This window comes from Dipodomys merriami, unplaced genomic scaffold (assembly GCF_024711535.1).
Source record: "Dipodomys merriami isolate MVZ:Mamm:240054 unplaced genomic scaffold, mDipMer1.0.p SCAF_4, whole genome shotgun sequence".
NCBI classification, from domain to species: Eukaryota; Metazoa; Chordata; class Mammalia; order Rodentia; family Heteromyidae; genus Dipodomys; species Dipodomys merriami.
The window spans coordinates 51,273,001-51,345,089 of NW_027205603.1; positions in this window are offsets into that span (position 1 = coordinate 51,273,001).

Consider the following 72,089-nt stretch of genomic DNA (forward strand, 5'->3'; position numbering starts at 1 on the left):
TGGATAGAAGACAAATGAAAAAAATAAAGAGGTAATAAGGGTCAGAAATGCAATTTAGTAAAAATGTGCTTGATAGATTATACTTTATACAAACCCCCAATACAATAAGTCCAATTAGAGATACAATACAATGTCTCAACAAAAAATGATTTTGAGAGAAAAGAAATGAGTATAGAAAGGACATGGAAGATTTGAACATTATTTGTAAATTACAATCTGGTGAATGAATCAAATGTAATAGAGTTAGAAGCAAAGGAATGCTTTTTTGTTCATTTTTCTATTTCAATGATTTTTTAAAATATATTTTTATTGTAAAAATACTGTACAAAAGGGTTATAGTTACATGAGTAAGGTAATGAGTATATTTCCTATTGAGCATTGTTACCTCTTGCTTTGTTTTTCTACTATCATCCCTTTTCTCCCCACCTCCTCAAATCCTCCCTCCCACTGCCCCCCCAGTAGTAAAGTTAGTTTTCTTGTACATCTCATTGTTACAATGGGTTAACCTGTTTCCTTATTTCAGCATTTTGTTATTTCCCTTACCCTCCCCAAAGTAGAAAAATGTATATACAAGATGCAGGGCGCTGGAATCAAATACAGTGAAAACGGGTTGTATTATGGGAGAAGAACATACAAAAGAAACAAAAAAAATCAGAGTATATTATAAATATATTAAAAACATATTATTTGATTGTATGACTAGCAATAGAAACAAATACCTATTGAACTGGAGAGATGTTTGTGTAGACTAAAAAATACAGTTTGCTATAGAATATTTTTATAAGGTTTTTAAAGACAAAACATTTTGTAGGGCATTCTTTTTTCTTTTTTAAAAATTGTTATTTATTTATTTTTTATTGTGAAAATACTGTACAGAGGGGTTACAATTACATGGGCAAGATAATGAGTACATTTCTTATCAAGCATTGTATCCTCCTCCTTTGTTTCCCCTTCCCATCCCTTCCCATCCTCTCCCCGACCCCCACCCAATCCTCCCCGCCCCCCCCCCCCCCCCACTAAAGTTGTAAAGTTCGTTTTCGACATAACAACTTGTACTTCTCATTGTTGCAACGGGTCCACCTGTATCCTTATTTAAACGACTTGTTTTTCCCCTTCCCCTCCACAAATTATACCGACATCAAATACAGTGAAAGCAGGGGTTATACTGTGGGGGAGGGACATACAAAGCAACAAAGAAATAATCTTATAAATGCGTTAGAAACAATTGCATGAAAGAAAAAAAAACATTTGAATACATATCTTAGGGTTCACTTCCCTAACATCACCTTATCTGACCTTTTCTGCTTGACTAAGACATATAATAGATATTGCAAGTAAGGGAAATCATGGGACTAAGTTTCTTTGGGCTTGGCTTACTTCACTTAATATAATTTTTTCCAAATCTTTCCATTTCCTAACAAATGGGGCAATGTCATTCTTTCTGATGGAGGCCTAGAATAACATTGTGTATATATATACCACATGTTCTTGATCCATTCATCTACTATGGGGCATCTGGGTTGGTTCCATATCTTAGCTATAGTAAATAATGCTGCAATAAACATAGACATGCTGGTAGCTTTAGTGTGGTCTTGTTTGTAAGTATTTGGGTAAATGCCCCAAATTGCTGGGTCATAGGGGAGCTCTATGTGGAGTCTTTTGAGGAACCTCCATACTACTTTCCAAAGTGGTTGAACAAGTTTACACTCCCACCAACAATGAAATAAGGTTCCCTTCTGTCCACATCCCCTCCAGCATCTGTTGTTATTAGAGTTCTTGATTTTTGCCACTCTAACTGGGGTGAGGTGGTATCTTAATGTTGTTTTGATTTGTATTTCTTTTATGGCTAGGGAGGTTGAGCATTTCTTCATGTGTCTATTGGCCATCCTTCTTTCTTCTTCAGAGAAGTTTCTCTTTAAGTCTTTAGCCCACTTATTTATTGGGCAGTTGTTTCTTTGAGGATTTGTTGTTGGGTGGTTTAATTTTTTGAATTCCAAGTGTATTTTAGATATGAGACCCTTGTCCGTTGTATGGCTAGTGAAGATCATCTCCCAATCTGTGGGCTTTCTATTGATCTTGCTAGTTATATCCTTTGCCATGCAGAAGCTCTGCAACTTCATGCAATCCCATTTGTCCAACCTTTCTTTGATTTGTTGTATTTCTGAGTCTCTATTAAGAAAATTTTGGCCTATGCCAAGGAGACCTAGGGTTTCTCCTATTCCATCATGTATTGTTTTCAGAATGTCTGCTTTGACTCCGAGGTCTTTGATCCATTTGGATTTGATCCTGGTGCAGGGTGATATATAAGGATCTAGCTTTAGTTTTCTACAAATAGTTAACCAATTTTGCCAGCACCATTTACTGAAGAGGCTGTGTTTCTTCCATTCTATTTTTTTTAGCTCTCGTAGGGCATTCTTAAAGAACATGAACCAATATGCTTACTGCATGAACCTATTATAAAAGATTTGTTACATTTTTTATGTTTTCCTCACAACCAAAGAACATTTTATAGGCAAAAATACTCAGACTTGGAGAGTCAATTTAGTTAACCACTCCTTCATACATGGCTCAAATGTGTAACCAGAGCAGCTACTACTAGGATTGAAATCGTTCTCAAGTCTGCATAGGGTGTTGATGTCTAAGAAATCCCACTTCACTTCTATCTTATTTGTCTTTGCTCAAAACAAAATGGAAAATAAAGCTATGTGTATATGATCATTTAAAATGATATTTACGAACTCCAAGAAAAGGAAACAAGAGATAATATTTTGGTTGTTATTGCTGCTGTTTTTGCTTTCTTTTCCTTGTATCTTATTTGTTAGTTTGTTTATATTTGGGGAGTAAGGGGGCACAAAAAATGAGGAACAAGAGTGAACAAATGCAACAATGGTACTCACCAGTCACTATGTGGAAAATGAACTGTACATCTTATGGTGGGGACAGGAGGGAAAATGGGAGAGTGCAAAAGGAGAGAAATGTCTCAAAAAGTATTGTGCTCATTACCTGCTTTACATAACTGTAACTCTATGTTTACCAACTCTACAATAGCAATAAATAAAAAAGAAATACAAAAATGTTACAATAGGAATAGAATACATATTTAGAAATTAAAATACTATATCTCCCAATTTTACCATAATTATTTTAGTTTTGCGCATGTTTTATCTTAGGATGCCTTCTTGCAGTATCAGAATTTCATCTTGATCTTCATTGTCACAACATCAGAAAGTATTCCTTCTAAAATAGGGTTTTATACATCAAAATAAACATAATATCTCTCATAATATGGATTAGGTTACTTAATATATATTTGTGAGTTGAATTTATATTAAGGGCTAGTGTTAGGGATTAGAAAATCCTAAAATATACTTTATTATTTTAAGTGTTTTTCTGTTTCCATGCCACAGTACATCTCTCACCAAAGCAATATTATTGTCTTTTTAAATGTTTAATTAAATAAAATGATATATGAACCACTAAAACTTCATTTGATAATATTATTGCCTCTCCCAAGACAATTTTAGTTTGAGCCCTCTACTTGCTAAATTGAAGACTACCTGGCAAGGAGTCCAATCAACTGCATCAAATAAATGAACTCTGTCATTCTTGAAAATATATAAAAAGTATTGCATAAGGGTAATCTCATTCTAGATTTTATTTGAATAAGTCTTGTGAGGATTAAAATTGCTGACAATTCTTTCAAACTTGGAGTCTACAGAGATCATACCAAAAGGAAAAGGGAAACAGCTGTAAATATAGGAATGCCTATTTTCTCTTGTCCAAAATAAGTCCAAAGTGTTAAATGGACCTTTAACGAGGAGAGATAACTTTATCATGCATAGAATGCCTAAGAGAATATGTGAGCCACAGAGCATACTATTTAAATTGCAGAGTAACAAACACTTCTTTGTGTCTTCATTTGAAATGGAATGACCAGCTCTACCCCTGTATTACATCACTGAATTACAATCATCACTGATAGACTACTTAATTTTATTGCTGTTGATAAATGTTGATCACTTGCTGAGGATAACATGAAAGTAATGATTAAATGCATTGCCAAAGAGGGTTTTTGTTTGTGAACAGATAAACACACAGGTCCAGTCATGCCCTGAACAGTTGCACTAGATCTGTTGATCTCCTCATACTCACTATGTTCTAAGTTGGACAAACTTTCCTTTGTGCTTAAGGTATTATATACATAACAATAACAACCATTATTATTATTATTCTCTATTTCAGCTTAGTTTCTGTTTAAAAATTTTCTTAGATTCTAGTGGAATAAAATGAGCCTCAGCATGTGTTTGTATGTGTGTGTACATAAAATGATAGGCAAATAACATTGGAATATATTGTGTCTAGGCACACAGATGGAATAAGGAATCTCATTGAAAGCTGTGTACAATAGAGGGGTAGGGAAGTGAAGATGGAATGAGAAAGCAATATATAAGTTAATATAACTGATTTCTATATATGTATATATATATACACACACAAGGATATCTATCTATCTATCTATCTATCTATCTATCTATCTATCTATCTATCTATCTATCTATCTAAATCCTTGTGTGAAACACCAGGATGAAACCTCTTTGTATTATTAATATATATTAAAATAGTGAAAAATTAAATTACAGGAAAGTAACAAAGTTTTAGAGGTGAGTAGGAGGTTATGTGAGCGGTAGGACAAAGACAGATGATGAACTGTGGTGAAAATAGTCAAAGAACTTTATATGCATATATGTAAATAAAGCAATAAAAAACGAAGTTTTTAAAATTTTATTTAATTGTAAACATGCTGTACAGGGACTACAGTTAAATGAGTAAGGTAATGAATACATTTCTTGTCGAGCATTGTTACCCTCTCCTTTGTAGTTCTCCCACTATCACGTCCCTCCCCCCCCCCACCGCCTCCCCTCCCTCTGGGAGGGAAATTGTAAAGGTCATTTCCACTATAGTGTCTTGTGGGTATCATTGTTACAATGGGTCATCCTGTGTCCTTGTTTCATCATTTTGTTATTTCCCTTCCCCTCCTCCAATTAGATAAATGTATATTCAAGACACAGGGGACCAAAATCAGTTACAGTGACAACAGGGATATATCATAAGGGAATGAGCATACAAAGGAAACAAAACAAAACAAAAAACCACATAGTACATTAAAAACAACAACGACAAAGGAAGACCTCTTGTGTCCATCTCTTTGGGTTCATTTTGCTTAGTATCTTATATGGTCATACGTATACTAATTATTGCAAATGAGGGAAACCATGGGACCTATATTTATTTGGGTTACTTTACTTAATATGATTTTTTTAAGTCTTTCCATTTCCTAACAAATGGCATGGTGTCATACTTTCTGATGGAAGCATAGAATTCCATTATGTGTGTGTATGTATAATACATATGTATATATGTATTATGAATACACATATATACACATATATACATACATATACATTATATATGTATATATGTATATGTATAATACATATGTATATGTATACATAAATATATATGTATTTTATGTGTATCTATCTATATGTGTATATATATATACCACATTTTCTTGATCCAACTACTTAGGGGCATCTGGGTTGGTTCCATAACTTAGCTATGATGAATAATGCTGCAATAAACATAGTTGTGCTGGGAGCTTTAGTATGGCCTTGTTTGTGATCATTTGGGTAAATGCCCAAAATTGGGATTGCCTGGCCATAGGGAGTTCTATGTGGAGTCTTTTGAGGAACCTCCATACTGCTTTCCAGAGTGGTTGAACAAGATGACACTTCCATCAACAGTGAAGTAGGGTTCCCATTTGGTCACATCCCCTCCAGCATCTGTTTTTATTTTTCTTAATTATAGCCATTCTAACTGGTGTGAGGTGGAATCTCAATGTGCTTTGTGATGCAGAAACTCTGCAGTTTCATGCAATACCATTTGTCCAAACTTTCTTTGATTTGTTGTGTTTCTGGGTCTTTATTTAAAAATTTTTTGGGCTGTGCCAAGGAGCCTTAGAGTTTCTCGTATTCTTTTCTGTAATATTTTCAGGGTGTCAACTTTGACTTTGAGGTCTTTGATCCATTTGGAGTTGATTCTGGTTCAGGTGATATATAAGCATATAACTTTAGTTTTCTACTGGTGGTTAATCAATTTTGCCAGCGTCATTTGCTGAAGAGGCTGTCTTTCTTCCATTCTATATTTTTGGCTCCCTTTTTGAAGATGAGGTGGCTATTTGTCTGTGGGTTCATTTCTGGGTCTTCAGTTCTATTCCATTGGTCCTTGGGTCTGTTCTTGTGCCAGTACCAAGCTGTTTTGATTACTATGGATTTGTAGTAGAGTTTGAAATTTGGTCTACTAGATTGGGGTTTGGCTTGTTGCTCTTTTTCAAGGAGCTTCAGATGCATCATTAAATTGTTGGTTTGAGATCTCCCAGATTTTTGATATAGGAACTCAGAGCTATAAATTTTCCTCTCAATACTGCCTTTTCTGTGTTCCAGAGGAGCTGGTAATTTGTATGTTCATTTTTGTTAAATATCATGAATATTTGAATTCCCTTTCTAATGTCTTCCATGACCCACTGGTGGTTCAACAGTGTGTTGTTCAGTCTCCATGTTTTAGAGGATTTTCTTTGGTGGCTTTTGGTGTTGAATTCTAATTATATTCCCTTGTAGTCTGAGACAATGAAGGACATAATTTCAATGTTTCTAAATTTGGACAGATTTGCTTTATGACCTAAAATCTAGTTTGGAGAAGGTTGCATGTGCTGCTGAGAAAAATGTGTATTCTGTTACTGCTTGGTTAAATATTCTATAGATATCTGTTAAGATTCTCTGTTGAGATTTTCCCAGATTGATCTATCCAGCAGGTTTGTTAAAGTCCCACAGATCACTGCCTTTGGTTCTATGTGTGATTTTAGGGAAAGTAATGGTTCTTGGATAAATTTGGGTGCTCTGGTATTTGGTGAATAGATATTTAGAATTGTAATATCCTCCTGAAGGAGAGATCCCTTGATTAGTATGTAATGACCTTCTTTATCTCTTCTCACTAATTTTAGTTTGATGTCTATTTTATCTGATACTAAAATTGCAACTTTTGCCTATTTATGGGGTTGTTTGCCTGGTAGATTTTGTTCCAGCCTTTCACTTTCAAAATATGTTTATTTTTGTGGGCAAGGTATGTCTCTTGAAGGCAGCAGATAGAAGTATCTTGCTTTTTGATCCAACTAGACCATCTATATCACTTAATGGAGACTTTAGTCTATTAGTATTGAGAGTTAGGATTGAGAGATGTTTGGTAATTCCTGCTATGTTATCCAGCTTCTTGGGGGCTGTGCCTACTGGGTCTTACTGTGCTCATCTGATTCTTTGTTTGGGAAGTTGTTTCTCTTCCTTCATTGTGTTCTTGTTGGTTTTCTATGTGTAAGACATTTTAAGTATCTAAGTAGGGCTAGTTTAGTGGAAATATATTGTTCCAATTTTTCTTTGCTGTGGAAGGTTTTTATTTGTCCTCTGTTATGAAGGAAAGTTTAGCTGGGTACAGATTTCTGGGTTGATAGTTGTTTGTGTTTAGGGTGTGGCACACATTATTCCAGGCTCTTCTTGCTTCATGGTTTCTGCTTAGAAATTTGTATTTATTCTGATTGGTTTCCCTTTATAGGTGACAGCTTTAAGGATCCTTTCCTTGGTGTCTATTGATCCTGTGCAGATTACAATGTGATGGTGGCATGTCCTCTTCTGGGCTGGTCTATTTGGGGTTCTAAGGACTTCTTGTATATGAGTGGGCCTACTTTTTGTATGTTTGGAAAATTCTCTGCTAAGATTCTGTTAAATAAATTTCCTATACTTTTAGCTTCTGTCTGTAGACCCTTCTCTACACACATTAGCCTTAAATTAGGCCTTCTCATGGTGTCTTCTAAATGTTGAATAGATCTATCATATTTGTTGGATATGCTGAATACTTTACTGTTCTTTCTCTATAAAGTCTAGTCTGTCTTCAATCCCAGAGATTTGATCTTCTACATGGGCTAACCTACTGTCAAGACTTTCTATTTTTTTAGAAATTTAGTTTCCTTCTATTTGGTCAGGTTTGATGGCTTCAAATTCTTTGTTGGAGCTTTGTTTTTAATCTTGATGGACTTCTGTACCTCCTTGCTTTGGTTTTCAGTATTTACTCTCAAATCCCTTAGTTGAGTGGTTATGTTTTTTTTTGAACTCCCTTTCCTTCTATTGGAATTCATACAATTTTCCATTGGTGGCCAACATGATTTCTCCAGCTTTCTTTTTGTGGATTCTATGAATCCTTCTATTAATCTGGTTATTCTCATCACACTCATGCAATTCCTCTATTAATCTTTATTTTCATCATGCTCATGCAATTCCTCTATTAATCTTTGCTTAGCTTCATCATACACATGCATTGCCCTATCACACTCACACAAAGCCCTTTGCAAGCTTTCAGTTTTTTCATTCAGCATCTTTATCAGCAGTGTTTGCAGAGCATTTTGAAGACTTTCCTCTGGATTATTCATTAACTGCTCTGTTGCCTGATTGTCATGAATGGGATATGATGTTGCTTGATTTGTCATTTTTCTTTGTGTCTCTAGTGCTTGTTCTTCCCATTGGGTATGAAAGCAAAACCAATTCTGAGCTAGAAAACTATTTTAAGGCAAGCAGCAACCCACAGCCCTGTATTTGAATGGATTTTTTTGACACAGTCTAAATCAATACAGATACAATCTAGCTCAACCACAGACAACTAAGGATCAATGGACTAAGAAAACCAAAGGAGGAGTCAGGGAACCAGAAATTAATAGGTAAAGATAGAATTGTGAGGAGAAAATAAGATGAGAGGAAAGTAAAGAGAGAAAGGAAGCATGGGAAGATAACTAAGACCTAAATTCAGAAAGCAGAAAAAGAGAGAAAGAAAGGAGAAGAAACAAAAAGATAAAGGAAAGAAGAAAAATAAAATTAAAATGAAAAACATGAAAATTATATAAGTATAATGAAATAATACTACAATTAAGATTGAGAAATTGGAAATTAAGTAATTGATGTCTGAATAGTTTGTGCACAATGAGGGATAAAGTCTAATAATCAAAGTTGAATATGTATTTCAGGATGAAAGAACAGCCATTAAGTAGAGCAAAAAATGAAAAAAGACCAAAAATGAAAAGGGGGAAAAACAAAGAAAAAAATGAAAACAGTAGAAAAAAATAAAAGATTAATTAGTAAAAAGAATTCTTCGATTTATCTGGGAGATCTTGTGTCTCCCATGAGTCCATATCCAGTCTCTTGGTGGAATCTCTCATTTTCTTGTGGTTTTGGTTTTCCTATAGCTGAGTAGGTTTCTTAAATCAGTTGAGCAGGCAGAACAGGTGGCCTTATGGGTGGGAGTAATTTGTGATGCCCCTCCCAGACTAGTTCAGTTGGAGGGATCTGCTTTCATTGTCACACAAGAGGGAGATGTCTGCTTCCTCTAGCTTGGAGTGTCTGCGAAGGTGCTTGAATGTGGGTGGGGTTGTGGCCTGTCAGGATTCTCTAGCTTTTTCCTGAGGGGCTAACTCTTGAGAGACCCTTATAGACCAGCCTGGAGCCACTCTCAGGATTTATGCCATTTCCAGTTTCCAATTGTTTTTCTTTTACCCCCTTGCAGCTGGGAGAGAAGCCCATGCTGCAGAAGGACTGGGCCAGCTCTGGCTCTTTTTATCCACTAAAGAAAGTCACCCTTCCCTGGATGGAGCTCCCTCAGCCTGGGAAAAGCAACATTCCCCTGGGTGGAGCTGAGCCCTGGTCAGGTTCTTTTGACCTGTTCAAAAATGGCTGGTCAGTGTCTGTCCTAAGGCCTGAGGTATCTACTAGCTGCTCTGGCCCAGTCTTTGCCAGTATCAAAGGTGGCATTCTTCTCCAGTAGTCAGGGAGGGGCTACCTTCTAAACACTGTTCGGTGAGGAGTACGGATGTCTTATGGGGTACTCATGCCTTTGCCTTGATTTTTGGGCTGTCTACAGTCTGTGTCTGTCTGTGGTCTGCAGAATGAAGATTTCGGCTCTTTTGTCAGTTCAGGCTGGTGGTGAGTAGAAGCCGCTCTCAATCCATCTCCAATGCCTTTGTCCCAGGCTATATTTGTTGATATGGCAAGAGTGGCAGCCCCTACAGCCAGTGAATCCTCAAATCTGTCTCCTGAAATGAGCTGCCTGTATGTTTCCTCTCTGTACCATGATGACACATGTGGTCTGACTCTCTAGCCTTGGATTATTCACTGGAACGGTAAAACTGGTTTCTATGCAAAAGCTTGGTAAGTTCCCAGCTGTTCCTCCATCATTTTCCTCCATCTCCTGAAATTGTTTTAAGACTGAGTGAGTTTCATATTGTAGGTATACATGGAAATAGCAGAATGCTCCACACATTCCGTTCCATACCCCCCCACCTTGTACAACTAACTGATGCTGATAAAAATCTTTTAGAAAGACAATGAAAAGTGGAAGCTTATAATACGATAATTTCATATGTGAAATTTTTTTTGCCAATTGTAGGTTTTGACATTATAAATCTTCATTGTAATGATTGATTATTTGAGTTATGTTTTGATTTTGAGTTAATATTTTTGGAAGACTTTTTTCATTAAGTTAGGCATGAGAGCATTTTCTGTCTAAGACGTTGGATATTTATAACATCATTCTTAGGTTCTACAAAATTATCAATATATGGCTAGTGAAGACCTTCTCCTAATATGTGGGCTTTCTATTGATCTTGCTAGCTATGTCCTTTGCCATCAGAAACTCTGCAGCTTCATGCAATCCCATTTGTCCAACCTTTCTTTGATTTGCTGTGTTTCCGGGTCTCTGTTAAGAAAATTTCAGCCTGTGCCAAGGAGACCTAGTGTATCTCCATCCTGTAATGTTTTCAGGGTGTCTGCTTTGACTCCAAGGTCTTTGATCCATTTGGAGTTGATTCTGGTGCAGGGTGATAGATAAGGATCTAGCTTTAGTTTTCTTTAGGTGATTAACCAATTTTGCCAGCACCGTTTACTGAATAGGCTGTTTTTCTTCCATTCTATTTTTTTAGCTCCCTTATCGAAGATTAGGTGGCTATAGTTCTGTGGGTTCATTTCTGGGTTTTCAATTCTATTCCATTGGTCCTGGGGTCTGTTCTTGTGCCAGTACCAAGCTATTTTGATTACTATGGCTTTCTAGTAGAGTTTGAAATTTGGTATTGATATTCTTCTAACACTGTTGTTTTTGTTAAGGATTTTTTTTTGCTATTCGGGGTCTTTTTTTGTTCCACATGAATTTTTGGATTGCCTCTTTTATTTCCTTGAAGAATGAAGTTGAGATATTGATAGGTATCACATTGAATTTGTAGGTAGCCTCGGGAAATATTGCTATTTTCACGATGTTGATCCTTCCAATCCAGGAGCATGGGAGGTTTTTCCACTTTCTAAGTTCTGCTTTGATTTCCTTTTTCAGGTTTTTAAAGTTTTCATCATAAAGGTCTTTCACTTCTTTGATTAAGTTAGTTCCTAGGTATTTTATTTTTTGTGGGGCTATTACGAATGGAGTTGCTTTCCTGATTTCAGCCATGCTCTACAATGGACAAGGGTCTCATATCTAACATATACCTGAAATTCAATTAAATCCCCCAACAACAAATCCTCAAAGAAACAACTGCCCAATAAATAAGTGGGCTAAAGACTTAAAGAGAAGCTTCTCTGAAGAGGAAATAAGAATGGCCAATAGAGGAGTACTGAAAGATGGTGGAAGAGAAGCTGGAGGCTAAACAAACTCTCACATAGAAAGCAGTTTTTGTGTTCCAGTGAACAGTCCTAGGCCAGAGAATTACACCAAATGTGCCATCACAGTACAAAGAGTTTGGCTAGAGAGGAAAACCCAGGCAAGGAGACAAATCTGAGTAGTCGCTGGTAGCTCTGGCTGCAGCTGCAGCAGAGGTGGCAGTGGCAGCGGCTGTAGCCGCCATACATACAACACAGAGTGTCCAGTGGGTGAGAGGATTCTACTCAACATCTGCAAGAACTGACAAGGAGCAGCTATCTTCATCCTCAGATCGCAGACCAGAGATAACCCAGGAACCAAGACTCCTGCATAAGTAGAACCCTGACATCCTCACTCCTTCTCAGGGAGCAGAAGAGAGAAGGCCACCCCCCCATAGATCTCCACCTTGATACTGACAAAGTCCTGGCTGAGCAGCTAGCTCTAACTCTGGCCTTGGAAGAAAACAAGAGTTATTTAGCAGGTCAATGGAACCTGACCTGATCTGCCAGGCTCAGCTCCACCCAGGGGAAAGTCACATAGCCCAGGCAGCATAATCTCCGCCCTGGGAGGAGTGACATTCTTCACTGGGTAAACAGAGTCAGAGGCTGCCCCTCCCTACAGCAGCCTAGACAATCAATTGAAATTCAGTAAACATAAACTCTGAGAATGGCTCCAGGCTGGGCTATGTGAGTGTCTCAGAAGCTAGCCCTTCAGGGAAAAGCTACCGTTTGCTAAAAGGCCTCAACTCTACCCAGAACCTAGCGTCATCACAGCATCTCCAAACTAGAGGAAACAGCTGTCTCCCTATTTTGTGATACTCAAAGCAGACCTGCCACCCACTGAACTAGCCTGGGAGGAGGAACACAAAATCCTGGGTAAAGCAGAGCATTTTTCTCCCTGATCAAACAAACTGATTTAAGAAACCAATCAAGCAGCTAAGACATGGAACCAACCCAGATGCCCCTCAGTAGATGAATGGATCAAGAAAATGTGGTATATATACACAATGGAATTCTATGCCTCCATCAGAAAGAATGACATTTCCCCATTTGTTAGGAAATGGAAAGGTTTGGAAAAAATTATATTAAGTGAAGTAAGCCAGGCCCAAAGAAGCATAGGTCCCATGGTTTCCCTTATTTGCAATATCTAGTATAGGTATGAGTCAAGCGGAAAAAGTCAGATAATGTGATGTTAGGAAAATGAACCCTTAAATATGTATTTTAATGTTTTCGTTTCTTTCATGCATGTGTTTCTAACGCATTTATAAGATTATTTCTTTGTTGCTTTGTATGTCCCTCCCCCACAGTGTAACCCCCGCTTTCACTATATTTGATGTCAGTATAACATGTGGAGGAGATGGGGACAAACAAGTCGTTTAAGGATTCAGGTGGACCTGTTGCAACAATGAGAAGTACAAAATGTCATGTCAAAACCAGCTTTACAATGTCGGTGTGGGGGGGGGAGGGGGGTATAATTGGGTGGGGGGAGGGGGGTAAAATTGGGTGGGGGGAGGGGGGAGGCGGGGAAGGGAAGTGAAGGGTAAACAAAGGAGGAGGCTGCAATGCTTGGTAAGAAATGTATGCATTATCCTGCCCATGTAATTGTAGCCCCTCTGTACAGTATGTTCTCAAATAAAATAAAATACAATTAAAAAAAAAAAAAAAGAAACCAATCAAGCCACAGGAAAACCAAACACCACAAGCAGACCAGAGACCCAACCAAGAGACTGGTTACAGACACAAGGGAGATACAAGATCTTCCCATCCACCCCCCCACTCAAAAAAAAAAATCAAAGAACTCTTTTTTTGTACCCTTTTAAAAATTTTTAACTAAAAAATGTTTTCTATTAATCTTTTTTCTCATAATTTTTATTTTAGGTGTATATGTGTGTGTGCTTTCATTTATTTTTTTATTTTTTAATGTCTACTGACCTTCTGGTTCTTTATTTTCTTTTTTCTCTTTTTCCTCTTTTTCACTCTTTTCATTTTTCTTCCCTTTTGATCTTGTTTGCGTGACTTAATTGCTGTACTGCTCATCCTCAGATGTATACCTGTCGTCAGTTATTAGACCTTATCCCCCATTGTGTACACACTTAATCCGGAAAAGATTTACTCAATTCAAAACCTCTTAGGCTTAAAATCTTTAATAGCAGTATTTTCTCTTTATGCCTATATAATTTTTTTTGGAGAGGGTCCGGTCATGGGGCCTGAACTCTGGGCCTGGGTGCTGTCCCTCAGCTCTTCAGCTGAAGGATAGCACTTTACCACTTGAGCCACAGCTCCAATTCCAGCTTTTTTTTTTCTGCTTATGTGGTGCTGAGGAATCGAACCCAGGGCCTCATGCATGCAAGGCAAGCACTCTACCACTGAGCCACCTTCTAAGCCCCGCCTATATAATTTTTTAAGAATTTTTATTGTTTAGTTTTTCATGTCTCCTTTCTATCTCTCCCCTTCTCTCATCCTATCCTTTTCTTCTCTCAATTTCACCTTTAAACTTACATAAATTTTGTTTCACTTTTTAAATTAAAATTTTTGTTTTTGCATTTTTTCTAATCTCTCTTTTTTTTTGCTCTCTCCTATCATTCCGTCCAATCCATTTCCCTCTTTTAAATTAGGACTTGGTTTATTTCACTCTCCTTTTACCTCACCACATCCCTCATTTCTCCCTAAATCTAATAATTCCTGGTTTGCCAAATTCTTCTTTTCTGTTCTTAGCCCATTAATCCATAGTTGTTTGATGTTGAATAGATTGTATCTGTTGAACTAGATTGTATCTGCAGCCTTTTGACTGTGCAACTACAGGACTTTGGTTGATGCTTGCCTTAAAATAGTGTTCCAGCACAAAATTGGTGTTACTTTCGTACCAAATGGGCAGAAAAAGAAGAAAAATGGCAAGTCCAGGTATCTCAACATCCACTCATGATAATCAGGTGAAAGAACAGATAATGAATAATCCAGAGGAGAGTTCCCCAAAAGTTCTACAAACACTACTGATAAACATGGTGGAATGAAAATATTGAAAACCTGCAAAGACTCAGTGTGAGCATGATAGGGAGAGAGAGGAGGTAAGCCAAAGATCAATACAGGAATCTCATGAGTGTTAGGAAGCTACTCAAAGATTGATACAGGACTTGTGTGAGCAGGTTGAGAACAGTCAAAGAGAAAGATAGGAATTGCATGAGCAGGCTGAGAACAAAGAGAAAGTCAGGAATTGCTTGAGCAGGCTGAGAGCAGTCAAGGAGAACTACAGGAATTTCGTGAACATGAGGAAGCTAATCAGAGAGTAATACAGGAATTGTGAGAGTGGGATGAGAATAGACAAAGGTCAATAGAGCATTTATGGAATCCATAAACAGACAGCTGAAAGAATTCAGGGAGACCACAAAGGCAATGCTGAATGGAGCACAACAGAAGGAATGGGAGTCCAAGGAAACCATAACCAATCAACTAAGTGATTTGAGAATAAACACTGAACACCAAATTAAGGAAGTAAAGAAGTTCATACAAGATCTAAAACAAAGCTCCAACAAAGAATTTGAAGCCATCAAAGCTGACCAATTCGAAAGAAAAGAAATAAAAAACCAAGTAGAAAGCCTTGCCAGTAGGTTAGACCATGCAGAAGATTGAATCTCGGGGATTGCAGACAGCCTAGATATTACAGAGAAAGAACATACAACTATCCAAGACAAATCTAAGAAAAATGATAGATCTATTCAATAGTTGGAAGACACCCTCAGAAGGCCTAATCTGAGGATAATGGGAGTAAGGAGCACCTAGAGACAGAATTTAATGGTCTAGGAAATTCGTTTAACAGCATCCTAGCAGAGAACTTCCCAAACATGCAAAAAGATAGGCCTATTCAGATAAAGAAGCTTTTAGGACTCCAAATAGACCAGACCAGAACAGGACATCCCACTGTCACATTATCATACACACAGGATCAATTTAGACCAAGGAAAAGATCCTTAAAGCTGTCAAGGAGAAAAGATCAATCACCTATAAAGGGAAACCAATTAGAATCACCTCAGATTTCTCAGCAGAGACAATTAAAGCAAAAAAAGCCTGGAATGATGTATGCCATGCCCTAAAGGCAAACAACTAGCAACCAAGAATACTGTACCCAGCTAAACTCTTCTTCATAACCGAAGGTCAAATAAAAAACTTCCATAGCAAAGAAAAACTGAAACAATATATCTCCACCTAAGCAGCCCTACAAAAGATTCTTAAAGATGTCCTACACGTAGAAAACCAACAAGATCACAATAAAGGCCAAGAAACTGCCCCCAAACTGAGAATCCAAGAACCATAGGAAGAACCTAGTTCTAAAATTAGTGAGAAGAGATAAAGAAGGTCGCTACATACTAATTAAGGGGTCTCTTCATCAAGAGGATATTACAATTCTAAATATCTATTCACCAAACAACAGAGCCCCCAAATTTATCCAAGAAACACTACTTTTCCTCAAAGCTCGCATAGATCCAAAGACATTAATTGTTGGGGAATTTAACACACCACTATCCCCACTAAATAGAGCAACTTGGCAAAAACTCCACAGAGAAACTGCAGATCTAAACAACTGCTTAGATCAAACACATTTAACAGACATCTACCGAATATTTCACCCAGCAGCATCAGAATACACAGCAGCATATGGAACATTTTCCAAAAAAGACTACATTTTAGGTAACAAAGCAAACTTGACCAAATTCAGAAACATTGATGTTATACCTTGCATTCTCTCAGACCACAAGGGAATAAAATTAGAACTCAACCCCAAAAGCCACCAAAGAGAGTCCTGTAACACATGGAGGCTGAACAACACACTGTTGAATCACAAGTGTGTTGTGGAAGAGATTATAAACAAAATTCAAATGTTCATGATATTCCACAAAAATGAGCACACAAATTACCAGTTTATCTGGGACACAGCAAAGGCAGTACTCAGAGACAAGTTTATAGCTCTGAGTTCCTATATCAACAAATTGGAGAGATCTGAAACCAACAATTTAATGAGACATCTGGACCTCCTTGAAAAAGAAAAAGTAAGATTAAACCCCAATCCAGTAGATGGAAAGAAATCATTAAAATTAAATCAGAATTAAACGAATTAGAATTATAAAAAACCACAGAATCAACAAAACAAAGAGTTGATTCTTCAAAATATCAACAAAATTGACAGACCCTTAGTAAATCTTATCAGAAAATGAAGAGAACACACTCAAATAAATAAACTCAGAGATGAGAATGGAAACATCACCACAGAAACAACCAAGACTCAGAACATTATAAGGGAATATTTCTCAAACCTTTATGCTAATAAGTTTGAGAACTTGGCAGAAATGGACCTTTTCCTAGCAAATATCGACATGCTGAAGCTAAACCAAGATGAGTTAAACCATCTCAACAGGCCCTTATCAAGCATTAAAATATAAACAGCAATAAGAGACCTCCCATCTGAGAAAAGCCCAGGACCAGATGGTTTAACAGCAAAATTCTACAAGGCTTTCAAAGCAGAGCTCACACCAATACTCCTCCAACTCTTCAATGAAATTGAAAGCGAAAGTTCACTACAGAACTCATTCTATAAAGCCATCATAACCCTCATCCCAAAACCAGGCAGAGACTCATCAAAGAAAGAGATCTATAGACCCATTTCTTTGATGAACATTGATGCAAAACCTCTCAACAAAATTTTGGCCAATCGACTTCAACAATTCATCCAAAAAATCATACACCACGATCAAACAGGATCCATTTCAGGGATGCAAAGCTGGTTCAATACACATAAATCAATTAATATAATTCATCACATCAACAAGAGCAAGGAAAAGAACCACATGGTTATCTCAATAGATGCAGAAAAGCATTTGACAAAATCCAACACCACTTTATGATGAAGGTTCTGGAAAAATTAAGAATCTATGGAACATTCCTCAATACACTAAAGTCTGTATCTGACAAACCTACAGCCACCATTATACTTAATGGTGAAAAACTAAAGCCATTTCCTCTTACCTCAGGAATGAGACAAGGATGTTCACTCTCTTCACTTCTCTTCGATCTAGTATTAGAATGTCTAGCTACAGCAATAAGACGAGATGTAAACATAAAAAGGATCCACATAGGGAAAGATGAATTAAAACTCTCTCTCTTGGCAGATGACATGATTTTGTATTTAAAGAATCCTATGGATTCCACTCCCAAATTCCTCAAGCTGATTCAAAAGTTTGGCAAAGTAGCAGAGTATAAAATTAACCCTCAAAAATCAATGGTTTTTCTGTATGCCGACAATGAGAAAAGTGTGGCTGAAATCAGGAAAGCAACTCCATTCGTAATAACCCTACAAAAAATAAAATACCCAGGAATTAACTTAACCAAAGATGTGAAGTACCTCTATGATGAAAACTTTAAAAACCTGAAAAAGGAAATCAAAACAGAACTTAGAAAGTGGAAAAACCTCCCATGCTCCTGGATTGGAAGGATCAACGTCATGAAAATGGCAATACTTCCCAAGACTATCTGCAAATTCAATGTGATACCTATCAATAGTGCAACTTCATTCTTTAAGGAAATAGAAGAGGAAATACAAAAATTCATATGGAACAATAAAAGACCCCAAATAGCAAAAACGATCCTTAACATAAAGAACAGTGCTGGAGGAATATCAGTACCAAATTTCAAACTCTACTACAAAGCCATAGCAATCAAAACAGCTTGGTACTGGCATAAGAACAGACCTCAGGACCAATGGAATAGAATTGAAAACCCAGAAATGAACCCACAGACCTATAGCCACCTAATCTTCGATAAGGGAGCTAAAAAAAAAACAGCCTATTCAGTAAATGGTGCTGGCAAAATTGGTTAATCACCTAAAGAAAACTAAAGCTAGATCCTTATCTATCACCCTGCACCAGAATCAACTCCAAATGGATCAAAGACCACGGAGTTAAAGCAGATACTCTGAAAACATTACAGGACGGAATAGGAGAGACCCTAGGTCTCCTTGGCACAGGCTGAAATTTTCATAATAGAGACCCAGAAACACAACAAATCAAAGAAAGGTTGGACAAATGGAATTCCATGGACTTCAGAGTTTCTGATGGCAAAGGACATAGCTAGCAAGATCAATGAAAGCCCACAGATTGGGAGAAGATTTTAACTAGCCATACAATGGATATGGGTCTCATATCTAAAATATTCCTAGAACGCAAAAAATTAAATCCCCCACCAACAAATTCTCAAAGAAACACCTGCCCAGTAAATACGTGGGCTAAAGACTTAAAGAGAAACTTCTCTGAAGAAGAAAGAAGGATGGCCAATAGAGACATGAAGAAATGCTCAACCTCTCTGGCCATAAAAGAAGTGCAAATCGAAACAACATTGAGATACCACCTCACCCCAGTTAGAATGGCTATAATCAAGAAAGCTAAGAACAACAGATGCTGGAGGGAATGTGGACAGAAGAGAATCTTACTGCATTGTTGGTGGGCGTGTAAACTTGTTCAACCACTTTGGAAAGCAGTATGGAGATTCCTCAAAAGACTCCACAGAGAGCTCCCCTATGACCCAGCAATCCTACTTTTGGGCATTTATCCAAATGCTCACAAACAAGACAATACTAAAGCTACCAGTACAACTAAGTTTATTGCAGCATTATTTACCATAGCTAAGGTATGGAACCAACCCAAATGCCCCTCAGTAGATGAATGGATCAAGAAAATGTGGTATATATACACAATGGAATTCTATGCCTCCATCAGAAAGAATGACATTGAACCATTTGTTAGGAAATGGAAAGGTTTGGAAAAAATTATATTAAGTGAAGTAAGCCAGGCCCAATGAAACATAGGCCCCATGGTTTCCTTTATTTGTAATAACTAGTATATGTCTGAGACTACCATGTGATTTTTTTTGTTGCTTTGTATGTCCCTCCCCTACGGTATAACCTCTGTTTTCACTGTATTTGATGTTGGTATAATTTGTGGAGGGAAAGCGAAAAAACAAATTGTTTAAATATGGATACAGACTGACCCATTGCAACAATGAGATGTACAAGACGCTATGTCGCAAAATGAACTTTACTATTTAAGTGTGTGTGTGTGTGTGTGTGTGTGTGTGTGTGTGTGCAGCTGAGGAGGTGGGAGAGAAGATATGGTAGGGTAAAAACAAAGGAGGAGGCAACAATGCTGGATAAGAAATGTACTTGTTATCTTGCCCATGTAATTGTAACTCCCATGTACGGTATTCTCACAATAAAAAAAAAGAAATGTACTCATTACCTTGCTCATGTAACTGTAACCCCTTTGTACAGTATTTTCACAATAAAAACTTAATTAAAAAATTATCAGTGTAAGCAGATGTGTCTCATGAAGCTAATGAGAAACATACAAAGAGCATGTGACAAGTATTATGGAAACAGTTATCTTTGTCCCATCACATACCAGATGATTTTGTGGGCTTTAGGCAGCCCTCAGGTCAGAAGTTCTCCATCCCAAATAAGACTTATAACATTTTCTTTTCTAAATCGGTCACTAAATCCTGTGTTTGAATGCCTCAGTAGCATTATTGCATGTTTTGACTCTACATTATGTTCCAAATTTTATCTTGGTATTTTTTAATACCACTATAAAGTCCTCATTTTAGATTGGCTCTAAAATAAGTCATTCTAATACTTAATACTATTTATGGCCAAATGGACAAAAAACACTAAAGAATATATCAAACACTTGTCACCCTTCTTTTTTTGAAGATCAGCAGTATACACAATAACTCACAGGGGTTATTTGCAATCTTGATCTGAAAAATGGAAATAGATATATTTATTTTTACTTGTCTATATTTATGGAAGTGATTACTTATTCTGTCACATTATTTTAATGGCTCTATTCAAAACTACCTTTAAATAACAGCACTACTAAGTTATTAGTTATCTCTGTAATAGAACATGCACTTGAAACATATTTAACATTATTTCTTCTCAATTAAATTACCAATATCATTCTGCCTGGCTGGGTTGTATCAAACCAACTTGTAATCAATAACACCTTTAAATACAAACAATAGAACAAAAGCCGTTAATGATTAGCAGTAATTCGAGAGGAACTGGAACAGTCAGCACTTGTCAGAACATGACCCAGATAAAAGACAACACAAGGTGAACCCAACTTTCTCCTTCAGATATTTACCAATTGCTAAGTGGCTGAAGGCATAGAGGTTAGGAAGAAAGCTAACTTTAAGGATTCTTGCCAATTTTACAGGAAATAAAGGGACATGACAGTATGAAGCACAGGGGTGCAAACTCAGCTAGAAGTTCAGGGGCTAAGATTCCCAAGAAACATAAGTATATTTTACTTCATAAGATGATAATTACTATACTGTTCTAGAAATTGGAAAGAAAGATTTTGAAAATTTAAGCTTAAGGTGCTAGAAAAACAAAATTGAAAGTTTAGGATCTATCAGGAGGAAGAATCTGGGCTTTTGCTACAGTATTTCATTTGAAAACTTAGAAAAGTTCACTTTAGGAATAGGATAATTCATAAATAGACTATATTCACAGAGACTAAAATCTTGGTTCTTATCATTTTAATCTATTGGTGGGAATTGAAAGGTTGCTCATAATGTAGCTGCCAAATAAAATAAAGTGAAGTTTTAATAATTTTTGGAATGCAATAATTTCTTCAAAGCATAAGGAAGAAATAGTCACAATCAAAGGAGAAGCAGATAATAGCCAGATCTCTTGTCAGATATTTTACTTTGTAAACAGACTAAAATATCTGTGATTAATATGCTCATGAATATAGGCATTATAGGAAATTGTTACTCTAAAAGAATTCAGTGGAAAAACATACCATAATGGTAAAATAAACTCAGTATATGATTTTAATATAGATGATATACAACAAATGAAAGTATTAAGTAAAAAGAAATACAGAAGGTAGTTTTACTGACAGCATGGAGAGAAAAATGAGGATGGAGACATAGAATGTAAGAAATGCATAAGTCTGGTGAAAAAGTATAACAATTTGAACCCCAGACAAATAAAGGAATGGAAGAATAAGCCTGACGTGATTCACCCAAACTGATAGAGTAATAAAATAATTCGATTCTCAAAATATTTATGCATAATTTGATGTTACTGCTAAAAGTCAAGGGCAAATTTTACTTAAAGGAGACAGATCTATTTCATAGTACAGGTGTGAGACACGAGCATGAGAGTGCTACAATGCTCGTGAAAGTGCACCTTTGCTTTGCCATGCTTGTTGCTTTTCTTTGGATGTATCTCAGTAGAGATTGCTAAGTCATATGCAAGTTCCATTTTTAATATTTTTGGGACTCTGTAGTGTTTTCCACAGTGACTCTACTAACTTACATTCATCCCACAGAGTGCAATGGTTCCCCTTTCTCAACCTCCCCTCCAGCACTCATCGTTTTTCTCTTTGCATTGGGCTGAGGTCATAGATGTGTGTATCTTTAATGGTTAGTCATGCTGAACATTTGCACTGTTCCTGTTACCATTTTTCTGAACACTTTTCAGAAATGTCCTTTTAAAAAGTCTATGACTCACTTTTAAATTTTATTTTAATTACGTTTCTGTTTCTTTTTCATTTTTATTTACTTTTTGCTGTTGGAACTTTAGATTTCCTAACTTACTGTGGTTATCAGTCCTTTGTTTCGTGCATAGTTTGAAAATATTTTCTCTTCACTTGGAGTTGTCTGTTTGGTCTGTTTGTTTACTTTGCCAAACACATTTTTGGTGAAATATCATTTTCTCATTTTATTTTTTTCCTGTGATTTTGAATTCTGGTCCGAAGAAATTCCTTGTTTACTCAAATATCTGCAAATGATTCAACTATGTTTTCTTGTAGTAGTTTCATAGTGTCATATCTCACAGTTAAGTCTTCAATTCATTTCAAGTTGATTTTTATAACTGGAAAACATAGGCATGTAGTTTCTTCTGATTATGTGGTGAGATTTATTTCAATGACATCTAAGGAAAATACTATCCTTCCTCCACTATATACTCTAAGTATGAAAAAGCATTAGGCTACGGATGAGTTTCAAATATATCATATAATAATGATCTTTATACAACTTCATGCTTCATGCTAGAATATTAACATTTTCTTTTTATATTTATCTAAAGTCTTTAGGCATAATTTATTAATTTTCTTACATTGTACAATATACAATTTGACTCTACAAACAGTTATTTGATTATTTGTCCTTTGTATTATTTAAATAATTTCATAACCTGGAAAATATACATATACATACACATATATACAACTATATATATCTTCTTCCCGTTTCTCCTTTCTGTTTCTTTTCTTCTTGCTCAAAAGACTTTCATCAAATATACTTTTATTACAGTAGAGTATGGTATATTTTCCTAACGTAGTATAAGCTATATTTTTTAAAATTTTCTTTAGGTTTATAGACTGATGGGTTACATGTTCCTTTGTAATCCCCTTTCTTGACATTCTTCTTTCGTTTGCATTTCATTACTTAAACACTAATATGAAGGAATTTTTCAACTTACCTCTAAGTAGAACAGTGGTATAAATGGGGGGACCACATATGCAAAGAAAATTGTGTTAGATGATCAGATAATTGAGATTCATGGAGAATAAATTTGGGATGTTAAACTAATTGGTCCTACATTTCCATTAAACCTTGAATCACAGTCACATTAGTTACAGCGGTGGAGGGGGGTCAGTAAAGAAAAACCTGGGAGAAAAGGAAGGAAAGGGTGACACTGTTCAAAAAGAAATGTACTCATAGACTGACTTGTGGACCTGCAACCCCTCTGTACATCACCTTTACAATAAACAAACAAACAAAACTTCTCAAAAAAATTAAAACATTGGGGTTGCTACCACAATTCCCTTGTCTTGTCTTTGCTGTGACTTTTGCTCATTTTCTTTGCTCTCACAAGACTTTCTCCTCTCAGGGCCCCAAAGATGGAATCTGATAAGGTATATTGCCTTAGTGTCTTGTCTTGTCACTTTTGACACTGATTGGCCCTATCTGCCCAGGAAAGTGGTAATACACTGCTTTCCTCTTACTCTTTTCATTGCTTTCTTTGTGACAAAAGAAAGAGATTATGACCATCTTGATAAAAGTTTGAACTAGTGCCTGTGTGGGCAAAATACAAAACTGGAGAGAGAAATTTCTTTACATTCGTTCAGGATTTCCTTTGCTCAAAGTGTCCCATACTTACCTGTATGAATGTTGCTCTCTCATTATGCAAAACGTAATGTTTCTGCAGAGATAGATGATTTTCCAGGAAACTTTACCTGGAAGATATGAATATAAATGAGTGTTTTGCAACACTAATAAATTCAGTTAAATGCAAGTTCTATGCTAAAGAGTATAATTTTTTAGCTCTATTTTCTACCTGTTAGCTTTATGTTCTAACAATATGTATCTAATGACTTTGTCAATTGCAAAATAAATTATGGCCATTAAGTGTGATTTAGGAAAATTATCGACCACTTACTTGATATTTAATTCTGATTCAATTAGAGAGCCCTATTTGTTGATTCTCAAAGTGGTTCAAAGAAAAATAAACCTTAGAAGTTACCATCAAGGAGATCAGAGCACATAATAAATGTCATAGTGGGCTTCATTACATTTTGTCTCTCTTGCTTTCTTCAGAGATGCCTCTTTTTTCCCCAGTTTTGGTTTTCTTAAGCCTTCTAATTATTGCTCATAATTCAATTTACTTGCAGCTTTGGAAGAGTAATTTTCACAGGATTCCATCCATGGTCCTCTTAAAATTGTTATAATTCAACTTGGGCTTCCCAGACTTTTTTTTTTTTTTTGCCAGAGATTTGGTTGACCTTTGAGACTCCAGCCAGAGTATGAGGTCTTTGCTATCTTGCCTTGGGTTTTTTTAGTGATCTTGGTTTCAATTACAACAGTATCAGGGTTTCTTGTTCATTGTTACATCATTTTCCCAAAACCTATGTTGGAGGATTCTAACTCTTCTCCTTTACTAATACACACACACACACACACACACACACACACACACACACACACACACACACACACACACACACACACACACACAGTGACTCTATATCTCTATATGAAGTCATATTTTCTTTCTTTTCTTCAGTGGTATCTACAAAATTAAATTTCTTTCTTTATCTTGAAAAGTTAAACCATATCCTGCTCTCCAAAATATTTTTTACATAATCCCATTCTTTTGATATTTTTCTTCCTTATGATAATTTAAAGAGTATCAGAAATGGAAGGAGTGTAAATTCTCATTATCATTCCTACACAAAGCTGAGTATATTAATTTTCAGAGAAAAAATGGTGATGACTCTAATTTGATGGACTTGTACTAGAACAGAGAACTATGTTTAGTTTGGAAAAAGAGAAAGTAATCATGACAATATAAATCTATTTTGTTATCTAACTTTTTAATAACCAGATCACAGAATAGCCCTATATTTACTTCATTTTTTTATCCCAGGACACATTTCTTTGATGATTTAACCAAAGTAGGATGTTGATATTTATGGTTGACATTTATAGAATTTATATGCTCATTATTTATAGACATTGACATTGTTTAGGCCTTCTTCCAATGATTTAGAAATGTAAAAATAGCCAAAATAAAGACTCCATCTAAATATTTTACTTGATTGCTGTTTTTAAAATTGGTATGAGTAACTTCTGACATATGTTTCAAGTAAATAAAACCAAGCAAATATATGCTATAAATCAGTAACATGGCACATGTTTAAGTAGGAAAGCACATTATATCTTTCTGTTTAACTCTTGGTGGAGATAACTACCTATGTATGTAATTATAGACCACTTAGTAGAAAAATTTGTATATGTGTATTATATTTGTTGTCTTACCTGCAAAAAGGTATTATTTATTCATGAGGAAAGTTATATTATGTTATATTAACAATGTTCCCATTTCATTTTCCTTTGACAAATAACTTGAAAACCTTTTAATATATAACTTTATAATCATACATGCTAAGCACATGTTCTTTAACTGAGCTATACTTTAAGTCCCTAAAATGTTTAGATTTTAATTAAAAGTTTCTGTAGTTACAGAAGAAAACACTTTCATATTATATTTCTCTCATTTGCTTCTGTTGCTAGGAAATACAGAGTTAGAATTAATGTTTAATCATTATTCTTTGAGGTTGATATATTTGCTTGTTCTGCATCATTGATTCTAAGCAGCCTAGGGAAGAAAACCTCCCAGGAAAGGGTTTTAGAGTCACTACGTTCATGAAGTCTTTTTTTGTTCAATTATTTCAAGGGTTTATAAAGACTATTCATGTAGCTTCATGTTTTAATTCATTACTTGCAAATTTAACAGTCCTATTATATATATTATTTTTATTTATTTATCTCAAAGTCTGTCTAAAAGAACAACTTAACATTGTCTATTTTTACTTCGATAGGCAGACACTTTTCTCCTGAAATGTTCTATATAGTTTATTAAAAAGTAAAATATGGAACAGTCCAACAAACAATTTATGGAATGACATATAATGTGCTGTAGGTAGAAATAAGAATGAACTGGTAAAATTTGGCTGGGAAATTAGTATCTGCAAAGAGCATTTCAGTAGAGTGTTATGGTTCATGCCAGAGAGATTAAAGCTAACAGCCTCGGAAAACAGAAATAGTTTGAATTCCCACGTATGCAATTGACCATCTCTGGGTTCTTTGGCAAATGAATTAACTTTCCTGTATTTTTATTTTATTATGTGTAAAAGGACAAAGATACTAAAGATATGGTTATCATGTGGTTTACAGAATTAGTGCATGTAATTTGCTGGATGTGGTGTTAGAATTATATTGTTAACAAATACAGTTTATAAGTACGACTGCTATAAACTAGATTTGTAAGGAGGGTTAGGTAGAGCTTCCTAGAAAATTCTCTAGCAGAAGTGATTCAGGTTCTTGAAGAATAGATTTAAAAGTCTTTAAACAAAGAAAAAGGCACAAAGAAGTCCAAGAATAAAGAAGGATAAGCAGTTGACAAAGACAAATATCTGTGCTGTTCTAATTTGCAAAGTCCTTAGTTCTATAATACAAACTGGTAAAGTGGAAGATGAGAGGTTATAAGAAGGAGGAGGAGATAGGAAAGGGCTAAGCAGGAAAATTTGATCATCAAAGGAATATTTGACTGTCTTTGTGAGTGAATGATACAAATCACAAGCACTTACAAAGGACATAATCAGACAGATTTAGTTTTCCAGGGACCTGGTTGGAGTAATAGCTTGAAAGATATGAAATAAGAGGCAGAAAACAGGGAAAGAGATTACTAAAAATATCATCTGATACTACAGAGGAACCAATCTCAGGGACTATCATAAATGGATATATAAAGTTAATGTTATTTCCTGATAGTATTTCCCAGAATAAAGAGAACATTGAATTACTGTTCTAATGATTGCTACATGGTTTTGTGAGAATCAAACATTATTTTGTGGCATCAATGCCCTACCAGATAATTATACATAATGAAATAAATTTAATAGAGTGATATCCCCTTTTCTAGCTAATAATAATAACCTTTGAAATGTAACATTTGAAATTCAACATTTAAAATAGCATTTGAAATGGGTATTATTTTGCAATTTAAATGGTTACAAAAGTTGGGTTAAATTAAATTATTAAGATTTAAATGTATTGACATTCATGTTTGCCATTTGAGTAACTTCTTATATAAGGCTATTTCCTTTCTGCAGTATCTATCTTCCCTTACACATTGAACACTATAATATTATTATCACTTAAATCTTGCAATATATGTTTTCTGTTTTTATACATGAAATATTTTATAATCTGTCTCCCTTATTAAACTAGCAATCTGTATTACATTTAGGAAAGCAGAGTAAATCTAAATACTTCTGTAGACCATCACCTAACACATTATTTTAATGTTGCTTAGCACTGAGATTTATTTCAGGCTTCTTGACTTTTCATTTAATGTTTTCTTTCTTCTGGAACACTTGTCTATATCCTGAGAACAAGATGTAACCTGCATTGTGCTTCTGACTCAAATATAGATGAATTAAAGCACTATTACTAAGAATTGATAAAATGCCATTTTATGTAATTTAAGAATTTGACCCTAGCCAATGGATTTAATGAAATCAAGCCCAGAGTGAGAGAAATGTAGGCAAAAGCATCTATAAAAAAGTCAAAACACTGGACATGACATAAGCTTAATTTCTTTGGCATATGACTTTATCCTTTCAAATTCTCTCTTAAAAATCTACTTAGTAAGTTAGTAACACTTATCCTCAAAAGACAGTAAGAAGATTAAGTCTTGACTATGTTCAAAAGGCAGAGAATAATGCTTAGGAAGTTAAATTCATAATAGACATGTGTTCCTTTCTCTTTGTGAATCAACTTTATAGATACTTGATTTGCTCCTTTATTTCAGAATAAATATATTTTAATTTAACATGTGGTATTTTATTAGCATGTATTAATTGCACAAAGTTCAGGGCTTCATTTTGATGTTTTCATACGTGCAAATAATGTACTTTGATCAATCTTTGCAATTTAGTCAAGTTGTTCCTCAGTGTAAAGGATGGTCAACAGCCAGTAGGGGGCAGCAGAACACCAGCCCCAAACCAAAAAAAAAAATCTGGGCACCAACTTTTGAAGGAGTTGCACAGAAGGTGAAACAACCTTTTGGACTTTCTCAGACGTTCAGGCTGGTTGAGAAAAAACAGAAGAGCTAGAGCTATTGTAAATGTGTTTACATACCTACAAGCTAAGGTTTGAGAAGCAGACATCCAACCCAAAGGGAAATGAACAAGGGTCAGTTAAGTCATATTCAGTTGCAAGTTAAGGTCCTAGTAAGTTTAAGAAGAATGGAATGAACTTAAATAGTTCTACAGTCTCAGTTGTTAAGAAGAAGAGTCTTGTGATGTTGAAAGAGCTTGTATCTGCTTCATTAATTTTTTAAATTGCCAAAGTAAGAGGTATCCATAGGAAAATTCTGTACATGTATATAATTAATGTTCTTTAATCACATTCATCATCCTACTGATTTTTCTTATCTCATCTGTCCACTTTCCCTCTCCACATTTCTAGAAGTCTCCCTTTTACCTTAATTTTTTCTCTCCCTTTGAGTATACATGTGAGAGAAATCATTATATGAGATTGATTTATTTCATTTAACATAATAACCTCCTGCTACTTTAATTTTGCTGCAAATGACATAAGTTCACTCTTCCCTACAATATGATAACACTCTATTGTGTATACATTTCACTTTTTCTTTTTCCAGACCTCCACTGATGGGACAATGAGGCTGATTCAGAACGTAGCTATTGTGAATAGTGACACAATGAACATGGATACCTAAGCATTTCAATTGTATGTTGATTTAGATAAAGTGAAGAACATTGTCATTATATTAGATTAACAATAGGATATCACCATTTATACATTCAATTATAGGAAAATAAAATATCATTTTCATGTTCTAGATATTTAATATTACACACGAAATACTACTGTCTAATAACAAAGCCACCAAAAATTGTCATAAGCTCCATTTTAATTCTTTGCTGCTGCCAATGTTGTATAATGAACAAGAGTTGAATCCTCTCATTCCAGGCTGAGCTTTATCTCTATAACAATATCAAGCAGCGAAAACTATGTGACTGATACCTTTACAGCATTGCATCTTTTTCTTCTCGTGGAAGTGTTTTGAATATTAAAGCCTATGCAATTCCAGAACCTCATTTCTAGGACCTGTTTTAAATTTGAGCTTTGGTCTCTAAATATGAGAACAATTATTGTTAAAAATTGTACTTCCGGCTTGATTGCCCTGTGGAAAGATCAACTAAAATGTGGATTTGAAAAATATACATCTTTCTGAACTCTCTTTTTTCTGGAATGAGAAAAAATTTAGTACTTGATAGATTGTGTATCAGATGGATATTTGGTTTTCTATGAAAGGAACACTAGGAAGTCTATAGCATCAAAATAAATTAGTAATATCAGAACAGCAAAACAGAGTTCAACCACATTTATCTTAGCTGGGAGTCTCCAACAAGTGAAGGTGCCATGAAGGGACATGGAAAATGTTCAGCACTGCAAATCAGCTTTGTATTCCATTTCTTGAATTAATTCTGTGTCAGAAGAGGGCCACTTCCCCTGTGACTTTGTGTCTGTATTTGTTAATATGTATTATTTAGACTAATGTTCTTCAAGCAAACTCTGGATTACTGACACTCAGAGATGTTAAATCAACAGTTTGAAACTCCAGTTGATTTCAACATTTGGGAAGAAATGCATTTTATACATAACAGAGGTTTTATTTGCTTTCTCTGCTTTATCGTGTTTGTATTTAGCTTTTGTTTCTGACTAATCATGATTATTTTTCTTGCTCGTTTTAAGAAGTCAGGAAAGGCATTTGGACTAGAATATCCTTTTTTTAAAAAAAAATTAAGTTAATTAGCCTCAAAATATCTTCAAAGAAGATGGAAGTTGTAATAATCACTTTTAACCAGCACTTATCCAGGTTACTGAGGGAATTCTATTCCTCCTACCTGATGTTTGCCTAAGGATTTCATAAATGCTACTTAATCACTAATTAAAGAATTACAGCAATGAAGCTTTTAGAATCAAAGGCATTGTAATACAGTATGCCAAGAAAAGGTTTAGTTTTACTCTTTTAACCTTTTCAGTGAGTTGTATGTCATTTTATATTTATTTCCACCCACCCCCAATCTAATTGTCTTATGTAAGACACTTTATACACATTGGATTAAAGAATGAGTGTTATATCAGTTTCTATTTAACCATTGTCATATTACAAGCCAGGAAGGCAACAAAAGAGATTGATCACCTTGGATGGTTATGAACATAGAACTGGCTTAGTTTGGTGGCTTTGGATAGTCTCAGATTCAATTAATATTCCTTGATTGTGAGTGGGTGAGGATGATAGGATGACATTGATTAAGATGCTGGGTGACTTATGGCATTATAATCTTTTTGTGCAACTACTCAATAATAAAACTTTAAAAATGATGTCTCAATCTCTCCATAGGAGTACTTGCATACGCCCATGCCACAGAAATTGGCTTTCCCTACAGTAAGTAACCCTAGAGTAGTTGAGAAATGATCTATAGAGCCCTTTGTGATCTAAATTTGAAAGTCACTGCCCCCCCCATTTTATAATATACTATACATTAAGTAAGTAGTAACATTATACTGGAGCCATTTTGGTATATAGTAAATACATTTATATAGGTACTTCAGATATTTCAAAAGTTTTCAAAATCATTAAATCACTTGCTTAATCTTTCAGAGTATACATAAAGCAACTATGGCATAAAGGAAATGAATAGGTTCATTATCACTCATAGTGGTCAAGAAGCATATTCTTAAATTCTGGGAAGTCACAATGAATTGTGACAGGAATGATGTTAACAAATATGTATTTAACTCTTCTTAACTTTTCAAACCCATTGCTGGAAAGTCCTGCTTGTATCTGATAAGATGCAGAAAATGAGGTACCTTTAAATGCTTCAGATTTGTCTGGTTAAAACCTTAGCTTTCATAGGAATAGAACAACTTCAGTTAACATCAGTAAATCCCTTTAGCTTAAGTGCAAGAAGTCAATCATAGAAAAATCACAAAGCGTAAAGTAACCCATAAAATAACATTGCCAGTCTGATTCCTTAGGAAAAAACAAGCAATGTGCTTTCTAAAAGCACATACAATCTCTTCTAGCAAAATCCAACCCAAACTAAATTACAGTGTTTCTTCGTGTCAATTTACACTAGAAAGACTATTACCTTTAAAAATGATCAGAGAGATTTTCTATGAAATTTCAGGTTATCACATATCACATCTACATCCCAGAGAAAGAACCATCACTAAAATAATGTGTAACTTACTGACAAATGGGTTAGAAGGAAGACCACATTCTGAACATTAAAAAAATAAAAATTAAGTTTATTGTGATCTTTATTTTAAATTTTGTTTAATTTAGATTTCTTGTCTTCCTTTCTTGCCAGTCCTGAGGCTTGAACCTAGGCACTGTTCTTTAGATTTTTTTTGTTGTTGTTGTTCAAGGCTAACACTCTACCACTTGAGCCACAGCTTCACTTCTGGTGTTTTGGTAGTTAATTGAATTGGAGTCTCACAGACCTTCCTGCCCAGCTGGATTTGAACTACAATCCTCAGATCTCAGCCTTCTGAGTTGTAGGATTATTGGTGTGAACTACCAGTGTCCTGTTTGATTTCCTGAGGTTTTTAAAAATATAATAATGAGAGTAGATTGTATGCCCCCTTCTATTTGTAGAAAAACAGTTTCTTAGTATTGTAAGAAATTATCTAATTCACATCAGTGTGTTCCATCATTGAAATGACAGCTGTCTTAACTTCTTAGAGTAGCATGCTAAGGGAAGAAAACAGTATTTTAATAACATTATTAAAAATATATTCACTTCTACTCCAGTGGTCTGCATCCCTAAAGGACTGAACCCAAACAAACATTCAATTGATGGCATAGACTATGCACTGATATTTGACAACCTGGCTCAGTTGCTTGTTCTGATGTCCCAATAGTTTTCCAGTGATGAAGTTCTTCATTTTTAGTAGCTTAAGGTTTCAACATGCTCCAGTCTTCTTAAGCTCTTTTCAATCTATTGTTTGCTTTTCAGTGATCAATCCACATACATTTTATCCTTCAGTCTAAGTGATTCATTGTTCAATTAACATTTCCTGGCTTCTATAAATTATTCCTCAATTAAGTTTAGTGTAGGGTAATTGGTTTAACCCTTGGCAGCTTCCTCCCATCTGCTTTACCAGAGATCCTTCGATCCTGAAAGCTCTGCTGTTTTTGATATCATATGCAATGCATGCGTACTTTATTTTTCCAAATTTAAAAAAGTGCTTCAGAGGTCAGAGGAAAGGTTATATGCTTATTTTAGGGCAGTGTATGGCCATTAGCACAGAACTCTCGGTTCTTCTAAAACTCATTACTACATTAATCTTCATGAATTTGTATGGCTCTCTTTCTGTGATAGAGAACACAGTAATCTTTATGACTACCACCACCATCATAATATTACAGATCAAGGCTGTACCTATGGTTGATCCATTTTGAGTCTGATGCTTTTACAGAATTTTAGATATCAGTATTGCCCTTTGATAAAATTGATTTATTCAAGATTAAAGAAAGTAGGGGAAACCTAGGGAGAATCTTCTGATGTTTCTGTCTACCTGTGCACACAAATACATTACAAAGAATACACATAGAATAAAGAAAGGCTGGCTTTCAGTTATGCTTCATACAAAAAGGTTCATCTGCTTGCCAGACAGTAGCGTGTGATGAGGTAGGGAAATCAGACAAGTCAGGAAATTTGATTCTTGTCCCAGATTTCTTACTGCCTAGTCAGTGTTTCTCAATGTAAAATTTATATGCAAACCATCTGAAGGTACATGATAGATGAGGATTTGTTTGAATACTTTATGGGAGAAAGAAACTGAGACACAGAATTTCCTGTCAGATCCTAGCTAATATTTATCATGGTTCCTATTTGGGGCTGAAGAGATTGATTAATGAACTTGAAAAAAGTGGCCATCTCTTATTAACAAAAAGTCTTCTCAATAAAAATTGCATGCATATAAAAAGAAATGCAAGTCAAAACAACATTGAGATTCCACCTCACCCCAGTTAGAATGGCCATAATCAAGAAATCTAATAACAACAGATGCTGGAGGAGATGTGGCCAAAAGGGAATCCTACTGCATTGTTGGTGGGAGTGTAAACTTGCTCAACCACTCTGAAAAGTAGTATTGGGTTTCCCCAAAAGACTCCACATAGAGCTCCCCTATGACCCAGCAATCCCATTTTTGGGCATTTACCCAAATGATCACAAGGCCATACTAAAGCTACCAGCACAAGTATGTTTATTGCAGCATTATTCACCACAGCTAAGATATGGAACCAACCCAGATGCCCCTCAGTAGATAAATGGATCAAAAAAAGTGATACACACACACACACACACATACACACACACACAGATACACACACACACACACACACACACACACACACACACACACACACACACACACACTATGGGAATCTGCCTCCATCAAGAAGAATGACACCGCCCTATTAGTTAGGAAGTGGAAAGACTTGGAAAAAATTATATTAAGTGAAGTAAGCCAGACCCAAAGTAACATAGGTCCCCTGGTTTATAGTCTCGATTTTTAAGAATAGAGTGTCTGTTAATATGTCTATACAGGCATATAAATATGTGTATGCATTTTGATATTTGTTGTTTTTAATTTTATGGAAAATCTTTTAAAAATGGAAATACAAATGAAACATACATAACAATTGCCTAAGGAAATACACTAATTGTAGACTAATAATAGGCACATTTTAATTATTACCAATTAGGGAAACTAGGTAACCTACGTTTATTTGGGTCTTCACTTAGCATAATTTTTCCAAGTCATTCCTTTTGTTTACTAATGGGGCAATGCCATTATTTCTTTTCTTTTCTTTTCTTTTTTTTTTTGGTCCAGTCGTGGGCCTGAACTCTGGGCCTGGACGCTGTCCCTCAGCTCTTCAGCTCAAGGCTAGTGCTCTACCACTTGAGCCACAGCGTCACTTCTGGCTTTTTTCTTTTTTCTTATGTGGTGCTGAGGAATTGAACCCAGGGCCTCAGGCATGCAAGGCAAGCGCTCTATCAGAGCCACCTTCCCAGCCCCTAATGCCATTATTTCTGATGGAAGCATAGAATTTCACTGTGTATATATACCACACTTTCTTTATCCATTCATCCATTGAGAGGAATCTGAGTTTATTCTATATTTTGGCTATGGTAAATTATGCTGCAATGAACATTGTTGTGCTAGTAGCTTTAGTGTGGCCTTGTTTGTGGTCATTTGGATAAATACCAGGAGTGGGATTGCTGGGACATAGGGGAGCTCTATGTTGAGTCTTTTGAAGAAGCTCCATGCTCCATGAACAAGTTTGCCTTCCCACCAACAGTGTAGTAGCATTATCTTTGGTCACAACCTTGCCAACATCTGTTATTGTTAGTTTTCTTGATAAAAGCCATTCTAATTGGGATGAGATGGACTCTCAATGTTATTTTGATTTGCATTCCTTTTATGGACAGAGATGTTGAATGTGTCTATTGGCTATTCTTATTTCTTCTTCAGAGAAGTCTCTATATAAATCTACAAGTAAACCCAAAGGATAGTAAAAGACAAATAATTATACCTGGACATTATTAATTAAACAGCAGTCTAAACATTCACACATGGGAACAAAGAAAGATAATCTTAGGAGAGGATCACAAGGTCTCAATAGTAGTTATATGCATATATATGATCATATGAAGTGATGTTTATTGAAATGATCCCCAACAAAAGGAAACATGAAGTTCTTTTTATTATAATGTTTTGAGTTCTTTTTCCCCCTGTTGTTTATTCTTTTTTGTCGCTACTTTTGATTTCTGTACCCTGTGTTGTACATAAGCTTATATGATTTATAGAGGGGAAGGGTAACCACAGGAACAGAGATAAAGGGTGAACCTATTCAGCAGTGAAACCCACTAGACACTATGTTTGAAATGAACTATGTAATTTGATGAGGGAGGGAAGTCAGGAGGGGAAAAACTGGTAGAAAAGGAAGGAAGGAGTGACACTGTTCAAAAGGAAATTTAGTCACTACCTGATTAATGTAATTGTAACCCCTCTCTACATCACCTTTACAATAAAATTAATCTAAAAACAATCACATTAATATTTTCACCAATTTTTTCATTACCTTTCTGATCACATACTCTCTTTTTAAAAATTATATACACACATATTGATATTGTTATTGTAAAGGTGATGTATAGAGGGGTTACAGTTAAGTTAGTCAGATAACAAGTTTATTTCTTTTTGAACAATGGCAATCTTTTCCTCAGTTTCTCACAGTTTTTCTTTCTATTTTTTAGGATGGTTGGGTTATTTTAAATAAATATCAGATATCCCATAACTTACAAGTATTTTACTGTGTATTTCATATGCATTATATTATACAGTGAATCCTTCACAAAGATTTTTATTTTTACATAGCCCTATTTTCAATTCATTTGTGTGTATAATTGTGTGAACACATTGTATAAATCCAATATTGGTCTCATATATGTTTATTTATTCTCTTTGAAAGAAAACAAACCAAACAAAAAGAAAAGTGAACCAAACTGGCTGCATCTGTAAATTTCTATCTAAAAATTGAATTTCTAAAAATATTTCTTTTTTTTAAATTTAATTTTATTTTATTTGTGAACATACTGTACAGAGGAGTTATAATTACATGGGCAGGATAATGCGTACATTTCTTACCAAGCATTGCGGCCTCCTCCTTTGTTTACCCTTCACATCCCTTCCCAGCCTCCCCCCTCACCCCAATCCCAATCCTTCTCCTGCTCCCCCCTTCCCCCCCCCCCGCACCGACGTTGTAGAGCTAGTTTTGGACATGACAACTTGTACTTCTCATTGTTGCAACAGGTCCACCTGTATCCTTAAACAACTGGTTTTTCCCCATCTCCTCCACAAGTTATACTGACATCAAATATAGTGAAAGCAGGGGTTATACTGGGGGGAGGGATATACAAAGCAACAAAGAGATAATCTTATAAATGCATTAGAAACACATGAATGAAAGAAAAAAACATTAAAATACACATCTAAGGGTTCATTTTCCTGACATCACATTATCTGACCTTTTCCGCTTGACTCATACATATACTAGATATTACAAATAAGGGAAACCATGGGACCTATGTTTATTTGGGCCTGGCTTACTTCACTTAATATAATTTTTTCCAAGTTTTTCCATTTCCTAACAAATGGGGCAATGTCATTCTTTCTGATGGAGGCATAGAATTCCATTGTGTATATATACCACATTTTCTTGATCCATTCATCTACTGAGGGGCATCTGGGTTGGTTCCATATCTTAGCTATGGTAAATAATGCTGCAATAAACATAGTTGTGCTGAATCATACACCATGATCAAACAGGATTCATTTCAGGGATGCAAAGCTGGTTCAATATACGCAAATCAATTAATATTATTCATCACATCAACAGGAGCAAGAATAAGAACCACATGGTTATCTCAATAGATGCAGAAAAAGCATTCGACAAGATCCAACACCCCTTTATGATTAAGGTTTTGGAAAAATTAGGAATCCATGGAACATTCCTCAATACAATAAAGGCTGTATATGACAAACCTACAGCCAGCATTATACTCAATGGTGAAAAACTAAAGCCATTTCCTCTTAACTCAGGAACAAGACAAGGATGCCCACTCTCTCCACTTCTCTTCAATCTAGTACTAGAATGCCTAGCTACAGCAATAAGACAAGATGCAGACATAAAGGGGATCCAAATAGGGAAAGAAGAAATAAAACTCTCCCTCTTTGCAGATGACATGATCTTGTATTTAAAGAATCCCATAGACTCCACTCCCAAATTACTCAAGCTGATTCAAAACTTTGGCAAAGTAGCAGGTTATAAAATTAACCCCCAAAAATCAATGGCTTTTCTGTATGCCAACAATGAGAAAAGTGTGGCTGAAATTAGGAAAGCAACTCCATTTGTAATAGCCCCACAAAAAATAAAATACCTAGGAATTAACTTAACTAAAGAAGTGAAGGACCTCTATGATGAAAACTTTAAAATCTTAAAAAAGGAAATCAACACAGAACTTAAAAAATGGCAAAACCTCCCATACTCCTGGATTGGAAAGATTAACATCATGAAAATGGCAATACTTCCCAAGGCTATCTACAAATTCAATGCAATACCTATCAAAATTCCAATATCATTCTTCAAGGAAATAGAAGAGGCAATCCAAAAATTCATATGGAACAATAAAAGACCCCGAATAGCAAAAACGCTCCTCAATGGAAATAACACTGCTGGAGGAATATCAATACCAAAGTTCAAACTCTACTATAAAGCCATAGTAATCTAAAAATATTTCTATCACTACCAAGTTGCCATCATTGGCCACAGAACTGAGGTGAAAAGAATACCTCTGAGCCTATATAAAAGTAAATCTCTAGAACACTATGTGGAAGTCTGACTGATTAATTAGATGTTTTCCATATATAAATGCATATTTTCCTCAACCACTAAAATATTAATATCCAGACTCCTCCCAAATGTAGAACAGATATCTTAGCTCTGTAAACATTTTAATTCATGTTATCAAATTATCCAAGTATTTCAGTCAAATGGCTCCTTGCACAAGAGGAATAGAATATGCTAGGCTATGTAATGATTTCTTAATTGAATTAAAGTTATGTATTACATCCCTATCATGGTACCTTATGCCAGCAAGCATTCAATAAGAATAAATTCAATGAGCAAGTGATACATTGCAAAATATAAATGAAGTTATAATTAAGCAAAAATGAATTTTTTGCTCACACATAATTGAGACCAGAAAAAATAGGTTATTTTACTTAAAATAACATTCTGTAAACTATGCAGGTGATTTAAATTCTGAACCCAAAATGCCTGGGGTTGTTCTAATTTCAGGCATGTGAATCACTGAAAATCAAAAGATGGAAATCCAGGAGGTATGATGTTAAATAATGCATGAGTGATATAATTTTATTGTTTATCACATTAGTAAAGTGCTGTAGGAAACAGGGATGTTAAAAATAAAAAGAGATGCCTTTCCTTTCTTAGACACTATTTTTCAGCATCACCACATTTATGGAGTCAATTTTCAGACATCCTGATGGGAAATCATATGAAGTTATAATGCAGTACAGACAGTTGCTATTCTGTGGATCAAAAGGAAAATCACGAATCTTATTTCTGATTCAAGTTTCACTCTCTTTCTGTCTCTTTATTTCCCTTCTTTTTAATCTTCTTCAACAAACAATTTCAAATCTCTTTCACCTAATAAAATGTAAATTACCTCTTGGGTTCAATGTTATTAGAGCAGTTTTATTAGCTCTCACACTGCACAGCACTCTGGTAAGGAGCCAGGTCATATAAATAATAATCTTTTTCTTTATCTCCTGGCTTCCATCTATAATTAATGTGCTACATCACCTTATCTTACAGACAATCATTTCTTCACAAACAAATATGGGATGGTGTAGATGCAGCTGAGTTTTCTGTTAACTAATGTATCCAGTTTGCCGTGATTTAAAGTCTGCAATTTCATGCCCAACGCTTGGCATTGTCACCATGGCATCTGTAGGTAGATGCTGGGTCCAGAAGTATTGAAAAGAAGGATTATTCCTTGAGTCTGAGGCACTCAGTCAAGAACTCTAATAAGGACCAATTTTAAGAGTATATAGAAAGACTGTGTAATAAAGATAACATATCATGTATTATTAAAGAGAACTTGCTTAGAAGGTTATTTGAAAATCTTATCAGAAAAAAATCATTAGAAGCATATTAGTATATATATATATATATATATATATATATAATCTTCTCTATTTTATAGATTCTCTTCAAATAAAACCATTGATCTGTGTTTTCCCAGGTCTCTTTATTCAGAGGGGTTGCTACAAAGAGTAATTAAGTTGAGTCTTGTCAGTTTGTAGATTATGAGATACACATGTGCATACATGCATGTTGCAAACACATAAATATAAGTTCTAAGAGTAATGTGATCCTATTCTAGATTTCAAAGAATTTGCAATAAAAATTTCAGTACATTAGTGGGACTCTGAAGTATAGCTTTATATTTTTATTTTTGGCTGCTTTATATCTATTTCCATTTCCTAATGACCTTTCAATCTACATTCAGCTGCATTTTCCACTAATTTTTTAGAGTTTGGGTGGGATAATTAATGTAGTTCCTTTAGTTTAACAGAAACCAGAAAGTTCCCTGCAAACTCTCCATTCAAATTTTTGCATTAACTGCCCAACTTGTATCAAACTAAACTAAATTGTGGTCTAACATGTAAGGTTAAATGAGTTAAAGTCTGACAAAGAAATTAAATGGATATAGACCTTTTTGAAAAAAAGTCTGCTTACTTATTTCCAGTCTCATTTGTTATTATGGCTGAAAGCTTGAGTTTTAAATGTTACAATAATCCAAATCCTCCAATGAATTTAAGCAAACCAGGTGCAGTTTACTCTGGAGAGAACTGTAACTACCTCTTTTGGGGGCAGGAGAACTGTTCTTGTGATTTAAAGTAATCCTCACTGGTTCTTTTCCTTTTGAAAGTCTTTCTTCATTTTATATCTTGTATGGGCAGTATATTTTAAAATAGGAAAGACATTTAAATTTTTCCCTGGATCACAGGTCTCTATCACTGCTATCTGGAGGAAATAGCTATATAGAGGCCATTTATGAAATGAGACAGGATCTATGTCATGATGCTGTGGAGCTATCTGGGGACAGAGGCTGGGGCTGTGCACTGTATCTCTGCAGGCCTAACATCAATGCTTGATTAGCCAACAGAGTTGATGGGTCATGTTTTTTGAAATCTCTATATGAACCTTATGATTCTAGATAAAAAAAAACACAAGTTCAAGAGTCTTATTCATTCTTCAAAAGTCAGTTCCATGTTGTTAAAAATGGCAGAAATTCCTATATTCTTTGCTGCTTTTGATTCTCTCCAAGAACAAGGAATATTCTTACTTTGCCTTGGGTAGCTCATTTACCCTGATACTCACTATGATTATTATATTTTTTCCTGCAATAAAATTCATGCTAATCACACATATAACAACGTAGTTGGCCTCTGAATGAAAGCACTTTCTGTTTTCTAGTTAAAATGAAATATGTAGTATAATTAAACAATAATATAATGATGATTAATCGTTTTTACCATTTAATTATGCAATGCATATGATTAATCATTGCAATTTAAAAGGTAAAAGCAGGCAGAATAATTATGTATAATGGAACATGAGGTACAGGTTAAAAGGTATATATTAAAGTTAGTTGCAAGTAGCCTGGAAAATATTATCAAATAACATAACTGAATATGTCCTTAATGCAATTAGTTTCAAAACTCTACACATAGAAAGAAGGCATTTCCCCGCTACAACAGGCGAGGAAAACGTTCTGATATTTTCTCTGTGTTCTCTCTCCAGCTGAAAGTACACTTTTAAGTGTTCTGCATTTTTATTCAAGTCTTCTAAAATGAGAACAGAAAGAGAAGTGGGATATTTGGAAGGACAGACAGGGTCAGCTCTCCTGGAAGAAATTTTATGCTAGTGCTCATTTGAACAAACTCCTTAAATAGAAACAGTTTCCATTATACTAACATCCAATCTTTAATTGCCTGATATCTGGGTGAGTTTATCTATGCAATGTCAAAAAAGGTTAGAATTTTCTTCAGAATTTATTTTAGCACAAGAGAAACTCCAAAGAGAAAATGTGATCCAACATTCCCTGTGGTTGTTAAACTGCTTGATATCCAAATAGGCAATGATGAACTTTTTCTTGTTCCATTAAATTAAGTGTACACTGAGATTCTACCTTACCCCAGTTAAAATGGTCACCATCAAGCAAACAAACGACAAATGTTGGCATTGTTGGTAGGAATGTAAACTTGTTTAACCACTCTGAAAAGCAGTATGAAGGTTATTCACAAAAACAACAACAGCTAAACATAGAACTACCTTATGACCTAGCAACCCTACTCATTTGTACAATAGAATACACCATTGTGTAGCAGGTATAGTAAGATCAATATAAGAAACATTTTCTTGCTTTGACAACTCTGAAACCAAGAAACTTCACTAAGGTATGTTGTTTGATGAAAGGGACTGAAAAATATAACGTCAGAAATGCACATGTTATTTGTAATAGCTATAGGGAATTATTATGTATACCTAGGCTAACCAATAAATCCTAGCAATCTCATAGGAATTAAGCATGTTTCTGGAGAAACACTTCAATAATCTGAAGTAACAGGATTCTACTTGAATCCTGGTGAAGTCAGTCAGGCCCACAAAACTTGTATGTTTTCTCTCATGTGTGGACGTTAGAATCAATTTATAAAAATGTAATTAAACATTTCAGGTGGTGTACAAAGGTACACAAATGTATCAACCAAAATATAGTAGATTCAGGGAAGAACTCAAATGTTGTAATTCTTTAGAAAGGCTAGCTCATAGTTCAAAAAAATAAACAACAGGAAATAGGTACTTAAAGGGTGTGGGATAGGTTCAAGGGAAGAAGAGTCTGGCAAAAAGGAGGGGGAGGTATGAGAGAATGCAGCCATTAAATTCAATGGGTATCTTAGAAAATAAAGAAAAGTTTGGAAAGGGGTGGGTTGGGAGGGATGGGGGAGAAGGTTGAAAGAAGTGACATTGGTCAAGGTACATTGTTTTCATAAACTGCTTTGCTGAATGGCAACTCTTCTGAACAGCTAGTTAAAAATAATGAAAATGTGTCTAATGGCCATTCTCTTTGTATTTTATTGTTAAGATGTTGTACGGAGGGCTTACAGTTACATGAGTAAGGCAATGAGTACATTACCTGTCAAGCATTGTTACCCCTTCCCTTCCTTGTTGTTGTCCCACTATCCTTTCCCTCCTCCATTCATTCTTATTTCCTCTTCAGAGAAGTCTCTCTTTAAGTCTTTAGACTACTTATTTATCCGGCAGTTGTTTCTTGGAGGATTTGTTGTTGGGGAATTCAATTTTTTGAGTTTTAAATATACTTTAAATATGAGACCCTTGCCCATCTTATGGCTAGTGAAAATCTTCTCCCAGTCCATAGGCTTTGTATTGGTCTTGCTAGCTATGTCCTTTGCCATGCAGAAGCTCTGCAGTTTCATGCAATTCCATTTGTCCAACCTTTCTTTGATTTGTTGTGTTTCTGGGCTTCTATTAAGAAAATTTCAGCCTGTTCTAAGGAACCTTGAAGTTTCTCCTATTCTTTCCTGTAATGTTTTCTGAGTGTCTGCTTTTATTTCAAGGTCTTTGATCCATTTGGAGGTGATTCTGGTGCAGGGTGATAAATACGGATCTAGCTTTAGTTTTCTATGGGTGTTTAGCTAATTTTGCCAGCACCATTTACTGAAAAAGTTGTCTTCCTTCCATTCTTTTTTTTTAGCTCACTTGTCCAAGATTAGGTGGCTATGGGTCTGTCAGTTCATTTCTCTTCAGTCCTATTCCATTGGTCCTCTGGTCTTTTCTTGTGCCAGTACCAAGCTGGTTTTACTACTAAGGCCTTACAGTAGAGTTTGAAATTTGGAATTGATATTTCTCCAGCACTGTTCTTTCTGCTAAGGATTGTTTTTGCTATTTGGGGTCTTTTATTGTTCCATATGAATTTTTGGATTGCTTCTTCTATATCATTGAAGAATGAGCTTGGGATACTGATAGGTATCACATTGAATTTGTAGATAGCCTTTGGCAGTATAGCCATTTGCATTATGTTAATCCTCCCAATCCAGGAGCATGGGAAGTTTTTCCACCTCCTTAGTTCTGCTTTGATTTCCTTTTTCAGGTTTTTAAAGTTTTCGTCATAGAGGTCCTTCACCTCTTAAGTTAACTCCTAGGTATTTTATTTTTTTGTGGGGCTATTTCAGCAGCACATTATTGACATAGAGGAAAGCCTTTGATTTCTGAGGGTTAATTTTATACCCTGTTAGTTTGCCAAAGTTTCTGATCAGCTTAAGTAACTTGGGAGTGGAGTCCATGGGGTTCTTTATATACAAGATCATGTCATCTGCAAAAAAGGACAGTTTTACTTCATCTTTCCCAATTTGGATGCAAATCCCAAGACAACATTGAGATTCCACCTCAGTCTAGTTAGAATGGCTATAATGAAGAAATCTAGTAACAATAGATGCTGGAGGGGATGTAGCCAAAAGGGAACCCTACTGCATTGTTGGTGGGAATGTAAACTTGTCCAACCTTTGGAAAGAAGTATAGAGGTCCCTCAAAAGACTCCATAGAGAGCTCCTCTATGACCCAGCAATCCCTCTTTTAGGCATTTACCCAAACGATCACAAACCAGGTCATACCAAAACTACCAGCACAACCATGTTATCCCAGCATTATTCACCATAGCTAAGGACCAACCCATATGCCCCTCAGTAGATGAATGGATCAAGAAAATCAAGGAAAGACTTGTAAAAATCATACTAAATGAAGGAAGCCAGGCCCAAAGAAACATAGGTCCCATGGTTTCCCTTATTTGCAATAACTAGTACATGTCTAGGACAAGTAAAAAAGATCAAACTCTATGTACATATGATCATGTAAGATGATGTGAAGTGAAATGAACCCCAAGACAGGGACACAAGTGTTTTCTCTTTCTTGTTATTGTTTTTAACATACTTATAATGGACTATGTGATTCTTTTGTTTCTTTTATGTGTTCATCCCCTATGGTATAACCCTTGTTTTTCCCTTTATCTGATTCTGGTGTCCTATATCTTGTATATACATTTTTCTACTTTGGGGAGGGGAAGGTATATAACAAAATGCTTAAATAAGGATACAGGTCTACCCATTGTATGAGTTGTACAAGACAGTATGTTGAAAATGAACTTTATAATTTTTTGGCGGGGGCAGCAGGAGCTAGAGAGATGTGGAGGGAAGGGAGGGTAGGAGAAAAACAAAAGAGGAGGTAACAATACTCGCTAGGAAATGTACTCATTACCCTACTCATGTAACTGTAACCCCTCTGTACAGTAGTTTTAAAATAAAAATATATAAAAATAATGAAAATGCATTTTTTAAAAGAGTCATTGTTTAGGTGGGGGTGGGGGGAGTGCAGTTGTGGAGTTGGGAGGGAAGGGAAGGTAGGGGAAAAACAAAGGAGGAGGTAACAATGTCTGATAGGAAATGTACTCATTACCTTGCTCATGTAACTGTAACTCCTCTGTACAGTATTTTCACAATAAAAAAGAGTCAGTGGTGAGGCAGTACAGTAGAGCAAAGAATCCAAGATAAAGGCTGCAGGTAATCTAGAGGTATTAGTATGGTACCTGGGAGGGGTGGTAAGTGCCATGGGAAGAGGTGTAAGGGAAGCACCAACTGACAACAGAGATTAAATAAAAACACGTACAGTACTTATATTGTGCTGCAAAAATGAATTGAACTGTCAGCCTATTTCTACTCACTTAGCCATGGTGTCTGAGTAAAAGCAGAGAAGTTGGAAACTTAAGTTAACAATGATCATATCACTTGTGACCTCTGTGTGTATCTAAGGAATACAACATCACTTATGAACTTACTAGTTTTACAACCTAGCTGTGAAGATAGTTCTTGGATGAAATTTCCTACTCAGTGCTATAAGCCTTACCTGGTATCATATCAAACATCACACTACCAGTGATGCTTAAGGTGAACCTTCAAAATACTATCATTTAGACAGCAAACTATTCTAGTAGAAATATAGCCATAGGCAAACATCTGGAAGCATCCTATATAAGAGAAATCTGGGAGAGGATGAATTAATGATTTTGATATAGCAGAAAAGTTTTTCTGGAAATGAGTGTTGTCCTAGAGTTGACAAGGTTTAGTTTCAGCCAACTCTTCTTTCTTGCTTATGTTGTTATGATCGAATTTTAAGGTAGTGAATGAGTGGGTTTTAGATTATTAATTCACTGGTGTACTTATTTATTTTGAATGAGTTAAGAGTCAATTTTGTATGTCAACTTGGATTGCTGTGAAGATGTTTTGCAGATTTGACTAGAATTTATACTCATTTTCCTGAAGGTAAGGAAAATGACTCTACATAATCATAATTGGAGAAAGGCTAATTTAGTCTTTGGAAAGGCCTTTTGAGCAGAACTGTGGCTTGTCAGGGAATGAAATTTTCTGTCTTTGGAACAAGCCTCAGCTTATGCCTGAGAGTCCTGGCTTGCCCTGTCTCATGGCTGATGTCAGATTTCAGTCTTACTCTCGTTTGCCCACACAATCACATAATCCAATTGCTTGCGATAAATCTCATATATATCCTACTGGTTTTGATTCTCCAGGGAAACCATGACCAACCCAAAAATGTCTTAACAAATAGGTTTTGGGGGGAATGAGAAATGGGAAAATACTATTTTTAAGTGGGAAATATGTTGTGTGAAAATTGAAGCTGTAAAATGAGAGAGGAAGATCTAGTAACAGCACATAGATTGGATTGCAGGGAAAAATGTAGGCTTGTGAAATTAATTCAAAGGAGGGATTTAGGATTCAATTTTACAGAACTAGATATATAGTGTAACATACCTGATGAATGAAACAAAGGGTTTAAGGAATCTGTCACAAGTTAATAAATGTAATGAGCGACAACATCCTAAAGGCATGCATATAGGATGCATATGCACTAAAGAATGCATATGTACTAAGGAGATAAAATATGGAAATACACTTCAAAATAGGAATCTTGATGCAGGCATTTTGAGTCAAGGTAGTGATGAAGTCAAGTAATTAATGCAACTAAATGTTGAGTGAAATATTAAATGTTGCCACATCTGTTCTCATGTAGTTTCTACTAATCAGTTTAATTTTGCTAGTCTACCATGAACTCTATTTAGTAGACAGGTATCATGAACTAGAGTTTGGAAGGCATGATTGTGTTTTTTAGCTTAGTATGTACAAGTTAAAATATAGTTCTTCTATCATTACAGAAGGTAGAATTCACACTTTAAAACAGCTCTCATTATCTTTGCAAAAGATAGGCTAGAAGTTGACAAACAATATCCAATGTGTCATAGGTATGAATGTTGAAAATTCTTGCAACTTTACCTTTAAAAGGCCCAAGTCTGTAATTCTAGCTACTTGTGCAGCTGAGATCTGAGGATGGCAGGCCAAAGACATTCTTGAACAGAAAAGTTCAGGAGACTCTTACCTCCAAGAAACTAACAAAAAAGTCAGAAGTGGAGCTGTGGCTTAGTGGTAAAGTGGTAGCCTTGAACAAAAGATGTGTAAGGCCCTGAGTTCAAGCCCTAGGACTGACAAAGTACTTTCACTGGAAATCTGCCTAAGTGGAATAATTTATGGAACTGACCAATATAATTATGACTTCCTGAGGCCTCAAGTTTTGTTAGTGGTAAAGCTTTTGGGCCAGACTGCATGAGTAAGAATTGTGCTTTGGTGCTTTGGAAACCTCAGGCAAATAAAGTAGCTTTTTGGAAACAGTTGAATCTGAATAATGAATATCTTGTGTGGATTTCAGAACACCTGTCACTGGTCCCCTATGTTGAAATGCACAAAACTCTATGGATGTAAAATGAGATCATAATTTTCCAAGAAGGGTTACCTAAAAGCTATAGGTAAAAAAGACAAAAGAACATTTTTTTTTTTTGGTTGGAGGGAGTGGGGCTGGAACTCTGGGCCTGGGAGCTGTCCCTGAGCTCTTCAGCTCAAAGCAAGTGTTCTACCACTTGAGCCATAGTGCCATTTCTGGTTTTCTGGTGGTTTATCGGAGATGAGTCTCATGGATTTTCCTGCTTGGGCTGGCTTTGTACCACGATCCTTAGATCTCAGCCTCCTGCATAGCTAAGATTACAAGTTTGAGCCACCAGCTCCTGGCTAAGAAAGTTTTCTTTCACCTCTGTGCTATTATATCAAGTGTAGGGCTTCGTAAAAATAAATATTATTACAGACCAAAGAGAGAGACAGCTTATCAGTGGTAGTTGTTACGGAGATGCAACACATTTCAAATATATTCTCAGAAAATTTCCTTATTTTTAATAATCTTATGAGCAAAACATAGTTTTGTTATCAACATTAACAAAATTCTAAACTGTATAAGTATTTAAAATTTTTCAAAAGCATATCAGGAAGAATTATTAATAAGTACCAAATGGAAATAATAAGGACTTTGATGGAACAAGTGAAACAACTGAATTTGAGATATAAAATATGATGATTTGTACTACAATTTAGTTTATATTATATTTGACATTTCAAATTAATGAAAAATGTAAGTATTTAAAAGTAATATCCAAAATATATTTGCTCCAGAAAGAAGGAAATACATTTGGCTTTCTTATGACACACCATAATAAATACAAAGGGTATAATAATTTTAATGATGCTGTAAGAATAGCAAAAAATAACGACGCATATTTATATAATTTGATTCTGGTGGGTCGAGTATTTTTAGATACAGTATCATCTTTTTTTTCTTTTTCTGTATTTATTAGTTTTCTATCAACATTCTAAACAGGTAGCTGGCTCTCTGCTTCATTATTTTGAGGAGAGTGATACATCAACACAGAAGTTTTTTCTATATCTTCTAGCAGTGATTGCTTTCTTCCTGGTCAAATTCCAAAAGACAAAACACAGGAGAGGAAAGGGAAAGGGTCCCCTTAGCTCACTGCCCTTCAGTTCCAGTCTCATGTTGGATCTATAGGGACTTCACAAGGCTCAGAATTTTTTCTATTAGAGGACTGAAAAACAGACATCACAAAGGCAGAAAATGTCATACTGCCTGTGAAGTTACAGGACAAAGAAATCCTTGGGTCACTACTTATTTTCTTACCAACAAAATTTAGTGTCCAAAGGATGGTTTGTTTTCCAAAATTGTTCTCTATTTTTCAATGCAGAAAAAAGAAAGATGTACATATTTTAAATCTTTTAGTACATGTGTGCACCTTATGTTTTCTGGGAAGCATTGGTGATTAAGAATACCTCACAAAGTATGGGAGCTGATTCTCTTATTAAAGCTATCTTCTCTTCACCAGTTTTTCTAATTTAATGATTTAAAAAAAGTAATTTTTACTTTTACTCTCATTCAAGTTATGCCATTTAGTAAATGTTGCTTTATTTCAACGTACAATAAGTTTTGTTTTTAAGGAAATGCCCATTTTCTGAGATGGTAATTGTTTTTAATGTTTTATTGAACTTTATACACATTAAAATATGTTTTATTAATGAAGTTGTTGCAAAAATATCCTGTCTGCCTTTTACTTCTCTTTCCATTGTAAAGGGTGACACTGACCAAGATAGTAAATTGTTGAACAGCAAGTCCTTTGTACAATTACCTAAAGACAAAAATAAAATTAGAAAAAATGAAAGTAACCTTAAATTTTCATGGGACATATTTCATTTTTATCTATTTTGTAGCTTTTATTAATGATATACTTACTAATGATACCACTTTCATTTCAAATTAAGTGTAGAAAGTCATAAGGACTTGTTCTATTTCTTCTGTTTTCTCTTTTTTACTAAAACTCTAGTAACTATGGAATTTACCATGTAAGTTCCATTTGCTTGATATTTGAACTCTTTGCTATGCATAGTCAATTTCTTGAGAATTAAATATTCTTTTAGACATAAATATGGTTTAAATATGTTATTCCTTTCTGTGTCTTACCAAAAAGAAGGGAGAAAGTAACCTAACTAATTTGCTAATGAATTATAGCATAGGGTGCCTCCTTAGACCACTGCTGACCACTCTGAAACACTGCTAGTGATAAGCCATTGTTTAAGCACACTTTTGGAATTTTATTTTTCCTTTAAGTGTGCTGAGCTGTTAGGCACTGGAGAGTTGGCTCTTTAATGGACAGCTGCTAGACCCCTTCCTTGGGCCCTGACTAACTTGAGCAAAGGACTGCCTACCAGGCTGACAGACTTCCTTCATGCCAGAAGCATGGACTCTTTTTTTCTTCTAAATTCAATTCAGTAATCTTTATTTTTGCATGAATTTTGAAAAAAATAACATTTGCAAGTGAGGGAAAGTTTATATAATGTACTGCTACTTTAATTCTACCTTATTTCAAGTATATATGCTGAACTATTAACATATATAATATATAATGTATTATTAAATACACTGAGCATATTAAAACATATTAAAGTCTTCAATGTTCTATAGCTACAGATATCAGATTCAGGTGATGATTCACTCATATTTAATATTCCTAAAAAGTTGGTAACTTATAGATTATATCAAGTAAAACACTTATTACAATTAATTAATATTCTAAAACAAATATTTCCACAGCTAAACATCTGAAAGAAACTGGAAGGTGAAGATAGAAGTTCAGAGATGATTCTTTTTCTTTGAAGCATGAACTACTTTGGATCCAAAGCATCACTGGTTCCTGAAGGAATGTTTCATGAAACCAGGAGCGCAGGCTTTTGCCTGTATCAGTCACTATATTATAAAATTATATATATATATATATATATATATACACACTTAAACTTATTTATAAGTAATTGATTTTTGAGAATTTTGTTTATACTGATCAAGATGAACAGGTATTGAGTTTAATAACAAATGAACCTTTTAAATTCAAATATTGTTTTGACGAATTTGCTTCCTCTCTTCTAATGTTTTTAACACTCTTCTCTAGGGTTTCTAAGATTTAAAATAAACTATTACAGATTTTTAATAAATACAACATGGCATGATGTTATGGAAACAATTCTTTCATTAATTATCACTAGTCAATGTTATAATTTTTTAAAGAAATATATGAAAATCAAAGTTGTTACTCTTCAATGTTAAATTCTCTTGGTTATAGCACCATCACAATAAATAAAATAAAAATTTAAAAATAAGAGCAACAAGACTAAATTTGATCTGTTATCAAAACACCTTTAATTACATGGTGTGGTAATGCATTTCTCTCAATAGGTTGCTTTATTTTTAGAAAGTACTTACACCATAGGCGAGAAGTGTTGGTTGACTAAAGAGTTTCCCTTTTTTAGAGTATAATAATAGGCAGTGTAAACAGAGAAGTCAATTGAGGTTGGCAGGTTGGGGGAGTAGGGTTGGAGTTTGTGCTATTATCTGCAGAAACAAATTGTACAGGCAAAAGCAATCAGCATAGATCAATTTAGCCTGTGGAGTTGAGTCTCTGGTAAAATACTGCTCTATATTCCACTTCCATTTATACATGCCCTACAGGTTATTATTTATTATCGAATGTTATTACAAATTCTTAGGGGAAAAGAGTGTAATTCATTTGAAGTAATACTACACTATTGTGCATGCGGTATATTCAGATTCTTACAATTATTATTCTGACTTCCAGGGTAAGATGTTTTTCGTGGTTCCTATGTCAATAGATTCATTTTTGTTTGTAATATATTACTCCTATTTATAGCCAACAAGAAAAATCGTTTTTAATTTAGTGAGCTCTGTGAATCATTATCTCTGTATAATTTTTGTGGCCTTTGTAAAGTGAATTAAGCAGTGTTTTACTTGATATAACCTATAAATAGCTATCAACTATTTGGGAATATTAAATAAGAGAGAATCATCATCTGAATCAGATTTCTGTAGTTATAAGAACATTGGAGATTTTAATATATTTCCAGATTATATGGCTACCAAAAGAACAATGTCCTGGTATTCTCTTCTTTTTTGGGGGGGGGGGTAGGGAGAAGTGCCAGTCTGGGGCTTGAACTCAGAGCCAGGTTGCTGTACTGAGTTTTATTGCTCAAGGCTAGCACTCTGCCAGTTGAGCTTCTGCTCCACTGTCAGCTTTTTGGTGGTTATTTGGAGATAAGTGTCTCAAGGATTCATATATCAGCTTCCTGAGTAGCTAGGATTTCAGGTATGAGCCACTAGAGCCCAGCTCTGGAATCTTCATTGAATTTCAAAGATGAATTCAATATACCCAATACACTATTAATGCCAGAAATATATCCAGTGTTCCTTGTCAGAAGCCTTATCTAAAAATTAAAGTAAGTGTGCCAGGAGTTGGTGGCTCAAGCCTGTTATCCTAGCTACTCAGGAGGCTGAGATCTGAGGATCGTGGTTCAAAGCCAGCCTGGGCAGGAAAGATTGTGAGACACATCTCCAATAAACCACCAGAAAAGCGGAAGTGGCGCTGTGGCTCAAGAGGTAGAGTGCTTGCCATGAGCTGAAGAGCTGAGGGATAGTGCCTAGGCCCAGAGTTCAAGACCCATGACGACGACCACCACCACCACCGCCAAATAACGTGTGGAATAGATAATTTACTATAGGTGTATTGAATGACTGTATTATATTTTACATTAAACTAGGTGATTTGCTTTTTAAATAAAGTACTTTTTAAAAATAGTTGTGAATATGGATAGTATGCATATAAAGAGAGAAGTCTTTCCATTTCCTAACAAATGGGGCAATGTCATTCTTTCTGATGGAGGCATAGAATTCCATTGTGTATGGTTTCCCTTATTTGCACTATCTAGTATATGTATGAGTCAAGCAGAAAGGGTCAGTTAAGGTGATGTTAGGAAAATGAACCCTAATATATGTATTTAAATGTTTTTTTTCTTTCATGCATTTGTTTCTAACACATTTAAAAGATTATTTCTTTGTTGCTCTGTATGTCCCTCCCCCACAGTATAACCCCTGCTTTCACTGTATTTGATGTCGGCATAATTTGTGGAGGGGAAGGGGAGAAACAAGTCGTTTAAATAAGGATACAGGTGGACCCGTTGCAACGATGAGAAGTCCAAGTTGTCATGTCGAAAAAGAACTTTACATCTTTGGTGGGGGGGGGAATTGGATGAGGGAGGGGGGGAGGCTGGGAAGGGATGGGAAGGGGAAACAAAGGAGGAGGCTACAATGATTGATAAGAAATGTACTCATTATTTTTCCCATGTAATTGTAACCCCTCTGTACAGTATTTTCACAATAAAAAATATAAAAAAACAAAAAAAAAACAAAAAAGAGAGAAGACAATGAAGTAAATCATGTAGTTATCATGTGCAATAGAAATTTAGAGAAAGTTGATATAAAAGAGCCCTTAGTGTTTACAAGAAAGTTTTATAAATCAGTTTAAACTAGATTTGGGGGTGGCAGAAAGAAGTTTGTTCGTATAATTAAGAATGGATGGACTACTCTTACTTACTGGAGAAGAAGAGATTTGGGTTATGAGCTGGATGTAGTTTTGTAAGCTGAGATCATCAAAGGTAGAAAAAATATGGATTCTCTGTGGAAAAATGGCTGAAATGGCTAAGAGCAGTGGAAATTTTAAGCCTATCTTTCAATTTGTAAACTATTGGCTCTCTGGATCAAGTATAGAAATTCCTTTGAAAATTAAGGTATAGCTGGGCAATAGTGGAGCTCTATGTATAGTCTTTTTTGTTTTTGCTTTTTTTGGTATATTTTTATTGTAAAAATACTATACAGAGGGGTTAAAGTTACATAAGCAAGATAATGAGTATATTTCCTATGGAGCATTTTTGCTTCCTCCTTTGTTTTCCCCCTACCATCCCTTCCCTCCCCACCTCCATAGTCTTTTGAAGAATTTCCATCCTGCTTTCTAAGTGGTTGAACAAGTTTAGACTCTCACCAACAATGTCACATCCCCTTCAGCATCTGTTGATAGGTTTCTTGATTATAGCCATTCTAACTGGCATAAGGTGGATTCTCAATGTTGTTTTGATTTTCATTTCTTTTATGGCCAGAGAAGTTGAGCATTTCTTCATGCATCTATTGGCCATTCTTATTTCCTCTTCAGAGAACTCTCTCTTTAAATCTTTAGACCACTTAATAATTGGGTGGTTATTTCTTTGAGGATTTGTTGTTGAGAGGTGGGCATTTACCCAAAGGACCACAAACAAGGCCATACTAAAGCTGCCAGTACAACTATGTTTATCACAGCATTATTCTCCATAGCTAAGATATGGAATCAACCCAGATGCCCCTCAGTATGGATCAAGAATGGATCAGAATGGATCAAGAAAATGTGATATATATATATATATATATACATATTATGCCTCCATCAGGAAGAATGACACCATCCCATGTGTTAGGAAATGGAAAGACTTGGAAAAAATTATACTAAATGAAGTAAGCCAGACCTAAAGAAAAATAGGTCCCATGATTTCCCTTATTTGCGAGTGTAGCTCTTGGATAATCTAACAGACAAGTAGAAAAGGTAAAAAACTATGCACTTATAACCATATAAAATGGTGCTAAGCGAAATGAACCCCAAGATAGAGACACAAGAGATTTTTATCTTTCTTGCTATTGTTTTTAATGTATTTATAATGTACTATGTGATTTCTTTTGTTTCTTTCATATGTTCTTCCCCCATGTTATAACCCCTGTTTTCACTGTATTTGATTCCGGTACCCTCCATCTTGTATATACATTTTTCTAATTTAGGGAGGGGAAGGAAGCAAGGATACAGACTGACCCATTGTAACAATGAGATGTACAAGACACTATGTTAAAACGAACTTTTCACCTGGGAGAGGGGATTTGGGAAGGTGGGGAGGGAAGGGATGACTGGAGAAAAATAAAGGAGGGGGGTAACAATGCTCAAGAGGAAATGTACTCATACCTTGCTCATGTAACTGTAACCCCTCTGTACTGTATCTTTACAATAAAAATATAATAAAAATAAAATAAATATAAAAAGAAAATTAAGATATATATGGGAATAACACACATAGTCAATTATAGCAATGGTTATTTCAGTGTATTTTCTCTTCAATACAGCATTATTTATCATAGCTACAATTTGGATCCAATACAGATACCTCTCAGTAGATGAATGGATCAAGAAAATGTGTACTTATATAATATTTATATATACATATATACATATATATATATATAGTATGAATTCTATGCTTGCATCAGAAAGAAGGACACCACCACATTTGTAAGGAAATGGCAAAACTTGGAAAAAAAATCATATTTTGCTTTTTTTTGTTTTTGTTTTTTTTGTCGGTCATGGGGCTTGAACTCTGGGCCTGAGCCCTTTCCTTCAGCTTTTCAGCTCAAGGCTAGCGCTCTACCACCTGAGCCATAGCATCACTTCCAGTTTTTTGGTAGTTTATTGGAGATCAGAGTTTCACGGCCTTTCCTGCCCAGGCTGGCTTTGAACCGTGAACCTCAGCTCTCAGCGTCTTGAGTAGCTAGGATTACAGGCGTGAGCCATTAGCACCTAGCAGAAAAATCATATTAGTAAAGTAAACCAGATCCAAAGAAACGTAGGTACCATAGTTTCCCTCACTTGTAATAATTAGTATATGTTTAGGATAACCCTAGCAGATAAGCAGAATAGCTCAATATTTATGTACATATGACCTTGTAAGATCATGCTAAGCAAAATGAACTCCAAGTCATGGACAAAGAGATTTTTATTTGTTGTTGTTTTTAATGTACTATGTGATTTCTTGTTTCTTTGGTACAATTTCCCCCCTATGGTTTATACCGTGTTTGTCACTGCATTCAATTTTGGTACACTGGGTATGGTATATACGCTTATCTGAACTAAGGAAGGGAAGGGGAACAACAAAATGGTGAGACAAAGGACAAAGGGGGAACCAATGCAACAGTGATTCTCATAAGAAAATATGTTGGAAATGATCTGTACAATTGAAGGGGGGTTGAGGGATAGGAAAAGATGGGAGAAAAATGAGGGAGGGGGTAGCAACTTGGACAAGAACTATACTCTCTATCTTACGTAACTATAACCTCTCAGTACATCACCTTGGCAATAAAATAAAAATAAAATAAAATAAAATAAATGGGCCAAGAAAAAGATGCAGTTGTTTTTTGTTCTTGTTTGCTTTTGTTCAGGTGTGTTTGTACTGGGGCTTGAACTCAGAGCCCCACAATCTCAGTTGGCTTTTCTGTTGGCTTGTTCTTTACTGTTTCATTCATTTCTTCGCTTCTGGCTTTTTGGTGGCTAATTGGAGATAATGGTTTCTTAGTTTTGTCTTCCTGGTCTATCTTTAAACTGTAATTCTGAAATCTCAATCTCCTGAGTAGGTAGGATTATAGATATCACATGCTACATCTAGCCTCAAAAGCTACTATTCCAAATCACTTAAATAATTGATCAGAATAATGATGATTTTTCTTTTAGTTTCAATTAAATAGTTGATGGAAGCATGGAAAGTTGTTACTGTTTATTATATTTGAAACGTAAGGCTTGTCATAGCAGAAATATTATGAGATCACTCTTTATAGCAATGCTTAGAGTTAGATGCCTTATCACTTAAAACTAGGAATTAGGAAAATTAAGAACAAGTAATCAAGCAGATGAAGGTTTTATCAGTTCTGAAATCTGTTTTTGATAATTAAGCTGTCATGTCAAGTTGTCCATAGTTGAATCTCTTAGGTGCAGTCAGCTTTACTTTCATATCCATTTAATGCAATCCCATCTCTCCTGTTTCCCCGAATTCAGGTGGGCAGGTTAGTAGTTTACGTCTTAACCTACAGTTAGTGGAATGAAATATTAGCACCTGATCTTGATTAAATAGTTTCTTTCTCAATAGAAATATGAACCAAGAGGGATAGAGATGAATTAAGTTAAGATTGGTAATTCAAGCTATAAATAATAAAAAGCTAAAGCCAGAATCATTCCTGCAAGAAATTGTGCATTTGCAAATTTAAATTATGTAAAAACATAATATAAAGCCAGAGAAGAAAATGAAATCAATGTGTATTGAGAAACAGAGGTACAAAAGACTTGATGTGACTACATAATGAAAAAGTATCTTTATTAAATCCTCTTGCTTGAATAGACTCAGGAACTCTAGGTTTGAAATCTTATTTTAATTGAAAGTTGTAAATTTCATATTATTTTATAGCATCTCATGGCACAAATGAAAAGCTTCATACTAGGTTGATTTTAATTTCTTTGTGAATAACCTGGTTCATCTTTGTGAAAGCTTGCATCTTTTGCTGCTATATTTGCTTGTTGTTGTTTAGGGAAAATATCTTAATAAACTACTGTGACTTGGACATGCAAAATATGGCAGCCCTATACTTACTTAATTTTAAGTTTTGTATATAAATTTTTTGCCTTTTAAGAAAACAGCTTGATGCATCTTGATCTGTGTCATCACTTTAAATTCTTCCCCACCCCTATTTTGACCCATCCCTTCCCTTATATTTCTCGATTCTGTGGTATATAGAATGAGTTCTTGCTGGGCGCCAGTGGCTCACGCCTGTAATCCTAGCTACTCAGGAGGCTGAGATCTGAGAATCGGGGTTCAAAGCCAGCCCGGGCAGGAAAGACCGTGAGACTCCTATCTCCAATAAACCAGTAGAAAACCGGAAGTGGGGCTGTAGCTCAAGTGGTAGAGTGCTCGCCTTGAGCTGAAGAGCTGAGGGACAGCACCCAGGCCCAGAGTTCAAGCCCCCTGACCGACAAAAAAAAAAAAAAAGAATCAGTTCTTGCCTGAATTCTCTCCTCTTTTCCACTTCATTCTTCTATCCCTCTCTCCTTGGCCCTACCCTACCGTCCTTCAAGTAGTCATTTCCTGGTACTTATTTTTTGGGATTTGACTTTTTGATCTCTCTCTCTCTCTCACTCGCTCTCTCTTTCTTGCTTTCTCTCGCTCTCTCTCTTGCGCTCTCTCTGTATCTATCTAAAGAAGTACACCATTTGTGCTCTCAATAGAGTCTATTCTATTTCAGTTAATTCATTTGAAACCACTTGCTTACCTTCCAGTATGTTTATCCAATAAAGTACAAACACAGCCACACTAAAGCCACCAGCACCACCACATTTATTGCTGCATTATCTACCAAAACCAAGATATAGAATCAGTCCACATACTCTTCAATGGATGAGTGTGGAAACAGAGGTTGCATGGTTTCCCTCACTTGTGGTAGATAGAATAAAACAATTTCTAAAATGTACAAACAATGAATGAATGCATCTAAGTAATAATTCAACAGTGAGAGCATGAAACCCTAACAGTCTGGGATATTCTATACATAATAAATTATTTCTTTAGTACTAGTATGAGATATGATATTAATTTTGGAGTGCTCTAACGGTAACAAACCTGGATCTAAACAACAAACAGCATCTGGAAGGCAGTGAGCTATTTTTTTTTACATGACAATATGGCAGAATACACATGTTTCAAAATGGATGTAATTTCTTTGGTAGACCTTTAAAGAAATGTCTCAGAACAAGATTACTATTTCAATTATATATGAATTTTTTCTAAAGACATTTAAGATGAGAAAAAAAACCTCTTGTGTCCCTGTCTTGGGGTACATTTTGCTTAACATTCATTATCTCATACAGTTGTATGTACATAGCCTTTGACCTACTCTGTTTGTCCTAGATATGTACTAGTCACTGCAAGCAAGAGGTTTTCATCTTTTTTTCTCTTTCTTGCTAATGTTTTTAATATACTTACAGTACACTATGTGATGTACTTACAATGCACTATGTGATTCTTTTGTTTCTATTGTATGTTCTTCCTCCATGGCATAATCCCCTGTTTTCACTGGATTTGATGCACCTTGTATATATATTTTGGGGAAGGGAAGGTCTATTGCAGAACGTTTAAATGAGGATGCAGGCTGACCCATTGTGGCGATGAGATGTACAGGTCACTATATTGAAAACGAACTTACAATATTGAGGTGGAGGGATGTGAGGAGGTGGGGAGGTGAGGAGGGAAGTGATAGTAAGTGGAAAATAAAGGAGGAGGTGACAATGCTCGCTATGAAATGTATTCATTACCCTATTCATGTAACTGCAACCCCTCTGTACAACATTTTTACAATAAAAATTAATAATAATAAAAGAAGATATTTAGATGGCTTAGGGTTTACTTGGCCATGAATAACATGTACTTTTCCCTCCAGCCTTAAGCAGATTTGGGCCTTGTTTCTAAGTAACAAGACAAAAAGATAATAGGAAGAAAAATTGAAAAGAATGGCTTGAAGGTTTCTAGCAAATTGTGTTCTTTACACATACATTTCCCCATATTAACAAATATATATCTTTATATTAAGTATGCTTACTTTTTCCATATATTTCCAGGTATCCAGCAAAGAGTGAATCAAACAGCCAAAGCTGCCACTCTTGCTGATCCTGGATTTTTTCATATATTTATTTTAAATTACAATTCATCATAAATGCTAGGCAGCTTACAAAATGAATTTACAAAAGTTGCTGTGTTATTTGTGCCTTTCTTTGTACATACTTATTCATCTACTTGGTTGTTCTCTCAAATCTTATGAGAAGAGAATGTTTAAATTTTCATATTGTTCAATGCTGGACCATTAATAACGTCCCCTAGCAGTTTTGTTTTAAAGATCAGGAGAGTGTCAAGTTTGACTCTTCTAAAAATAAAGATAGAGTTTATCTTTGAAAGATAAACTAGCTATAAACTCAGGACATTCATAGAAGTCAGTGATCATGTCTACTTTGGGAAACTATGGGAAATTCTTGGATGTAATTTTATTTGTATGCAATGCTTCATTGGAAGGAGAAATAGTTCTAGGGAAGAAAAATGCAGGGTTGCTGCCACGTGCATGCAAGATTTCAATATAACCATTTCCATGAAGTCACTGCTACAAGGAAGATGCATACTTCAGAGGACAGTAAATCTAACCATGAACTAACATAACATTAGTAAGCAATGATTCAGTTCTCTCAAGATATAAAGAAACTGTAAAAATAAGAATACCAAATTTATGTTATATAGGAAAGATTTTCTGGGTCTACTCTTGGGGCGTTCTGACCAGTTCTTGTCACTAGAAACAATAGATTAAAAAAGACAAAACTAGTGATGACACCAGGAAGACAAAACCAAAGGAACATGAGACTATGTCCTTATTCTCTTTTAGTAGTTGTACAAAGAAGCTTCACTTCAACATGTCAATTTGTGAGGACAATGAGTCTTGAACAGTGCCACCCCTTTCACCATTTTCCTCATCTCTGCTCAACCCAATCATCCCTTCAATTACCTGGCTCCACTTTCACACATGTATATTTAAAATCATGACTGTATTCATCTACCCTTCCACTGTCCACTCATCTTCCTCTCCTTCCCTTGAGTCCTCCTACCCCCAAACATATGCTCCAGTTTCCTGGAATTTATTTGGCTAAACTATAAGTTGCTCAAAGGAGTTACACCATTAGAATCCTCCCCTGCATAGTTAATGTGTATATATGAACATACCCTGTATATATTTGCATATATGTATTTATAAGTTGGTTCTAACTTCTATATATGAGAGAAATTTTGTCCTGTCTGTCATATATTTCCAGAAACACTATATCTTAAAGTGATTTCCATGATAAACTCTGGCTTCCAGTGTCTGCTTCCAGTGTCTGGAAGCAATTATTAGTAAAACTAGGTAAAACTATTAAGGAATGCAGGTACTAAAGCTTAACTGATATCTGTAATATGTTAAGCACAATAAATGTATATCCAACTTAGAATCTCCTTTGTTCAACTAATTAATAATAATATGCACAGTTTATATACACAATTTATATGCACAACTTATACATGCAGAACTTATATATTGTATGGCATGATATCTAGAGATATGTATATATCATGAGTTCATATGTTGAAAAGAAATGAAAAAAGAGAATATGTTTTCTTCCATGAACATAATTTAATTTTATACTCATGGAAATGATTCATTGTTTTGTCAGTTGATTTAGGCTAATTACTATCACATTTTAGATAGTATACTCTCATTCTAATTTAAGGCAATATTAATTTCTGCTTGAAAGAGTTTGACAGTTTAGAAACTGATTAATTCTGTGCATTGAAGTGGTTAATAAAATAATATCAAAAGAAGTCATGTTTGAGTGACAATTGCAGTTCTATCCATATTATTTTTGCACCTGATCATTAATAGCAATGAAAAGAGAGACATATGTTCTTCAAAGGTATTTTGGTAACAGCTGAAAATCCTAGTTATAATATAATGTTATTATCAGACTCATTTCTCCTTAATTTGCCCCCATGTGCCTATTTAGATACCTGTCAGAGGGGCTAAGGCCTGGATGAGCTGGAAGTATTCCGTTGGAGAATTGAGTGTCTCTTCACATAGGGGGTAATTCCCCTTGTAAGAGGAGTTGTAACAGACAAAAAGGGAAAGCTCTTCAGGAACAGTCTCCAGTGTTACTAGAAGCTTTTCATAACAACTGAAATCTGTTTTGTTTCTAGATTACTGACTTGTTTTTTGCTTATAAATGTTAGTAGTCATAAAGATCTGTAACATTCACAGCTAAATTCTTCTTTCTACCTAGAACATGCCCTTACTCTCTTGCCAATATCAGGATGTTGTTTTGAAAGAATAAAATCTTTCCTGTTTTTAAGTGAAAATTGGTAGATATGTACTCATCAACCTATCAGGATAAAAAAAATCAGGCTTATTCAGTGAGTGGGAGGGCAGAGACGGGAGTGGCAGACATGTTACTTAGATGAGGAAAACTTTGTAACCTATTTAAATAGAAAGCCGAAGGGTAGTAGTTGCTCAAAAGCATTAGGATAACTTTTCTTAGACTAAAGGAATATATTATCAGAGATTACCAAGATATATTTGATCTTTTTCAAAAATCCACATCATGCAAATGAGTTATAAATTGTTCAATTTTGTTACATTTTTATTAATGTGTGTTCATTATAAATAACATAGGTTGGTGAATATTTCCATTTATGCATCTAGTTTGCACTAATCAAATTCAACCTCCCTTTATGTGTTGCCCCCTACTGCACACTCTTTCCAACTCTATTAATTACCATTTGCCATTTAGGGTGAATTTTTTAATACATTTGTAAAAATACTGTATAGAGGGGTTACAGTTACATGAGCAAGGTAATGAGTACATTCCCTATCAAGCATTGTTACCTTTGATTTTCCCCTACCATCCCTTCCCGGCCCCCCTCCACAACTACACTCCCCTCCTCCCCCGCCTAAATTGTAAAGTTTGTTTTTCAACATAGTGTCTTGTACATCTCTTTGTTACAATGGGTCAACCTGTATTCCTATTTAAGCATTTTGTTTTTTCCCTTCCTCTCCCAAATTAGAGAAGTGTATATACAAGATGCAGGGCATTGACATAAACTACAGGGGTTATACCATAGGGGAGTAACATACAAAGCAACAAAAAAAATCTCATGGTACATAAATAGGTTAGAAACAATAGCAAGAAACAATAGCAAGAAAGAAAAAAAACTACTTGTGTCCCTATCTTGGTGTTCATTTCGTTTAACATCATCATATCTGGTCATATGTACATAGCTTTTGACCTTTTCTGGTTGTCCTAGACATATACTAGTTATTGCAGATAAGGGAAACCATGGGACTTATGTTGCTTTGGGCCTGGCTTACTTCACTTAATACATTTTTTTAATGTTTTGCTTCTATATATGACAGAGAACATGCACTGCGTGTCTTCTGCATCTGATTTTTTTTCTTTTTTAATTAACGTCCTCTAATTCCATCCATTTTGTTGTAAATGACAGGATATTGTGTTATTTATGGATTATTTGCTTTTCAAGATCATTATTTATTTATTTAGTTATGAGGAAGGATTTCACTATGTAGAACATGCTGGCTTCACACTGCCAATCTTTCTAGTTCAGCCATAACAGGGGAATTACAACCATGGGTTACCACACCAGATTTATTACTTTTAGTTGAAATGTCATTGCTATTGTTTGGCTCTTGAATGTCTTACCCAGGTCCTTGTGTTAAGTGATTGGTTTCTAGTGTAGAACATTGGGAGATGGAGGAAGCTGTAGGCCATTGAGGGAGTGCCCTTGAAGGCTATTTTAAGACTCAGTTCTCTCCCCCTCTTTCTGTTTTGTTTTCTGGTTCATGATTAGGTGAACAGTTTTGCTCTACCATGTACCCTAGCCAAAGTGTGCTGCTACACTACAGCCTTAAACAATAGGCCAATTTATCACAGACTCTGATTATAAGCTCCATAGATTTGAGTCAAAGAAAATAAATGTTTACTCTTTATTAGTTAATGATGTTACATATCTTACTATTTTTTTTTTTTTGCCAGTCATGGGGCCTGAACTCTGGGCCTGGGTGCTGTCCCTCAGCTCTTCAGCTCAAGGCTAGCACTCTACCACTTGAGCCACAGCACCACTTCTGGCTTTTTCTGCTTATGTGGTGCTGAGAAATCGAACTCAGGGCCTCATGCATGCAAGGCAAGCACTCTACCACTGGGCCACCTTCCCAGCCCCAAGTATCTTACTTTTTTTAAACAAAAACTAAGTAGTTTAATAGTAATTGATTCAGGATCAAGTATCTTATTATATTGACAGAAGGCTGCATAACAGTCACTCTAAAGATAGAATAAAATGAAAATGGAAAATATCAGCAATCAAAGCCAATTTCTACATATATTGTAAAACCCTCAATTTTCAGAATGAAGTAGTCAGGTAATAACATACAAATGAAGTAAATTATAGCCCTGTTTGGGGCAGATTATTCCATGAAAATCATATGTGGTAATCTACTCACATGAGTTAATACAGCAATCAATAGGATGGCAGATATTACAATGTGTTTACAACATTAACTCAGTAATCTACAGATTCAAAAATGTTTGCTGATTTTGTACATGTTAACTTTATGCAGCCATGTTACCTTTAATCTTGACCTTTGTCTTGATTTACTGAAACAAGCAGAACACAATCATGATGCCTTGTTGGTCTCAATATATATTAACAAATCGTAAGGCCTTCTTCACTTAATTAAAGGAAGATTTATTTAGTGAGTCCATCTGTCAAGTCTATGCTCATCATTCATCAAAAGGATACAGCAGGAACACAAAAACCCGCGAGTGATCATCAACAAACTACAAAGTCTTATGGAAAGGAAAACAACAGCTTTGACAGCAACAATGGGATTGCATTTTTTATATTCAATGGGGATATTAGTGTTGGCATTGGAGCAGTGAGAAGGAATTGTATGAGTAAAGCAAGAGACCCCCATATCTTCCTGCTTTCATCTATTTTGGCTGTGGGAATTCAGATGCTTCATTTTGGATTTAATTTCTTTTACCTGACTTAACATTCCATTCAACTGAGGAAACATTTATTACTTTAAAAGATTTATTTATTACTAACTTGACTTCATTGAGTATCTTTATTTTAATTCCTTATTCTAAGACAATGCTTCTGTTTCTATAGCCACATACCTTTTCTATAACTGTATAGTTATATATATATATATATATATATATATATATATATATATAACTGTATAGTTATATAACTGTTAGTGAACTTTGAAAATGTAATCCAGCTTTGTGGTCCTCTGCAGTTCTGATCTTGTGTTTTTTTAAACATTTTTAAAGTCTCTATATTCATGTCATGTCTTTGACATTCATATCAGCTACAATGGAATAAGCTTCAAATAGAACAAGCTATACTTATATGAAAAAAATGAAACCTCTTTCCGGCAAGATTCTGATCTTTTCAATAAACTATAGAATTTATAGCCTCTGTTTTTGCTTTAAGAGAACATTTGACCTTGTTTCATATCACATGTTGTTGACACTGAAGCTGTAATAGAAGGGATTATTTTCTATTTTGCAGCTACTTTCTTTAAAAAAATTAAATCTTATATGAGGAACCTTCTCTCTAAGGACATCTAATTTTTATCATTTATGATATTTTTTTACTATTGCTAGAAAATATATTCCTAAGGATATCACCAAAGTCAATTCATGTGGAAGGCTGCTAGCTTTGTTTGACCACGGTATAATATTTCATATTCTCTAAATGATAGAAAGATAACTAACAGATTAAAAATGACTTTTATGTCAAGAATAGAACAAAATACATTAACTTCTCATTGTGAACCAGCATTATTCCACATATACATCTATTATCTATATCTATCTATCTATATATACATGTTACTATCTATCTACAGTTCTCTCTTTACATATACACATTGGTGAATATTGAAATTGATACAGGATAAAATTGAAGGTCATAGAATTTAAGTAACATGCCCTTGAGCATGTTAGTTAATAGAGCTAGGAACAGACTATCTATCTACTTATAGACAATGAAACTTTAAAGACCTATGTTACTTTATTTTCAAATATTACTTTGAGAACTAACTTTCCCACTTACTTAAAGCTCAAAAGCAAAGAAAATAAAAGATTGCCAAAGCCAAAAATATAATTCATACAAAATTCAAAAGATTTTTTTTTCTCTAGTACTGGGACTTGAACACAGGGTTTCATATATTTGCTCAGCTTTTTTGCTCATGGCTGATACTCTATACTTGTATTTTTTTACTGGTTACTTTGTTTTTTTCTTTCTAGTTATTTGGTTATTGGAGTCTCTAAGTTTGCCTCTTTAGGCTGATGTTGAGCTTTGATCCTCAGATTTTAGGCTGCTAAATAGTTAGGATTATAGGCCTGAGCCACCACTGGTGCTGGGCATCAGAATGAAATTAATTATACTATTTAGTTGTAGTCATTCATTTGATCAACATACTGCAATTTGTCAAAAACTTTTACTAATCTAACTTTATTCTGGTTTAAATTTTCCTCAGGGCTTTCTGTGTCCTTATTAAACTCAGTTGTAGCAAAGACCTCTGCTAAATAAGTTTAGCCAGAACACCCATCCTTGATATTGGATCACCTTCCACATCTGTTCATGTTCCCTAATCTCTACAATCTCTCAGGTGGTCCAATGGTCTCTGATTGCCTTGGCTTGTCTCCAGTAAGTAGGTTGGTTTAGCCAGAATACCCCTTCTTTCTGATATTTTTTTCCTAGTAATTTTCTTCTCTCTGGCTGCTAACTGCATCTTGATTTAAATCTCCATTTGCCTATGCACTGGAGTTAAACATCCAGAATTGTGTGACTATACATGTCTATTTTTTGGGGGGGGCGGTTCATCGTGGGGCCTGAACTCTGGGCCTGGGTGCTGTCCCTCAGCTCTTCAGCTCAAGGCTAGCATAGCACTCTACCACTTGAGCCACAGCACCACTTCCGGCTTTTTTTCTTTTTGCTTATGTGGTGCTGGGGAATCAAACCCATGGCCTCATGCATGCCAGGCAAGCGCTCTACCACTGAGCCACCTTCCCAGCCCCTACATGTCTATTTTTGAAGGCACTACGCTTGTGGGATTTTTTTAATGGTAGAGCTTGCCTACAAGTATATCCCACTATTCCTTGTATATGATGACATGTCTGTATCATCATATTGGAAAAAACGGTTTAGCTGACAATTCTTTTACTACATTGTTTGAATATATAAAAGTTTAGAGTATTAGGAAGAAAGTGGTTAATCTAGGGCATATTAATTTTTTTCTTTCTAGCCCTTTTAACTTGTGAACATATGTATTAATATAGTGTATTACACTTGCAGACAGAAAACAACTTGTAATCAGACAGCTATTCTTGGCTATTTAGAAACAGTTTTTAAAAATACTTCTATAAAATACAAATAATAAGCCAATAGTATTCCCTACTGTAATTTCTGAAGAACGAACTTGATAAATATGCATTAAAATTTCATTACTATCAAAAGTTCCAAAATGTATGTATGTATGTATGTGTGTATACATATATATGCATATATTTATGTGTGTGTATAAAAAGTATTTGGAAAACATAAATATGAATGACAAAAATACCACTGAACCACCATGTATTTCATCCTAGTAAAAGGCCTTCAGCAAAGGGAAAAAGGCATTCACCTTTTCTTCAGTAAAAACTTGTGGCACAGCATTGTTTTATGAATTCAGTATCTTTTCTCTGAATAATTTTCCTCCATCATCCACATACAAAACACCTGTGGTAATTGTTGTGGTCTCTGACTCATTGTTATGTAGCTTCATGTATAGTGTTAATTAAATCAGGGAAGGTTTATTTTCATAGGGGCAGTAGCTCAGCAGTTTCAGGTTGCAATCTGGGTTTTCAACCTATGTCAATGTCTCTTGCTGTGTTAAGCAGCTTTTCAGTATGTAAAGTTGTTGGGTCTGACCTTTTCATTTTCCCGTTGTTCAGATTAACAGAAACCAGGGTGGCTGAGAGGTTTCACTGATGAGATCTTTGTGTTTGATTCTTAATTCAGAATATGGTGGTAATAATAGTTCTTGGCTTGAGCACAATCCACTTTAAAAGTTCTGTAATTGCCAAATTATAATAATCATAATTATCTGAGATGACTAAAGGGAGAAGATAGGAAAATACATTTTTTTCTGTATTAAAAGGATTTTTATTCTTTCCTGTGAAAGCAAGCCCTACTTGCAGCTAAATACAGCCAGCGTTTCAATTATGCAGGTTTTCAGGGCGATCACTGCAATCATTTACTTCAAAATAATGAAGGACTTTCCATCTCATGCCATCCTGCACTGTGAGTATGTGTGCCAGCCTCCTACATCTACTGGCAATCAGTGGCAGGATCACAGCAATTTTTTTGAGTTTGTTAAGCAAAACACTTATAAAGCAGATGAAAAGGAAAAGTATATTTACTTCCGTTTGTAAAAAATATATGGATAATTGTGCATATTTACTCTATTTAGGCTGAGTTTGAGCTTGGAATTTATCTCTTTTGTGCATAAATGACTCATGAATTAATCAAATAGAAGATATTTATGCATTACTATTTTTTAACTGAGTGACACATAACCTGCTTTTTTTCTCCTCTTATTGCAAGGAAAACCACAATCTAAATATTTTATCATTTTAGTTCTTATACTGCCTGGGAAACAGATTTTTCCCTTCCTTCTTCCTTTCCTCTCTCTCCTTCTCCATCCCACCTCTCTTCTTTTCCATCTCTTTTCTCTCTCAACCTTCCTTCCTTCCTTGCTTGCTTCCTCCCTCCCTCCCTCCCTCCCTCCCTCCCTCCCTCCCTGCCTCCTTCCCTCCTCCCTCCCTCCCTCCCTCCCTCCCTCCCTTCCTTCCTTCCTTCCTTCCTTCCTTCCTTCCTTCCTTCCTTCCTTCCTTCCTTCCTTCCTTCCTTCCTTCCTTCCTTCCTTCCTTCCTTCCCTCCCTTTGGTTTTTGATTAACTGTGATGAAAGTTATTTGTCAAAATGGCCATATTCTTTCTTTTGAGATGAAATCTCACTTAATTCTCCCCTCTGCTCCTCAGAGGGCTTCAAACTGTGATGTTCCTTGTGGGAGACAGAGATGAGAAGGATCACTTGATCAGTAATTTGGAGAAAAAAATTCTGACTTAATTCTGCTCCACTTCTCAATACTACTCTTGGATATTAAACCTTAAAATGTCTATTTTCTTTGGGACAAGGATTTTAGAGTTGTGGGCATCATAGACGAAAAGAAATAAAGCATTGTCTAAAGTGAATGGATCATAATTCAAGGGGCAGACATGGGAAAGCTAGCAACTTCTCCTGTGAGAAATGGCTCCATAAGTTGCAGAACACATTTGTCTAATACTAAATTTACTCTTTTTAGAGTATGTTAAATACTGTCATAGAAATAGCGTTTGAACTTGATTTGATCTTTTAACCAAAAGTGTTACCAAAATTCAAGTTTCACTGACTGAGTTGCACTAACAAAAAACAAAACCCAGTCAATGTTTTCATGCAACTTGCATTTTGGAGGTCAAAACAAGAGCATAATATCAAAGTTTATCATGATGTCAAAGCTTATAACCTCTTCAAAATCATTATCTTATAAGGCAATCCTACATACTATTATAATATGATTATGTCTAAAAGCCTATCAAATAAGTATATCAAACTGGAAGTATCAAATTCACATTAGTCCAATTAAGGTAAGAGACACCTGTGACACAAACAGGTTTGTGGTATTAAAGAAGGGACACTGATATTGGGAATGGTAAAGATAGGGGAGATTGATGAAAAGGGTAGTATTGATCAAGATGCAGTTTACTCATAATCTGACTTGTTGAATTATAGCCCTTTTGAACAACTACTTAAATTAGTAATAATAAATAATAATTTTTAAAAAATACAGTAAGAACAACTCAATGTTTCTTTGCCATCTCCATCATCTGTCAACTTTAGGAGCATACTGTCTGTGTGCACTACAGAAGCCAGCTGGGAGGTCATTCTTCCTTATATCCTGGGGTGAGGTAGTGCATGAGTATCTCTGCCCTTAACCAACATCTCCATTCTATTCACAAATATAAAGATGAGAGACAGTGAAGAGAGTATGAGAGCCTGAAAAAGGACCATGATTTGTGAGAGCCAATTACCCCAAGGTAAAGTAATCTATATAAGTGGTAAGAAGAAAATCCAAATGAACGAATTACTTTGTTCCCCCCTACCCCGCCCCAACATTCAAAAAGTGTTAAGTATAAGGTCATGGAGAAAATGCATATAGAGGTCCTTCATTCGTTTATGTGTAAAGAATAAAATCATGATGTTAGTATTTCAGGATAAGAAAGTGGATCTTTAGAAATGGAACAGAACAAAAGCAGGAACAATGAATGAGATTTAGATAAGTGGAGGATAAGAATAAACAGAACAGAAGTGTGAGGAAGACAGAAATAAAGGACTGGCAAATTGTGGAGAAATTTGAGTAGATGGAGGCAAGGTGTCTAGGGTAGGATTTCTCTGAAAGCAAAGGCTGAACTCTACCTAAGGTAGAGTTCCACTGCAAGCCATATCTGAGAGATCTTCAGCTATAAAGAAATGTGCCTTTGATAAGTGCTGCTTAAAGATTAATAAAATAAAAAGCTATCAATTATACTTGACAATTACAAGGTTAAGTAGAAAAGGTCTTGAGAAATTTAGTTTTGAGAAATCACATCTTTTTACTGGCTGTTTTTCTCTTTGAAATAAGCACAGGCTAAGTCTGCTGAGAAAGTGGAGTGGGGAATAATAAATGTTGGTGCTGGAAGATATTGGCAAAAGCAGGCTTTATTTTGGAAGAGAGATGGAAAAGAAACTATATTTAAAAGATTACTTACATTTGCTGGCCAGTTTTATAGAAGTAGTTGATGTTTCAGATGATAAAATGAAAACACAATTGAGCTACTTATGCTATTTATTGTATCATTTGCTTGTTTGCAGTATTTACATAACTTCTCAGTCTTTTATGGAGGCAAAGAGAAAATATTGGTAGTCAGCTGAGAAGATGCTTACACCGTAAAAGAGCAAGGGAGTTTTGATAAGTCTGTTGGAAGAGATGGATTATAGATTCAAAGTTGGATAGGAAGGAAATTAAAGAAGGAGTCTAATTACATTTTGTTGCAGAGAAAGTTTCTAAACTGCAGATTCAGACAATTTTGAAGCTAATGGCAGGACTTTAAATTGAAAATGGCAGACCAAATACACTTGTTTACCTTCATTGTCTTTGAGCTACCAGGAAAATGACAGTAACAAGAATTTTTATAAAGGCATAACTCTAGAAAGGCAAACAGAACCTGAGGGAAGAGGTGAGCCACAATATGTGGGGAGCTAGAAAGAGGAAGATTGAGTAGTAACTAACTTGGCAGACCTCAGCAAATTACAATTATGTAGCTCCAGGACAGCACAGAAGCAGGCTGATTCAGGAACTCTGAAAGACCCAGAATTTGGATGTACAAACTACTCTTAAAATGAGGCTATGAATAAATCTAAAAATAAGAATACTAGTGAAAATATAACTATACACAGTTGATGGCATCATCTGTAGACTATCTCTTGACTTTTTTTATTGTAAAGGTGATGTACAGAGGGATTGCAGTTGCATATGTCAGTTATTGAGTACATTTCTTTTAGAGTACTGTCACCCCTCCCCTATTTTGTCCCTATTTTCCCCTCCCCAACCCCTTCCCTCCAAGTTGTGTAGTTCATTTCCTACTTAGTATCTGTTGAGTGTTACTGCTGAATTGGTTCACCCTGTCTCTTCTCTTATTTCTATATTTTTTGCTTCTCATATTTGCATTTCCATATTGTACCTGCTTTTTAAATTGAATTTCATATTTTTACTTTTATATTGTTCAGTGACATGCAGGATAGTGATTCTGAATGTTTACAACTATTAAGTTGAAATCAGATAAGTCAAAGAGAGACACACACAGACGTTGAAGATAATTAAATGTCAACTGGAAAATAAATGCTCATTGCTAATTAATTCAGCACACAAATTTAGCAGAACAATTGGAGTCTAACCCACAAAGGACAAGAGGCAATTCAACATGAAGGAATGAGAGACAGAGACTAGACCTCTATGTACCTTCTTGGTAAGCGGAAGAGAGGAAAGGAGAAAAAGAGAAAAATGCCGAGCTATTATGAACATCTTGCCCAAAAGACAAGTTACAGAGTAGCAAGTTAATATCAAGTTAATATCAAGGGTGTTTACATACAATAGGCATATAAATTTTTGCTTCATTTTGCTTCAGGACCATATTGTATAATATGAATGTGTTTTCTTTCTTTCAGTCATTTACTAATTGTGTTTCTACTTCTCATTCAATTTTTATTCACCTTTCCTGGAATGAGATTGCCTCACTTCAAATAGGTCTTACCACTTCTCCATTGTAAAATTTTACTTTCCTGATCTATCTGAACATTAGTAATTCTAAAAATATTTCCTTCTTAGAGTTATTTCAGAGAGTAAATACAATACATGGCTAGAGTTGCACCTGCTACATAATAAATTCTAAATTCTAAGTTTTTACTATGAAATTACTTGTGATAATTTCCTTTATTGTTACACTCTGCCAGTCTTACAAGTAATACTAGTTAAATCATATTTGCGTAGATAATGCTTTCACCCCCCAAGATTTCTTCTGATTGACTATAGCTGAATTAATTCATTGGTATCAACCAGTCATCTGCAATTTCCCTCTTAGGTTTTGTACTTGGATCTTCACTGGTGCCTTCTCAGCTCCACTCACTGAACTGAAACACATTTTATATAATACAAGAAGACAGATAGAGAAAGAAATTTTAGAAAGAAGAAGTCTTTATTCCTCTGTAAGTTTTGATTAATATTTGCTAGGCCTCCTCAAATACAGGCTCCTCCTCAACCCAGCCCAAATTGTAAAGTTCATTTTTCGACATAGTGTGTTGTACATCTCATTGTTGCAATGGGTCAACCTGTATCCCTATTTAAACACTTTGTTTTTTCCCTTCCCCTCCCCAAATTATACCAACATCAAATACACTGAAAACAGGGATTATACCATGGGGGAGGGACATACAAAGCAACAAAAAAAAATCACATGGTACTTTTTAAATATGTTAGAAACAATTGCAAGGAAGAAAAAAAAACTTGTGTCCCTATCATTTTGCTTATCATCATCTTATCTGACCATTTCTGCTTGTTCCAGACATATACAAGTTATTGCAAATAAGGGACACTATGGGACCTATGTTTCTTTGTCCCTGGCTTACTTCACTTAATATAATTTTTTCCAAATCTTCCCATTTCCTAACAAATTTTTCTACCAACTTTTTATTCATTTTTTTCATCTTGAACTTTTAGTAAATATTTTTATATGTATGCATATGTGCCCATATTTTTCTGTTATATGAATACATATGCTAAGCTATTTATTACATATACTAACCACTTTATTACTAAGGCAAGGAATGTTCTTCAGCTTTATCCTCTAATGTGTTTGTGATTAATCTCATTTCTTTAGTTTAGCAATTATAGTTTTATATTTATAGATATTTTATTTATTTATTGTGAAAATACCATACAGAGGGGTTACAATTACATGAGCAAGGT